The sequence below is a fragment of the Lutra lutra genome, chromosome 4 (genome assembly GCF_902655055.1).
Source record: "Lutra lutra chromosome 4, mLutLut1.2, whole genome shotgun sequence".
In the NCBI taxonomy this organism is placed as follows: Eukaryota; Metazoa; Chordata; class Mammalia; order Carnivora; family Mustelidae; genus Lutra; species Lutra lutra.
In genome coordinates, this window is record NC_062281.1 from 89,518,192 (window position 1) to 89,577,064 (window position 58,873).

General features: G+C 43.5%; 1 pseudogene; it reads right to left on the reverse strand.

Moving 5' to 3' along the window:
* Positions 1–1,431: 1,431 nt before the first annotated feature.
* Positions 1,432–6,660, reverse strand: LOC125097324 (zinc finger protein 277-like; annotated as a pseudogene).
* Positions 6,661–58,873: the final 52,213 nt, after the last annotated feature.

A 58,873-nucleotide genomic window follows, 5' to 3' on the forward strand; every position in this document is an offset into this window, starting at 1 on the left:
TCCCATGGTGAATGGTCACTGAGTTTGGAATCCTGAACCTGCTTTGTCATTGTGATTTAACTTTGCTTTATAAGTGAATAAAGCTGACATCGTGGAAAGACACAACTCATGTGTGCACCTTCATAGCGTGCTTATGACAGGTCCTAAGTACATGAAGGATCTGAAAAACAGAAATTCTTTTCTTTTTTTGTATTTTTGTTGTCTTCTTCATTTCTTTTGTTAATGCCCAAATTCCATTCCCTGATGTTGCTAGTGCTGAAGAAGATGTACTGGGGGCAAATAAGGCATGACCAACGAAGCCAGACTTTCTAAAGTATGCCTAGAAAAGCAGATAATTCCAGAGACGGGGATGAAAACTCTGGCCCAGAAGGGAGGCTGTTTTCAGCCATTGCTGATGGTTCTCAGAGAACATACACTAATAGAATTAGACATAATATTTTCTTATCCCTGAGCTAAAGAAAGGCAAGAGCCAGCATCCTCAGTGTCCAGGGTTCCCCTCTACCTACTTGGTGTGGGGGTGGGGAATAATTTGTATCAGATAAATACTTACATCCTGTCCAAGATCAATATTCGGTGAGTCTGAAGATAAACCTAAGACCCACTCTGCACCACAATCTCCAACTCCTGTTTCTTATCCACCCCCTCCCCCTTTCTTTTTTTTTTTTTTTTTAAAAAAAAGGTAGGCACCTTGGGGCTCAGTTGTTAAGGTCTGGCTTTGGCTTGTTGCGGAACCTGGACTGGATCCTGGCGGAAGAACCAAGCGGCACTCGGAGACTTTGGAGGATCAGCGGTTTATTTAACACTGGTGGGCTCAGATGACATTGTTCTCCAAAGGTCTGAGCCCCAAGCACAAGCAGGGAAGGGGATTTATACCCTTCTACTTCCTCATACTTGGTACTTTAGGCACAGGCAGGAAATGGGGTAGGAAAGAAGTACCCAGAAGGGCTTTGAGACAGGGACTGGAATTCCCTTGTTGGTTTGGTCAGCCATCTTAGAGTACAGTATTTTCCTATCATTCCCCGCTTTGATGCCCCTTTAAACACCTAGTTTGGAGGGCATCATTATCATCTATTACCATGACCCTGCAAGGCTAGTATTTGGGCAATGGCTCGCCTGGTAATAATGTTTTCTATGAACTTAGCAATCTGTCTTAAGGCTCCTAAGGCTGCCCAATAAGCAATAACAAGTTTCTGGGAGAAAGTCCAGTCAGAAGGGAGAGCAATGTAAAGTTCAACTCCCGAGGTGAGGGTGCGGTGTCATGCCAACAATAGCCAGGGACCACGGTGAACAGATGTCCATCAGTCGGTGGGGTCTCATCAAAGGTGGAGCTGGAGCAGGTCCATAGGATCTGGTTGGGCTTCCCACTGGCGTGATTCATCCAGCTGGTGAGGGTCTTCTTTACTCTAGAGTGGTGGACCCATTCGGTGACACCTAAGACCCTGAAGGCAGTAGAGGTGGTTAGAACAACAGTGTGGGGCCAAGTCCACCATGGTTTGAGTGGGTCCTGTCTAAAGCTTCTCAGGAGATGTGCATTCGAGTTTTTCCCAGAGCCTGGAGGTGTTGGGACACCTCTAAGTTTCCAATCTGTTTGAGGTCTCCTCTAAGCCTACTTACTATGGGGGTGGCCTGCCATAGAGCTTTTGAGGTGAATTATAGCTGCGGCAATCTTTTAAATCCAGTTGACTAGAATAAATGATATCAATGACCTCCAACAGTTATACTCTACAGAAGTGTGACCTTCAGGTCCAGGCATAAGGGTAGCTGGATTTTAAAGTCTGACAGGTTTTAGGTATTATTTTTAGGTATTATTTAGGTATTATTTCAGGCATCTCTATCAGTGTAGCCTGGTATTTAATAAATTGGCCTCCATCATCCATCAGCGGCCTTTGGTTTCTAAGACAAATCTGGACCTGATGCAAAGTCATTACTGTCAGGGATTGTCCCATAGTGAGCTTTTTTTTTTTTTTTTAAAGATTTTATTTATTTATTTGACAGAGAGAGATCACAAGCAGGCAGAGAGGCAGGCAGAGAGACAGGAGGAAGCAGGCTCCCTGCTGAGCAGAGAGCCCGATGCGGGACTCGATCCCAGGACTCCGAGATCATGACCTGAGCCGAAGGCAGCGGCTTAACCCGCTGAGCCACCCAGGCGCCCCCATAGTGAGCTTTGAGGCTCCTTTTACAAGTAGGGCTGTTCTATGCTTAGCTAAAGACTTTGTTTGTAATTGTACCTCAATAGGGGTGGCTTCTAGGATAAATATGACTAAGGGATGAAACCATTAAGAAGCCCTTTTCCTGAGTGGTCCAGCCTTAACAATATCCTAATTACAAAGGATCACTGGCATGTGGGAGAAAACCTGTCAAGAGATAAGGGGAGTCCCACATGCATCCTCCAATCCAATCATAAAGAAAGTGGGGTCATCTATTATCACCACAAGTCCATAGTTAATCCTATGGGGTGGGGTATGCTTCTGGCTTTTAGTCATTATTATTATCCCAGCCACACAGAACTGGTCAAGGTGATAGTTAAGTTATATAATTGTTGGGGAATCAATCCCATTTTCCAGTTGTTTTGTTGCGGAAAATCTGAGGTGACCAAGGAAAACTCAAACGCCACACAGGAGAGCAAGGAAAACATAGCTTTATTAATGCTAGTGGGCTCAGCAGGATTCCTTCCCAAAGCACCCCACAGGGTTAGGAGTGAGTTTTTATGATTACAGGTAATGGGGGATGGTAACAGGGTGTTTTCACAGTCTCTCAAGGCCTGGACGCTTTCCCAGTCTCTCAAGGCCAAATGGCCCCTTCATGTGGAAGTATCATCTATGTGGAGGTGTCTCAGGAGAGTGCTAAATCACTCCAAGGGACTGTTTCTTTTCCTTTTCTTATTCAAACAGGACCAGGCATCTTGTCTTTTTCTTCTGTCTCAGCAGGAGCAATGACTTGTTATCTTATCTTAGTCAAATGGGGTGGCTATTTGGTCTTTTCTCTGCCTTAGCAGGAGCAAAGGAGAGCAAGGGAGGAAAGGGGCTGGAGCTGGGAGTCTCTATCAGCCTCAGTTTAATTATGTGCCACGGGGTCCTGTTATTATCCCCACTGAATAAAAAGCAAGAAGATCGTCTAAACGAGCTATTGTGTAACTTCTCTGAAGTTTACTTCAAGTTATCTAGGTTAGGTAAACAACATTAAAAGACAATCAAATCTAGAATCCACAAGGTGTGTTATTAAAACATAATTTTTCAGGGGTGCTTACGTGGCTCAATGGGTTAAAGCCTCTGCCTTCAGCTCAGGTCATGATCCCAGGTTGCTGGGATCCAGCCCCCACATCGGGCTCTCTGCTCAGCGGGGAGCCTGCCTCCCCCGCCCCCCCACGCCTGCCTCTCTGCCTACTTGTGATCTCTGTCAAATAAATAAATAAAATCTTTTAAAAAAAACACAATTTTTCTCTCTAAAATAACCCTCATTTCCAGAGACGGCCAAATCAAGACTAATTTATCTGAAAAAACAAGTCCAGTTTAAACAGATTTGGCCTAATTATTTTCATAAGCTCAGCAAGAACAGTGAGTGATCATTATAGATCTTTTAGAATCTGCTTTGCTGGAACTTCTTATAAGGAATCTCTAGGTTGAACTTTTAGTCGGCTCTCCAGGCCAGAAGCCAAGCCAAGTACTTGCCATCAGACCTGCCTGCAATACCTGTCAATTGGGGCAAATTCCTCTTCCTGAGGTCCCCAAAATATCCTGGGGTTCCCGTACCTGCCAGGAAGTGACATTCTTTACTCACCTGGTGAGGCTGCTTGGAACTCTGTAAGCAAGGTATCAGGCCAACAGTTCCAAGGGGCTTTATGGCTCCAGGTTTCATAAAGTCAACCTAAGTTCCTTAAAGCTATCTGGTCATATCTGAGTGTTTGAATGTCTTTCTCAAATATGACATTCCAGTCAAAGCTTTGGTAAAATAACCCATGTTTCCAATGGTGTCCTGTTATAAGGAGAACAGATTCTTATTGAACTTATGCAAATGACTGATTGCCATGGAAGAAAGAATACTTACTGAAACCTTTTGAGTTTCAGAGGGTTCAGATAGAAAAGCTGAACACTTTGATTTGTTTACAAATGAATATTTTTACATTTCTGTAAGTCACAGATAACTTAAGTAAAATTTTTCTTAGTCTGGAAGAGCAAACATTAGAGCACGAGCAATGTCTAAAATAAGAGACATAACACTATAAATCTTTTAGTTCATTTAGTCCCATGTTACTAATTCTGGTTTAGTTTGAATGCAGCTTTAGTTAGTTCTGGAATTTCTTACTCATTTCAGTTCTGAGCTTAAAGGTATTGAGTACCTGTGTTGTCCTGAAAGTCCTTTTTATGAATCTCCTTTAAAATAAAACTCATTTTATGAGAGAATTAGAACAATTATTAATGACAAAAAAACTCGGAAATGGACATTGTTAATGATCTGATTCGAAAGTTCACTATGATACTGTAGACAAAGAAACTCAAGTTATCCTGCGACCCATTGACACATAACACTTCAATAATTACAATATCAAATGATGATCTATCAAAACATTAAAACTTTGGGAAATGCATAGAATTTCTAGAATAGTTATAGCATGTACCCAGATGTAACCCAGAGTTTATCATTTGTTTAGCAGTACTTCCTGAGTAACTTAACATACCAAGGAATAGCCTAATGAGTTAAAGAGATTTCATTTACAATTGATTTGTGTGTGTGTGTGATTTACACGTCCCCTTTATTTAAAAAAGGAAAAAAAAATTTTAAGCAATCTTTTCACCTAATGTGGGGCTCAAACTCATGACCCCTGAGATCAAGAGTCACATGCTCCATCAGCTGAGCCAGCCAGGTGCCCCACATGTCTCCGTATTATAGATAATTGAGTCTAATGAAATGAGATCATTTATGATTACATAGTAAAACTTTATAGCCAAAAATACAAAAAGTCCTCATTTTATTTTTCGCAAAGTACTTTTTAAAATTTTATTTCACCAAGGACTAATCTTTATTTTTCTGAGTTTGTCTCATAAGAGAAAAACATGAGAAGTTGCATTTTCTTCTAGTTTTTCTGTGGCATTTTCCTCTAGTTTTTTCAAGCCCTCATGTAGTAGCAACTGGTTCAAAATACTGCTTTGTTTCAAAGCATGCAGTTTAGATATATCTTCACTGATGATGGTAATATTTCCATTTTGTTCCTGAGCTGTCAGGTCACTTTCACTGTCAGACAGTGTACACAGTAGAGTGTCATTTCATAGGTTGGAAAATAATACTCTGGTTGATCCCATGTCTTTCTTTCAGGAAGAAGTGATGTATGTTTAGCTTCTTCCATATGAGTCCTTAACTCTGCTTTGGATTTGAATTTCACATGGCAGCCATAACATCTACATTGGTGAATCTGTCTTGAGATGAAATTGACCAGTTTTACTTGCTGGTAGAAGTTTAATCCAAGTTCTGACTTTATTTTGAGGAGATCAAACTCGTGAGCATCCTCCATGTGGACACATAATTTCTCAATGGTTTTTGCTTGCTTTTCACAAAACAGGCAGACAGCAGAGTCAGGGTGTTCTTCCCAGTCAGACCAGTCATATTCCTGATGGTCTAGCAATTCCCGATCATATTCCAGTTGAACTTCCTCCCACAACTTTCCAAGTTCCAAATAACTGATGACATAAAATCGGTCATATTCTCTGATCTTAGGATTAATCCTCCGATACTGTTTTTTTCTCATATGATCTTTAAGTGTATTTTTGTCCCCGAAGGTCTTCTCACAGTACACGCACTGCAAGTTGTCCAGCTTTTTCTGTAATGTGCATAGAAATTCATTGCAGTTTACAATGTTGTCTGGCAATCCAATGTTGAAAGCATGTTCTCTGGCCCATGTGGTTCAAAAGAACAGATCTGTTCCTGAAAAATTCCTCACTACAAAACATAAAAATACCTTGAAAATGGTTATCATTTCTTTCTTGCTGCTGTTGTTCCAGAATTTCTTTCAGTCTCTGTTTCTGAAGTTCTTCTCTAAGTAGTCGATCTTCTGGTAAAACATCACATAACAAAAAGTAATTGTCTTATTCTTCAAGGGGAGCTGTGGAATTGATTCTTATCACACTACAAAAATCTGTAATGGGGGGCGCCTGGGTGGCTCAGTGGGTTAAGCCGCTGCCTTCAGCTCAGGTCGTGATCTCAGGTTCCTGGGATCGAGTCCCACATCGGGCTCTCTGCTCAGCAGGGAGCCTGCTTCCTCCTCTCTCTGACTGTCTCTCTGCCTGCTTGTAATCTCTGTCTGTCAAATAAATAAATAAAATCTTTAAAAAAAAAAATCTGTAATGGGCTATTCAGTGAACCTTATCCTCCAATATAAAATGTACCTTTGGAAATCAGCAACCAACTTGACATCAGCTATGACCATCTTATGTTCAATAATCATGTGCTTCAGAAATTTGTCTTGTTCACCCAAGGAAAATGTCCTTCGCAGAAAATACAAGGCACAGATGGAGAACCTTCTAAGGCAGTGGTGCCACCTGGACTTTCTGGCAGGGAAAGCGGCTCCAGGATACAATCCTTACTGTCCTCATAACTGACACCCCCAACTTTGCTGTGATTGCCCTCCTCCCCTCCGGCAGCAGCCCCCTGTGTCTCAGGGGCAGCCATTACTCGGCAGAAGAGAAAAAGGATGTCCTCCAGGCAGGCCCAGAACCAATGGAAATGCGACTGGACTTCATTTATAATTTAAATCTTGTCAACACTTGTTAAAATCTTAGAAAGTTTTAAAGCACATGCCTAAATATAATTAAGGATATTTATAAAGACCCAATATAGGCAAAATATAGAAAATGGTTTTTCTGGACAGGCAAAGAGGAAACAACTGTTTACATTTTCTTCTTAACAGCAGATCAGTTAACCTAAGAAAACTTTGTCCTTTTGAACAGAGAGAAAACCAGCTTTCTACACCAGTGTCTTTTTAAAATTCTTTTCAATCTTAGTCCGTCATGACCACACTTAAAATTCTTTTTCTGAAGATTTCCTTTCACAAACCTTCTACAACTTTCCTTTGCATTTAGGCTTTGTCCCAAGTCATTTCCTTCCAAACAACCATCTCATTTTCCTTCTTTTCCTTCAACAAAATGCATTCCCACTCCTTATATCTTTCTTACATATCTCCTACTTTTCCACATACAGGGTTATTTCCTTTACTTCCATCAGTCTTAGTTACGGTTAGCAGAATTTTGTACTCTTAGAAATACCTAGGGGTGCCTGGGTGGCTCAGTGGGTTAAAGTCTCTGCCTTCAGCTCAGGTCATGATCCCAGGGTCCTGGGATGGAGCCCTGCATCGGGCTCTCTGCTCCATGGGAAGCCTGCTTCCTCCTCTCTCTCTGCCTGCTTCTCTGCCTACTTGTGATCTCTGTCTCTCAAATAAATAAATAAAATCTTAAAAAAAAAAAAAAAAAGAAACACCTTGACATCTAGTGATGGCTAAGTATTAACCATTGTGAACTGTTACAACAGAATTCTTTTTTTTTTTTAAGATTTTATTTATTTATTTGACAGACAGAGATCACAGTAGGCGGAGAGGCAGGCAGAGAGAGAGAGAGGAGGAATCAGGCTCCCCGCTGAGCAGAGAGCCCGATGCGGGGCTCGATCCCAGGACCCTGGGATCATGACCTGAGCCGAAGGCAGAGGCTTTAACCCACTGAGCCGCCCAGGCGCCCCTTACAACAGAATTCTTTAGAAAACATGTTTACCAACAGATTTAAATATTCTTAGTTTCTTTGCAGTAAGTCAAAGCACAAACCTCTGTCCAGTAATTAATGACTTAGCATTTTATCCTATTTGAAAGACCTACATATCCAACGAATTTAATTCCATTTGTCATTCAACCAAAACTTTAAAATTTCAGGTTACCAAAGACTTTGAAAGCTATATTAACAATTACCCATGAAAACTTTGAGACAATTAACCATAAGTTTAGTCATCACTTTGCTAACAAATTTCAACAGAGATAATGAGCTTATTTGACCTTCAGTAAACCTTGATAGAATAAAAGTTTCACATTTACCACTGATACATCTGTCTGAACTAAACCAACAAACTTAGTTTAATGCTGAAATATGTTCCACCAGGATCTTCCCCATGGTCAATTTTCACCTGACATGTGGGGAAATCTGGAGTGGGTGGTGGTAGGTCCTATGGGTGCTCTTCTTGCTCCTTGACAGTGGTGCCTGAGGCCCTGAGGATGGTCTAGAAGCCAGTAATGCAGGCCCCACCCAAGGTGGTGCAGAAACGAAAAAGGGGGATGGGGAAGCAAAAGAGACAAAGTGCTGCCAGAGGGCAGAGAAAGGGTTCCCAATTCAGATGATCATCAGCTCCAGAGGAGCAGATGCCATGTTTTCCCACCAACAAGGGTGGGGATAGACAATCCATATTGGGCCACAGAAGACAGGGAATTTCCCCGAAATAAAGGAGGTTTGGCAGCTGCTTGGGAATATTCCCTAAAGTCCCCATCCTGAAGGACACCTGGGATCCTGACCGGAGTGGAAGGCAGACACTTTAATCCACTGAGCCACCCAGGTGCCTCTCCCACTTTCTCTTAAAGGTAAATATGAGAGCTCCTGTTATTTTACATTCTGTTTCTGTCTGGATCAAGTTTCCGGTGGGCTATCAGAGCCCCCACACATGCCAATTACAAGAAACAGGAGCACTCTCTTCCTGCAGCTCAGCTTTAGGCCCCTGGTCAGAGGAGGACTGTGGTCCCCACACTTTCTGACAGGTTCATCCTTGTCCAGAGTTCATCTGCTTTGCTGCCCCTGATGCCCCTGGGTAGGGCCTCCCTGATATGATAGGCTTTGCCTCCTTACAGCCTTTGGGCTCTTTTACTTGGGTTACAAATGTCCTACTTTGGTCCTTCCTATTAGCACAGAACTGGACCCATGGGGGCAGAGTTTGGGCTATCTGAAGCCAAAAATCAATATATGGGAATTGGTCAGGGTGTCTGGGAGTCCCGACCATAATTTTGTAAATGATCTGGACAGTGGGTAGGTCTTAGGGCCCCTCAGAGGGCCAGTTGACCCCAAAGGTGGCCCATGCCGATTCACAGTCCGAGTGGCCCTAAACTGCTTCCGTGATGACTTGTTTTGATCCCATAATCTTCTGAGAATCGCTTCTTAAAATTTTGAGCATACAGTCTAAGACTGTAGGTTTTGAAGAGGTTTCCACTATGGTGAGCAGGGAGGCTCTCTTGGCCACCCTGTGTGTTCGGCATGAAGACTACAAAGGGTGGGTTTTCCTCCAAAGGAGAGACCAGTCAGATGCCCCTCTGTCCATCATCCCAGAGGACACCTGGGTGCCTCTTAGCTTTATCGAGTCTATACAAACCCCAGACTGGCACCCCAAAGGGGCTCACCTTAGACCCTATGAGGTCACCACGGAAGCAGTTTAGGGCCACTCAGACTCCATAGGCTTCTGGGGACCCTAAGGGTGCCTGTCTGTGGAGCCACAGAATCAGTCCGCCCGACAAGCTAGGTCAAACTGCACATTCACTCACACATTCACACTGAAGTTATTACAGTTCCCCCCCTCCAGGAGGCCCTGACCTGTGGAATTCCTTCTGGAAATTCCTTCCTGTCCTCCCTTATGGTGGGTGGGGGGTGCAGTTCCTGACCTGAAGGACCTCCCCTCTGGGAGGCCCTACCTGTGAGACCTCTAAGAGGTCTCTGGAAAGTGATCAGTCTCCCCTTCCACCCTCAGGGGTGGGCCTCACTGGGTCCTGGGGCCCCAGGACAGAATCCGACATCGGGACCAGGTCCTCACCTGCCAAGTCTCATTTGAATCTGGATGGGAACAGGAGGCGGGGGTGGGAGGTGGGGGTTTGAGGCAACCGGGCAGGAGACTGCGGAAGATTAGGCAGGGCGTGCCTTCTCCCTTACAATCCCTTGTTCAGTCATTGCTGTCCTTGTCCCAAACCGGTGGCAACAATGGGCCAGCACACTTGGGTTTCCTGGTCAGGGAACCAAATGTTGCAGAACCTGGACTGGATCCTGGCGGAAGAACCAAGCGGCACTCAGGGACTTTGGAGGATCAGAGGTTTATTTAACACCAGTGGGCTCAGAGGGTGTTGCTCTCCAAAGGTCTGAGCCCCGAGCTCAAGCAGGGAGGGGGATTTATACCCTCCTTCTTCCGCATACTTGGTACTTTTGGTGCACTCAGGAAATGGTGTAGGAAAGAAGAACCTGGACGGGGTTTGAGACAGGGACTGGAATTCCCTTGTTGATTTGGTCAACCATCTTAGAGCACAGTTTTTCCCTATCGGGCTCAGGTCATGATCGCAGGGTCAGAGCATCAGGCTCCCTGCTCGGTGGGAAACCTGCTTCTCCATCCCTTAGTCCCCCTGCTTGTGTTCCTGCTCTCGCTTTCTCTTTCTGTGAAATAAATAGAACATTTTTTTAAATATAAATAAATAGGGGTGCCTGGGTGGCTCAGTGCGTTAAGCCTCTGCCTTTGGCTCAGGTCATGATCTCAGAGTCCTGGGATCAAGCCCAGCATAGGACTCTCTGCTTGGCAGGAAGACTGCTTCCCCCTCTCTGCCTGCCTCTCTGCCTACTTGTGATCTCTCTCTGTCAAATAAATAAATAAAATCTTAAAATATATATACATATATACAATATATATATATGTTTATTTTTTTAAATTAAAAAAAAGGAAATAAAAAACAACTACCTACCTGGAGGCCCAGTGTAGGCAGAATAATACTTTCCTCCCCTGCACCGCCAGGCCCTCATCCTAATCCTTGGAACCTGTGAATCCTACCCTGCCAGAAACTTTGCAGATGGGATTAAGATTAAGGGCCTCAAAGTGGGGAGATTATCCCAGATTGTCTGTGTGGGCCCAATTGTATCACATTAGTCCTTAAAAGCAGAGAAACTTCCCTGGTGCTGGAGAGCTGAGAAAGGAGAAGACTGGCTGGGAGAGGAGATTCAACTCCTAGGACAGCAAGGAATTAAATCCCGCCAGTCACGGGAAGGAGCAAGACCACTGGACCTCCCCCAGAGCCTCTAGAGAGGAACAATGTCTGTGCACACCTGGATCTTAGCCTCCTGTGACCAGGGCAGACTTGCGACCTACAGAGCTGTGAGATACCAAGTTGGTGTTGTTTAAGCATCCCCATTTCTGGTCATTTGTTATGGCCCCAATATAAGTAATAACACAAGACATAAGCCTCCACTTGAGAGTTCTCATTCAAGTTCACTTTAGGAACAGGTATGCAGGCAAGCCAAAGGAAGTGAGCCTGCTTTGGGGGTTGCTTCTGTTTCTCATTTGTTTCCCTGACCAAGTACAAAGTCTCTGCCTGTCTCTCTGGAGTGACCGTTAGCATCTTCTTTCCTGCGTGACATTCCTCCAGAGTGAGTGGGCCATCAAGCCGCGGCTGTGGGCAGGGCCATGCCTAAGCCAACAAAGAACAGCATGGCAGTTTCTCCACCACAAATCACAGAATGTTGGAGCTGCTTAGGGGCCTTGAGATCATCTAGTCCAATCTTATTGTATAGTTGGAAACAGACGCCCAGAGAGTTAAAATGACTTGCCAAGAACACTGATGCCCAGTGCTTATCCCCAGAGATTCTGATTCAATTGTTCTATGGTAGGGCTTAAGCATTATTTTTTAAAAGCTGTCCTTTCTAATGGGCCTTTGAATTTTGGCCTGCTCTCAGCACATACTGAATTCTACTTAAGGGTCCCCAGACTAACTCATTTCCAATATAACAAAGAGACCAATACCAGTTTTATTATTGGTTACTATAGGCTTTCACACGATGCAAAGCAAAAGAAAAGTATTTCATGGGATTTCCACATGTTCTTCCCTAAAAGTTCTCATTTTTCCCTGTGCTTGTTTGCTATTAAGAGTGGGTTAGCATAAGAATGGCCATCCTGAAAGCCGGGAAGCCATTTTACTGAGCATCCCTAACCGGCTGACACTGCTTACCGACTTGAGATAAGAGAAACTAGCTAAAACCTAAAAAAACAACTTAATCATATACCACCAGGGCGGTTAGGCGGTGGCGCCACAGGGACCAGATGTTAATGAAAAACAAATAGTTAACTTGCAGAGATCACAATCCTGCAAGACAGGAGTCCCCCTTGGTTTACGAATGTCCTAGTGATTTACAACAAAGAAGCTGTCTTCTCAACAGCCCAATTTCCAGAGACAAATGGCTCAGTTCCTCGAGGCCTAATGTCACCCTCCCCACCATAAAACTGAAGGATGCTGAGGCGGAGGGAAATGTAAATAAAGTTAAATTTCTTCTAAACCTAAATCTCACTTAACCGCAAGGGTGACGCCAGGGTGGCAAAAGGTTAAACAAAGTTAAACTGTCAAAGTGGGGCGCAAGATATGTATGTAGCTATAAAAAAGTGCCTTGAAAATGCTATATAAACCCTTGGCTTTGAGTGCTCAGGATCCTTGTTGAAACCTGCTGCACCGGGCAGATACTTGGACCCCAGCTAGCTGGAAATAAACCTCGCTGTGTGACTTGCATTATCGAGATGTTCTCTAACTGAGGGGTGGTCGACTCCATACCCTAACATTTACCTTCAGAGAGAGAACCTTTTGTCACTTAGAATTGCTGACATGTGTCTCCATTTCCTGCCCCAGGTCCTAGGCTGTCAGTGTTTCTTTTTCCTCTCCATGCCTCCAGGAACTAAAGTGTCTCCCCAAACCTCAGTCCCTACAACTAAGGGACCTCAACCTGGTGCTGCCCACCTGCCATATCAAACCAGCTTCGGCCAGGACTTCCATGCTGTGCTCGTGCCCAGTGCGGTTGTCCGTGTCCTCCAAAGCAGCAGTCAAGCACAGAAAAACACCATTTTGGTTTATTAGAATTAAATTTAAAAATCCAGTATTTCTAGTGTAAATCTCCATAGTCTAGTTATTAATCAAGCAAAATTCAGCCATCACTTCTCAGAGTGCCTTCACAAATTAATTAAATGCTCTTAAATATTTTTAAACTGACTTTGTAGATTTGGTATATTGTAATTTTTTCTAAAATTTTTCTTCTGAGTAAGAGCTTCTGTTGGGCCCTCAAGTCACACTAGCATCATAATGCCAATTCATCAGATCCCACACACATTATGGAATTCTATTGTAAACTTCTACACTGTTGCATGATTTGGGTTGACTGAATTCTGTGTTCCTCTCATCTTTTCCTTGCTTGGCAGGGCCATAACTTACACACTTTTAAATAGCCCCCCTTGTATTCTACCTGGATTTCCTGGTTTTGCTTGGCTCACAATTTTTAGGCGCCATGCTAATGAAGCTCCACTATATATATTTAAGATTTTATTTATTAATTTGATAGAAAGAGAGACAGCAAGAGAGGGAACACAAGCAGAGGGAGTGGGAGAGGGAGAAGCAGGCTTCCTGTGAGCAGGGAGCCCGATGTGGGGCTCCATCCCAGGACCCTGGGATCATGACCTGAGCCAAAGGCAGACGCTTAACGATGGAGACACCCAGGTGGCCCTCCCCACTATATGTTAATACTACCCCACACCAATGCCTTCTCTCTTCCCCAGTTTCTGACCTCCCTCCGCCTGTCCTAATATCTCTATATGGACCAAGTTCTAATGCTGAGGCACAACCTCTGCACTGTTGCTCTTGTCTTTTCCCCTTCCTGAATACCCTTTGCCCCCTCTACCCATCCTTCAAGGCCCAACTCAAATCCCACCTTCCTTCACCACAGCCCATGGGGCTTTCTCTCTTCTCCACACACGTCACCCACTGCTGCCAATATTCAGTTTATATTACCCTGTGCATCATATCATTGCTAGTTAGTTTTTTCTGTTTTTTGTTTTCCCTCCCCTGTATTAGAAATGCTTAAAGGGCAAGAGCTGTGTTTTAGAGGGTTTATATCCCTGCTGATGGCTTAGTGCCTTGGGCATGACAGCAACTCATTAAATTGGTTAGGTTGAGAAGTTAGGTAATTGAGAGGTTGACTTTCATTAGCACGTAATTCCTAGAGAGTATGTCTCATTCTGCTCCTGCCCAGCATACTGTAGGTAGTCACTGATGACTGAGCAGTATTAATCCAGACTAAGTGCTTGAGGCCCTGGCACATTCTATCGGCATGTAACTCTGCCTCTCAGTTTGCTTCATGTAGAATTACTTACTTCAATCAGCTAATAAATTCCAGTGAAGTCATATCTGGTACAGATTTTCCATTCTGAGGTTGATGCCTATAGCTTGTCCAAATACCTCTCTGAAAAATAACCTCCTGTGTACTTAACTCTAGCTAAAAAGAAAACGCTGAATACACGCTCCAGTGAGCCTATTTATGGACAATGAATATGTGTAAACAGACAGGATGGGAGAAAGCTCACAAAAATCCTTTTCCTAGGCTTAGTTGTGTCAGCACTTAAGAGGAAAACAGACCTTATTTTGAAGAGAGAACTAAATTTGCCGGGTTTGATGTATGCAGAAGAGCAAAGGGATATCTATGGCTCCTTCTACCCAGAGGAAGGAAGTCAGAAAAAAGTTGAACCAAAATGTACAACCAAACCCCAGGCCCCAGAAAGCTCTGATTTATTGCAAGAACCTGGGGAATCTCCCAACTCAAACCCTGGCCTGGAGGTTTTAATTGGAAAGCAGTTGCCCTCTCCCCACCCAAGCGGGAGTATGAGTCAACTCCTGTCCCCCAGGCCAAGTGTTTTACAAAATACTCTGCATCACCATGGCAACAGCCCAGCATCTGCTTTCATGTGGGTGTGGTTAGATGAAGTACTACTGCCTTTTTTTTTTCCGGTATCTGTTTGACCAGTTATAAATTTGAAACATTAATCACCGGGAAAGGCCCTTTGACACAGAGCAGAGAGAGCTGCCACATAGCACTGCAAAAAAGCAAAGAGGAAAAAGGGAAATCCAAATGACCCAAGTAACTCCACTTTAACAGCTCTTCTTCGGTCTCTGTCTCTGATGGGACTTCAGTCACCGACAATGGCTGAACTACCCTGAGGACAATGGTAACTCCTGAGGGCTGACAAGAGGTACTCAACAGGCTCACTGCACCACTTTTTACGATTCCTGTTACGGAACCTGGACTAGATCCTGACGGAAGAACCAAGCGGCACTCAGGAACTTTGGAGGTTCAGAGGCAGGCTCAGAGGAGACTGCCCTTTAAAGGTCTGAGCCCCGAGCACAAGCAAGGAGGAGGATTTATACCCTTCTTCTTCCGCCCACTTAGTACTTTTGGCACGCATGGAACGGGGTAGGAAGGAAGAACCCAGAAGGGCTTTTGAGATAGGACTGGAATTCCCTTGCTGTTTGGTCAGCCATCTTGCAGTTTTTCCCTTATCATCCCCCCTTTGATGCCCCTTTAAACACCTGGTTTAGAGGGCATCATCATCATCTACTATGAGTTGGTAGTTTTGCAAGGCCAATATCTGGGCGGTGGTGCACCTGGTGACAGTGTCCTCTATAAACCTAGTGAGGGTTTATTACACAGGGGCCAACTGAGATGAGATGGAGGATGGAGATCAGGGGTCCAGCTAAAGGAAGAAACCAGGTAGTCCATTGGCTGAGCCCGTAGATCCCCATGTTTTTTATTCCTTTTTTCATGTTGGTATTCTTACCCTTAATTCTTGATTTTTGTGGTTATCACTCCTGACTCATTTACATAATAGCAACATTCTTCTCCTAGGAATACACGTGCCCCACCTCTTTGAGCTGTGAATAGATCTAGGGCCCATCGTTTTGTAGGGCCACTGCAGCTAGGGAAGTTATTGTGGCTCTGCAATGAGAGGAGAGAGTCTGCAACCCTGTCCATATCCTCATTTAGTTCCTGGAAAAGTTTGTAACAGAACTGAATGAGGGTACCTAGGCCTGCTGCACCCGATCCCAAGCCTGAAAGTACCCCTGCACCTAACAGTGTCATGGCCAGTGCTGCCCTTTTTGGTTTGCTTGGGTGGGGGCTGAGAGCTCGCTCAACCTCTTGATCAGACCAGAGACGTCAGGGGTAAGGAAGACAGGCATTCACAGACCTATCCAATTTTCCTGGAGCCAAATTTCCTGCAAGCCAAATTTCCACAGAATAGGAAAACTCTGGGCGGGTACCGTAAATCTCTGAATGGCTTGCAGCACAATTACTGGTACATAGCTGAGCTGGGACTGAACCATAGCTAATATTTCCTGCTCTGCGACTGTTGAAACAGGTAATGTTATCTCTAGTCGGTTGGAGCTGAACATTGAAAGCCACTGGACAATTAATATCATGGAGTTCTGGGTCTTGTTATAGAGGTCCAGCTCCCAATAGATAGAGGCAGGTACAGAGGTCCCTATATAGGCTCTGTGTACTGGAAGGTAGCCATAACCAGCATGCTTACATGTTTATGCTCAAGTTTTGGTTTAGTGAATAGGCTGCTATAAGGACCTGGCCAACCTAGTGGATGGGGGCCAGGACCTGGGTTCACTGTGGGAGCCTGGTAAGGTCGATTCAGTGATAGCGTTTAGGGTTACCAATGCCTTTAGGGCCTCCTTGACCCTTTTGTTTTTTTCTTTTAATGCCTGATCCTGGGCCCCTTCTCCATCTCACATTCCAAAGTGGGTGAGATATGTGCAGCAGACAGTGGCGCCCTTGTCACCCCTGGTTTGGCAATCCTGTTATTAGTTATTTGCCCAGTCCAGTATTTTTTCCCATTATATATACACAAGGCGGCCCTTTGATAACATTTGGCTGGCATGTAAGTATAGGCACTGAACCTGGTACCCCATCGGCTTGTTTTTACGCAGGCACATTGGGGCTCTCTAGAAGTATCAGGGAGGGTGGCAAGGGGGAGGAAACCCATAATTAGGTAAATGTAGCAATCCATCCTAGGTTCCCAAGGTTGCCCAATAAGCAATAACAATAGCAAGTCTCTGGGGCAAAGTCCAGTCAGAAGGGGCAACAGTGTAGTCCAACTCCTAAGATGAGGGATATCATGCCAATGAGAGCTAGGGACCATGGCAAGCAGATGTCCATTAGTCGGTGGGGTCCCGTCGAAGGCAAAGCCAGACTGGGTCTGTGGGGTCTGGCTGGACTTTCCACTAGTGCCCCTCCTCATCCGAATCATAAGTTTTCTTCACTCTGGAGTGATGTACCCACGGAGTGACACCTGTGACTCTGAGGGCAGTCTGGAGGTTATAACAACAGTGTAAGGCCCCGTCCACTGTGGTTTGAGGGCATCCATTTTCCAATCCTTGACCCAAATGGAGTCCCCTGGTTGGCATGCGTGTACCTGCAACCCTAGAGATGTCATAGTTCTCTTGATGGTAAACCTCCACAGCTTATTTAGGACAGTCTCCAGTGCCTGAAGCTGTTCCCTTACGTCCTTATCTCCAGTCTGATGTAGGTTCCCTGGAAGGCTCCCTGAGTATGGGGGAGGTCGTCTGTACACTTATGTGAAAGGGGAGAAGCCTAGTGTGCCAGGCATGCAACGACCGTGCAGGAGGGCTGGGGTAACAGATCTGGCCATGGAAGATTACTTTCTTGGCAAAACTTTGCTAAGTTTCCCTTGAGGGTGTGATCCATCCATTCTACTCTCCCTGAGCTTTGAGGTTGGTAGGCAGTATGGAGCTTCCAGGTGATGTTGAGAGATTTGGTTAAGGTCTGTACACTATCTGCTACAAATGCTGGTCCATTGTCATTGCAGATTGTTAATGGCAGACCAAACCAGGGCACAATCTCTTGCAGGAGGACTCTAGTTACTTCCCAACTCCATTCGGTTCTGGACAAGAAGGCCTCAACCCAACCAGAGTATATACACACCATTACTAGGAGATATTTGTACCCCCTGCTTGGCTGTACCAAGGCTGTACTTGGCTCAAGTCTATTTCTAGATCTTCAAAGGCGGTTGCTCCCATCCTCTGGACAACTGGTGGGGGTTGTAGTGCAGATCGAGCATTACTCTTAGCACATGTTATGCAATGTTCACTGGTTGCTCGGCATAGTGCTGGCAGCTGGCTGACGTAGTAAGTGCTTCTTGAGGAGGGCCTCTAATGCAGTTTTCCCTAGATGGGTGAGTTAGTAGTACTCCTTAACTAGATGCCCCCCTGTTGCTGTTGGAACGAAGACATGTCTGTCTGGCATCATCCACCATCCCTTTTTAGTCAGGATGGCCCCCTCAGCCATGGCCTGTTTTCTTCTTTTTCAGTGTAAGTGGGCATCAGGGCCATGGTGAGGGAAAGGACTTTGTCCATGTCCTTACTGGCTGTGGTCTTGACCATCTCATCTGCTGGATGATTTCCTTGCACCATGGGGTCGTCTCTTTTCTGGTGTCCCTTACAGTGCAGGATTGCTACTTCCTTTGGAAACCAGACAGCTTTGAGGAGTTTTAGTAACTCCTCCTTGTTTTTGATAGCTTTCCCTGCGGTGGTAAGGAGGCCCCTTTCCTTATAGATGGCCCCATGTATGTGCACAGTAGCAAAGGTGTACCGGGAGTCAGTGTAAATGTTGACTCTTTTGCCTTCACTGAGGGTGAGGGCTCAGACTAAGGCATAGAGTTCAGCCCATCATGCTCATCATGCAGATGGTAATGCCTTAGCTTCTGAGACTTCAGTGGTTGTGGTCACTGCATAATCTGCTTTCTGGACAACCTCTTGTAGGTAACTGCTGCCTTCGCTAAACAGCGTGAACTCTGGATTCTTTATGGCTTGATCCCATAGATCTGGACGGCTCATGTAGACTTCATCAGTTACCTCAGAGCAGTCATGGTCTGGTTCCCCTTCTTCTGTGGGGAGAAAGGATGCTGGGTTTAATGTCCTTACTGTCTCAAGGGTTTGCGCAGAGGAGCCCTTGGTATTGTAATAGCCAGTAGCTGGAAAGGAAGCGGTGCCCCTGTGTGTTCATGAGGGTTGCAACTGTATGAGGGACCTTGATGTTAAGTTCTTGTTCTAGGGTGAGCTTGTCTGCCTCCTTGATGAGCTGGACTGTGGCTGCTAGTGCCCTGAGACACGGTGGCCATCCTGCTGCCACGGGGTCCAGTTTCTTTGACAGATATGCCACGGGCCCAACAGGGCCCAACGGTCTGGGTGAGTACCCCGAGCACTATCTTTTCTTTCTCATGTACAAAGAGATTGAAGGGTTTTTTCTATATCTGCCAGGCCCAGAGCAGGAGCCTGTCCCAGAGCAGTCTTCATCTCTGTGAAGGCAGCTTATGCTTCCTCAGTCCAGGCAGGGAGTTCCCAATCTAGACCTCCTAAGAGATCATAGAGAGGCTTTGCTATTGCTGAGAACCCAGGGATCCAGATGCAGTAGAATCCTGCAGCCCCCAGGAATTCCTGTAGGCCTTTTTTTGTCTGAGGCCTAGTCAAAGAGATGATGACTTTCTCTCTTTCCAGCCCCAATTCTCTCTTCCCTTGGGTGAGAAGAAAACTGAGGCATCTGACCTGTCATTGGCAGATCTGTGCTTTCTTCCATGAGACCCTGTATCCCGAGTCTATCAGAAGCTATAGGAGGGCCTTGGTGCCTTTAGTACAGTCTTCTTGTGTGTCACTGGCAAGGAGGTCATCCACACACTGGACGAGGGTAAATTGTGTGGCTTTCTTGGGAAGCTGGTGAGGTCTGTGGCCAGTGCTTCCCCAAAGAGGGTTGGTGCATTCTTGAACCACTGTGGGAGGCGCGTCCAAGTTAGTTGCATCTGAGGCCCTGTGTTGAGTTCAGTCCATTCAAAGGCAAATAGCTAAGTAGAGACAGAAGAAGGCATCCTCTAGATCCAGGCAAGTGAATCATCCGGCTGATCCTGGGATTTGACTGTGGAGGGTATATGGATCTGGGCCCAGGGGTGCAGAGAGATGGTCCTAAACTTGTTGGTATTCCCCTCCTGGTTTCTTGATTCCAGGAGTGGGCTATTCCAGGCCGACAGATACTCTAGCAGAATGCCTGCTTCTTTGAGCTTGGTCAGGTGTTCTTGGATGCCGATCTTGGCTTCTTGTAGAAGGGGATATTGCCTTTGTCTTTGGGTTGGGCTCCCGGGATCAGTTCAACAATGATAGGAGCCTGGTTCTCCGCTAGTCCGGGCAGGTTGTCTTCAGCCCATACTGTAAAGAAAGCAAGTCTGAATTCCGGTGGGCTGTTCAGTTGGGCTCAAGCACAAAATAGCCTCCATTCTTCTTCTCTCAGCGTGGTGACTGCTATTACCAAAGACCCTGTTTCTTCTTGTCTTGGGTTTAATCGGAGACTGGTATGCCCGGTGGATTCAAAAGTTATTTGAGCCCTGAGCTTGGAGAGTATGTCTCAGCCCAGGAGGGGGATGGGGCAATCAGGCAAATAAAGAAACTCATGCCAGACCTTGGGACCCCCGAGTTCACATTGTTGTGCCTGGCAGAGGGGTTGCTGTATTGCTTTCTTCCCAGTGACCCCAAAGATGGTTGCAGTTCTTGTGCTGAAGGGGACCACCGGGGAGGTGACAACAGAGTGCTCAACCCCAGTGTCAACCATAAAAGTCATTGATTGGCCCCCTACTTTAATTCTGACCATGGACTCATGGAGGCCAAGGGGAGTGGGCCAAGGAGGAGTGAGCCCAGTCCTCCTCAGTCAGAATCTACTTCTGCCAGACCTATGAGGTCCTTTCCTTGCAGTTCTTCCTTATAGCGTATGGGCTTTGGAGCCTTTCTCTGGCTGGGACATTCATTTTTCCAGTGTCCCTTTTCCTTACACTAGGCACATTGGTCTCTCGCCAGGGGAGTTCTGGGCTTTCCCCCTTTCAGTGGTTGTGGTTTTCCCATCTTTGCATCATCCTTTTCCCTCAGGGTGGCAGCAAGGAGACTGACCTTTTTCTTCATCTTCTTTTCAGCTTCCCTCTCAGCTGTGACCTCCCTATTCATGTAGACCTTATTAGCAACCTCTGTTAACTGGGTGATGTTCATCTCCGCAAATCCCTTCCATTTCTGGAGTTTCTTCCTGATGTCTGGGATGGCTTGAGCCACAAAGGAGGTATTTACCATTTGTTGGCTCTCCTGTGCCTCAGGGTCAAACGGAGTATACATCCGATAGGCTTCGCACAGTCTTTCATAGTAGTCCCTGGGGGATTATTCCTCTGGCTGTCGAATGACCGTGGACACTTTGGTCAAGTTCATGGGTTTCTTCGCTCCTGCTCGGGTTCCCTGGAGGAGGAACCCTTGGTATCAGTGGATGTGAGCCTGTCCTTCCTCTATGGTGAAGTCCCACATGGTATGCTCCCCGGGTGCTGTAGCGCTAGCCCACGCAACAGGATCGATAACTACCATTGGCGCGTGTTCTTCTAGATACTGCCTTGCCCCTCTTCTTATTCTTATTCTTATTCTTTCCTCCATGTTGAACAGGGTACAGAGTAGTTGCTGGCAGTCCTCCCTGGTTGGCCTATGGGTTTGGAAGAGGGAATCCATGAGGTCTACCATAGCTTTTGGCTTTTCAGAGTAAGATGTAAGATGGGGTGTTTTGCTTCCAGTTAAGGAGGTCAGTGGTGGAGAAAGGCTGATAATACATCATAGAGTGGTAGCATTGGACCGTTCAGTCGTCATTGCACCTTTTGCGTTCCCATGTTTCCCGCACCAGCATCTGGAAGGCATTTATGCCTGGCCTGGGGAGCAGTATGGCTCCTGGTCCCAGAGAAAGCAGATCCCTTGGGCCTATGGGCATCCATCTGTGGATTCTCTGGACCCAAGGGCGTTGGAGAGACTGACGGTGTTGGAGTGTCTGAAACTGGAGGGCCAGTGCAGATGGTCTTGGGGACACATATGGGTGCGGGGGCAGGATCAGCTTATCCTCAGGATCTCCAGCCAAGAACTGTGGAGGCTGGGACTTCTGTCCATTCCCTTTGGGCCACTTAGATGAGGTCACTAAGACTCTAGCATGTCCCTGCCTGTTGTAAATGAACTGTACCCATGGGGGAAGGGTCTGGGCAATATCCAGCCAGGAACTGGGAACTGGTTGGGGTGCCCTGGATCCCCTGTGATGACTCACCATATATGATGGATAGTTGGGATGTCCAATGTCCCTTCTGACAGTGATCCAACCTCAAAAATCGGCCACTCTGACTCACACAGGTTCTCAACTTACTGGGGTACATCTTAACTCCATAATCTCCTGAGAACCCTTTTTTGAAATTCTTGATCATGGTCTCCAGGACCGTAGGTTTGCTCTGTCCTGATCCCATGGTGGTGTTTCCCATGTGTGGTGGTGCAGAGACAGACAAAGGGTGAGTGCCCCTCCCAAGGAGCCTCTCCTGTAGGAGGCTTGGGTGCCTCTTAGCTGTAGCAAGTCCATATAAACCCCGGACTGGTGCCCTAAAGGGGCTCGCCTTAGACTTTATGAGGTCACCACAGAAACAGGTTAGGACCCATTTGGACTCTGTAGGCTTCTGGGGACCCTAAGTGTGCCCTGCCCACCCATGGAGCCACAGAATCAGTCCTGCCTGACAAGCCAGGTCAAACTGCACATTCACTCACGCATTCACACGGAAGTTATTACAGTTCCTCCCCCACTGGAAGGCCCTGACCTGTGGAATTCCTTTTGGAAATTCCTTTCTGTCCCCTCTCTCGGGGGTTGCTGACCTGAGGGACCTCCCCCCCAGGAGTCCCTACCTGTGAGACCTCTATGAGGTCTCTGAGAAGTGATCAGTTTCCCCTTCCACCCTGATGGGTGGGCCTCACTGGGTCCTGGGGCCCCGGGCCTTACCAGAATCCACTGTTGGGACCAGGTCCTCACCAGCCAAATCTCCTTTGAGCCCAGGTGGAACAGCAGAGCTGGCCGGTCTGAGGAGACTGGGTGGGAGATTAGGCAAGGTGTGGATTAAGCAGGGTGTGCCTTCTCCGTTAGGATCCCTCATTCCATCATTGCCCTGCCATTGCCCCAAACCAGTGGCAACAATGCACCAGCACAGTTGGGTTTCCTGGTCAGGGAACCAAATGTTACAGAACCTGGACTGGATCCTAATAGAAGAACCAAGTGGCACTCAGAGACTTTGGAGGGTCGGAGGTTTATTTAACACCAGCAGGCTCAGAGGAGACCGTTCTCCAAAGGTCTGAGCCCCAAGCACGAGCAGGGAGGGTAATCTATACCCTTCTACTTCTGCATACTTGGTACTTTTGACATGCACAGGAAATGGGGTAGGAAAGAAGAACCCGAAAGGGCTTCGAGACAGGGATCGGAATCCCATGCTGGTTTGGTCGGCCATCTTAGAGTACAGTTTTTACCTTATCATTTCTATTTTACAGATGAAGAAACACAGACACCAGACTTTAAGGCTGGCCAACTGGGAAGTAACAGCCAGGATTCACTCAGGCAGTCTGACTCCTGAGTCACCCATCCAATCACTCCATCTGATCGCTTCTGGTTATAAGACAGGAAGACCCCTGTCTGATTGGGTTTTTTGTTTGGTCTTGCCAATTAAAGTTAGATTATATCAAGGCTTTGAAGACTAAACAAGGATGGATCTCGATTTTTTTTTTTTATTTTATTTTGATAGAGGGAGAGAGATCGTAAGTAGGCAGAGAGGCAGGCAGAAGGAGAGGGGGAAGCAGGATCCAGGCTGAGCAGAGAGCCCGATGCAGGGCTCGATCCTAGGACCCTGAGATCATGACCCAAGCTGAAGGCAGAGGCTTAACCAACTGAGCCACCCAGGCGCCCCTGAAATTCTAATTTGACTGCTAACTGGTAAGTAAGCAAAAACTGAACAAGTGGCGTAGGAGAGAGCCAGCTAGTAGGACAGAGATGCTCTGTTCACAGATACATGGAGAAAGGTCTGTGCTTGGTTGCTAATCAGCTCCAATCCCTCCTTACAGCTGGCTGCTTTACTTTACCCGCACAGCCAACATTCTCCTCCTGGTAGGCCTGGGGGCTCACAGATCCCACCCCTGACAACAATGGGCGGGGTGCGGGGTGGGACAGGTTCTGGGTGTGTGGGGGGGGGGGGGTGGGTCAGCACAACTCCACCGCCATCCCTATTCTACCTATCCTACCGACAGAGGGCCATCAGGGTCACAAGAGGACAGCCTTATGCCCTAGAGAAGTGCCATTTCCCAGGACCCCCTCTCAGCTGCCTGAATTGCTTGGACTCAAGGAGGGTTATTAGCTCGGGGTCCAGAGCCATTATTTGAGATGAAAAAAGAGGCACTGACCACTGTCATTTAATGCACAGCTGGGGGTGGATGTTTGGTTGCACCTAATTTCAAAAGCAACCCGAAAATTACATTTAACCACTTTTTTCTTGGGCACTAAAGTGAATTAAGTATTCTGTCATTGGCTAGCAGTTTCCATAGGTCTAATTCAGGTCATTAAAGGTAACACAAAGTTCCTCTAGGCTTACAGCATCATGCTATATCATGATTCTGTAGGGGTTAAGGGCAGGCCACCCCAAAATGGGCCACTTTGGCATGGAGATTATTTTAAGTTAAAAAGCAATCCAAACCCCGCAGATTCAGGAAAAGCTCTCTACCACCCCCACATCTACCTGAGAAGAACTGAGATAGAGGACCTGCTCCAGAAAGAGAGCTATCATGGTGGATAACTACCCTACACCATGAGCTAGGTCTGGTTGGCAGGAAGGAACCTAGCGAGGCCTGTTTGATCAAAGTCCTCAGTGTCCCATTGTTTCTGAGTGGCCCAGCACACATGTGTTTACCAAATACAGACTCTTTTTCATCTTCCTGTCAATCTCATTCCTTCCCTTTGAAGTCCCAAGGGCCTATTCCTTCTCCTTAGTTCAGGAGTATATCTCATTCTGCTTGACTATCTTTGGAATTTCCATGTCTATGTGGATTCCTCCTCGGTATGAAATTAAATTTGATCTTCTCCTGTTAATCTGTCTCAAGTCCATTTGATTCTTTTTTTTTTTAAATGAGGTTTACTTTTTATATTTATTAATTAATTTATTTTTGAGGTTTATTACTTTTTTTAATATTTTTTTAAAATTTATTTATTTGTCAGAGAGAGAGAGAGTGCATGAGCAAGCACAGGCAGACAGAATGGCAAGCAGAGGCAGAGGGAGAAGCAGGCTCCCTGCCGAGCAAGGATCCCGATGTGGGACTCCATCCCAGGACGCTGGGATCATGACCTGAGCCGAAGGCAGCCGCTTAACCAACTGAGCCACCCAGGCGTCCCGAGGTTTATTTTTTTAAGATTTTATTTATTTATTTGACAGACAGAGGTCCCAAGTAGGCAGAGAGGCAGGCAGAGAGAGAGGGGGAAGCAGGCTCCCTGCTGAGCAGAGAGCCCGATGCAGGGCTCGATCCCAGGACCCTGAGATCATGACCTGAGCTGAACACAGAGACTTTAACCCACTGAGCCACCCGGATGCCCCAGTCCATTTGATTCTTAATCCAGTGAGAAGGACCTAGAAGGGGAAAGGAAATTCTGCTCCTCAACACTACAAAACTTTAGTGCCACAGTAAGCTAGTGTGCCAGGAGTGGCCACCGTGTTAGGCCTTCCTTAGAGAGGTCAGCAAAATGTGCTTGCCAAGAAATTCATCTCATCTTCAGAGGAGCATGAATCCTGCAGAATGCCTGGGTTCGTACCTGGATGGTTGACTAGCTGTGGAACTGGGCAAGTTATTCTACTTCTCTGTCCCTCAGTATGCTTACTCCTAAACAGGGGACAGTAATAGTTCCTACCTCTTAGGGTTATTGTGAGGATCAAGAAACTAATTCATGTCAAGTGCTTGTTACAGTTCCTAGGACAGCCCGCCACATATTTCAGCTTTGGCTTTAAGAATCTGCTGTTCCTGGGGCCCTGGCTGGCTCAGTCACAAGAATGTACGGTTCTTGATCTTGGGGTAGTGAGTTCGAGCCCCACATTGGGCGTAGTGATTACTTAAATAAATAAACTTTAAAAATATATAAATATATATCTGTCATTCAGATGAGCTTACTGTATTTCCACATGAGTTCAGTCTACCTGCTAAAGTGACTTAAGTATGTTGAAATAGGGTATGAGAGATAGGTTGGTTTGCCTGCTAACTGGGATGCCACTATATAAAAAGGTTTATTTATATTACTTCTCCTTAAAGTAATTTTGATCATAATCTCAACCAAGCACCCAGATCAAGTTCAAAAAGGTGGTCAGACAAATTTCAGGAAAACAAACCATAACCCCACCTTGTTTGCTACAAATCTACTAATGCGGGAAGAGCAAGTTCTAAGGAATGGGACCCAATCCGCATTGTTTTAATTCACAACACCTCAGTGCAGGGATGCAGGCTGTCACCAAACTTCCCATGTGCCCTTGGAAATTTCTACAAAGGAGGGTTCTAGGGTTAACAATCTGAGGGTAGGGCACGGATACTTCTCTTGCAGCATTTGAGATAGCAAAATAGTTGCATATTTACTTGGAGGGCCTTTGTGGAAGATATTTTGAAGAAAATGAGGGGCTGGGGCGCCTGGGTGGCTCAGTGGGTTAAGCCGCTGCCTTCAGCTCAGGTCATGATCTCAGTCCTGGGATCGAGCCCTGCATCGGGCTCTCTGCTCAGCAGGGAGCCTGCTTCCTCCTCTCTCTCTGCCTGCCTCGCTGCCTGCTTGTGATCTCTCTGTCAAATAAATAAATAAAATCTTTAAAAAAAAAAAAAAAGAAAATGAGGGGCTGAATCCCCCATACCGCCCCTTGGTTACCACCACTTTCCTCATTTCCCACTCAATGTCAGGAGTGTTCGGTCACATCAAGGATTTATATTATGTTTCAAGAGTATTTTGAGTTTATCTGGGTAGCTCCATCTGTTAAATGTCTGCCTTCAGCTAAGGTCGTGATCCTGAAGTCTCAGGATGGAGCCCCACACTGGGCTCCCCATTCAGCAGAGGAGTCTTCTTCTCCCTCTCCCTCTGCTCCTTCTCTGCCTCTCACTCACTCTTTCCACCAAATAAATAAATAAATAAATAAATTATTTTTTTTAAGTATTAAAAGAATATCATATTTCCCTCTCCCTCCTTCCCCAGTGAGATCAGTAAGGAACCCTGGAGGGTTTCAAAGCTAGGCTGTATCTTGATGTATTGGAAAAAGGAAAAGACGTGCCACAGAAATGCTATTTGATCCTATTTGATAGCTATTTGAGAAATGCTATCCATTCCCTAATTCAAGAACTTCCTTGAAATTTCAGCTAATGTCCCACCATGACAGGTGTGTATATAATATACCCTTGTCCACTAACTTGAAAAGTTTCTGAAAAATGGGCTTAATGGTGCTAAAACTGGTACAATTCCTGACATTCCAGAGCAGTTACAGGAGGGCTTGGATGATGTACTTTTCAGTCACTTTGCTCTGTTGGGTTCTTGCTACCCAGCTCCTCCACGTGGAAGGGCTGGACACATATTTGGTGACACATGTGTGACAAGGTACAGGCATTGGGTAAGAGGTTCTGGGCACCAGGCGGCAGCTAACTCAAATGTCTTGGAGCTGGCAGATGACAAGGAAGTGAAAATAGAGTTCACCCATGGGGGCAACCCCATTTCAGCTGCACTCTACTGTTGCCAAGTAGGAAATAGGGCAGGGGATTTCAGACATTCCTATATTCTCAAGAGAAGCCAGAAGTCTAGGTTATTACATGCTATCTCCTGATTTTTTTTTTAAGATTTTATTTATTTATTTGAGAGAGAGACAGTGAGAGAGAGCATGAGCGAGGAGAAGGTCAGAGGGAGAAGCAGACTCCCCATGGAGCTGGGAGCCCGATGCGGGACTCGATCCCGGAACCCCAGGATCATGACCTGAGCCGAAGACAGTCGTCCAACAAACTGAGCCACCCAGGCGTCCCTATCTCCTGATTTTTAAGGCCGGCAAATTACTAAAGTATTTTTAAAGTACTACATGGATGACCAAATATTTACAGGCCACTAATTCACAACCAATGGCCACTAAGGACATGCCAAGTACATTGCTTCTGACCTTCAAAGGTTTGGTGACCTTGGAGCACTCATAGTATTAAGTTCATCCCCCACCTTACTACTTGCCTTGGGCACCCACTAGCCTGGTTATTGTATACCCATCACCTTATTTCACCCCACTGCCTCAGCAACACTATGAGTTAGGAACTAGTATTCCCTCCATCCACAGCCAAGAAAACTCCGTCTTAAAGAATCTGAGTAACTTACCCAAGGTCGAAGACTAAGTATAGGGTGAAATTTGTCCTGTGGTAGCCATGCACTCTAGCTGAGGGGTGGGACTCACTGGCACCTCAGACCTAATATGCTGTGATTCCACTGAGCCCACCTCTCATAACACATGTCATCCAGTGTGGTCTCACATTGACCACTCAAACACAAAATTTGTTTAATTCTTCTCTTTTAGTGAGGGACAGCAGTGTAGAGTTTTGCCAATAAATATCTAAAAGTAGCGATTTCAAAAGCTACTGTGAAGCAATCCCATGCCATGGATTTAAATGTCTAAACTTACAAAATTTGGCAAAAAGCATGTTATAAATGGATGCCAAACACAGGGGAGTGAGGGAAAGGTAAAGCATGAAGGACTACTGAATTTTTGGTTCTCTATGATACTAGTGAGAACTACAGACTATATAAAAAGGTGTGGGAAAATCTGTATGGACTTTTACCAGAGCCATTTTCAATTTTTACAAATTGCTTACAACCATGTATAGTTACCAAGCAACTGTAACCAAGTTATGACTTCAGTGGTGAAAATACAATACACAAAGGGCCCCTGACTCATTTTCACCAGTCCTTGATACCAGCATTTGCAGATCTGCAGGAACTATGATATCATCATTTCTTCCAATGAGCCAGAGGAAGTTAACCAAGTACTGTGTGTGTGTGTGTGTGAGAGAGAGAGAGAGAGAGAGAGAGAGAAATGGGGCAGGGCATCTAGAAACGGAGTCAAATGATCTTCATAAATTTCCACAACAGCAGACCTAGATTACTTTAGGACACTGATAAATTTTAAGAGAATCACCTTTTTTTTTTTAAGTATTTTGAGGGAACTGATTTAAGCCTGATCACCTTCTACCATAAGGCAATGGGTGCAATGTTACTCACACAGGCTCTGGCACCAGACTGCCTCTGTTTGAATTCCAATTTCTTTACTTCCTTGCTATGTTTTCTCCTAACCTTGATAAGCTTCAGTTCTCCCTTCTGTAAATGGGGGATAATAACAGACACTACACTGTAGAGTTGTTGTCAGGATTAAATCAGTTAAAATAGATTAAGTACTTAGAACAGTGGGTGGCACATAATTAGTACTCAACAAATGTCAACATTATTATCTCTCCCGATGAAAATCACAGGTAACTAAAAAATGCTGACCCTTTTGACCAGTCATTCTCAACAAGGATGGGTCACCTCTAAAAGGGGGGAATTTACAAGTGTGTTCTTTGGTTGCACAATGATCGTCAGGCACCAGCACTCAGCCGGTAGGGTCAGGGTTAGGGTTAGACACTCTACATTCCGTGCAACAGTAACCGCCCCCCACCCCAGGTCTTACACAACTTTAAAAGTCCTCCTAGCCTTCCTGTAGGTCAAAATTTTACGACTATCTGAACGTAGAGCCTAATTCCATTTTACATATAAATGTGAAGCATTTTTTTCCCAAAGCTGGAACATCACTGAATTTTACAGGAATGCACCTGGCATGTAAGTCAAATAAAGCTAAACTTCAGCTGTTTAGAAATGTCCCAAGAATCGTTCACATTTTGTAAAATGAGGTGACTGACGACAAATGCGAGTCACCAACATACCTCTATCAGCTCAAATCTGCACTATTGCAATCACAGGGATTTCATGTGTACTTGCAAGATTCGGGGTCCATCCTATGTCTTCGGACTTGTTATGTGAAGTTATAGGAATCTGTAATCTTTCTGGGCCTCCAGTGTTCTCATTCAGATAACAAATATTTACAGAACACCTGCTCCCAACCAGAATTTGGGCTGAGGTTTATGGGGTCAAAGAATAGTACACTGTCCTTGGTCTCAAGGAGAATTTCAGTCACCCCAGAAGAGAAGAGAGGTGTCTAGATGCTCTCTGAGATCTCACTCAGCTTCAACAGATTACGAATCCAGGAGTCTAATTAGAATTTGATGCTTACTACTTTTTAGGTGTGTGTGAGAGATTCCCTGAGCTCTTAAGTTTTGTTAGAATGCAGGAAGCAGTTATTTGAAGCGAGATCACTGAAAAGGTTTCTCCAAAACAATAAAAGAAATCACAATCTTAATTTATCTCAATTCAAAGCATCTCTGTGAAACTTTCCTTTTTTCCAAACTAAGGTATAAGTATTGCTATCACTTTCAATTTCATTTAATTCCATGCCCCCTCCCCCTAAAAAGTCAGTGAGCACCTTCTCTTGGTAGTAATTACTTATTTTATAATACCAGTGTTGCTGTTATGTTATCTTCGCAGACATTAAAATTGCATAGAGGCAATTTTAAATGAGTAAATTCTAAGGCAAATTTGAGGTTTTTAAAAATAAGAAAAGTGGGGGCGCCTGGGTGACTCAGTGGGTTAAAGCCTCTGCCTTCTGCTCAGGTCATGATCTCAGGGTCCTGGGATTAGAGCCCCGCATTGGGCTCTCTGCTCAGTGGGGAGCCTGCTTCCCTTCCTCTCTCTGCCTGCCTCTCTGCCTACTTGTGATTTCTGTCTGTCAAATAAATAAATAAAATCTTAATTTAATTTTTATTAATTTTTAATTATTTAATTATTAATTATTAATAATATAATATAATATTATTAAATAATTGTTAATTATTTAATTATTTAATTATTAATTTTTATTAATTTAATAAAATTAAATTAAGAGAAGTAATAAAATATAAGGAACTTTAGTAAGAAGCAAAATGTAATTATGGTGGACTGGATGGGGGAAGTTAACAATACAAGAACAAAACAAAACAATTTTTAAAAGGAAGGGAGAGCGATGTGGTAGGAAAACAGCAGGGAGAAGAAGGAGACACATCCTCTTTCCATCTGTAAGCTTCACTTTGTTTTATTCCCGCCCACATCCCCCAAATAGCTGATACTGCCCTAGTCCCAGGGCCCCTTGACTTCTTTTTGAATTTGGCTAAAGACAAAGGAGTACCAGGGTCAAATGGGCCTCTGATGCCCCCTGCAGGTCCTCAAGGCAAATTGCTTTCTCTTTTTAAAATTTTTTTAAAAGACTGTATTTTTTAAATTTTAATTTAATTTTAATTTCTTTAATTAATTTTAATGTAATTTTTAAATTTAATTAATTTAATTTTAATTTTAGTTTAATTCTTTTTTAAAAAGACTGTATTTAACCTGCATATATAAACCTCGGTCCAACGAGATAGAGCAAATATAGGTTTCAATAGTGTATGATTCTGGAAATGACATCAGTATTATGCTCTGGGGGCACCTGTGTGGCTCAGCTGGTCAAACACCAAACTCTTGATTTTGGCTCAGGTCATGATCTCAGGGTCCTGCTTGTGGGGGAGTCGGCTTGGGATTCTCTCTCTCCTTCCAGCTCTGTGACACCCCCGACCCCTACTCACTCTCATTCTCAAAATAAAAAAAGATAAATCTTTTTTTAAAAAAAGGATCATGCTCTGGCATTGCTCATATTAATGAAATGAGAGATTTCACCAATATTGGTAAAAGACTGGCAGTGTAGTTAGCTGTAATTTAGTGAAAATGCATTAATTTGTCAGGAACACTGGGTTTGAATTCCAGCTCTATAACTCATTAATTCTGTGATCCTGGGAAAGTTAACTGATCTCCTGGAACTGTCTTCTCACCTTTAAAATAGATATAGGCAGACACTCCAGGGTTGCTGTGAGAATTAAATGCGATATTATGGGTAAAAAGTGCCTCATTCGGTATCTAGTCTCTGGGAGCTCCTTAACAAGTGGTAGCTCTCACCACCTCATTCCAAAGAGAAGAATATAGTAAGAGTTCTGTATCAGGGCACCTGTGTGGCTCAATTGGTTAAGCGTCTGCTTTCAGCTCAGGTCATGATCTCAGGGTCCTGGGTTCAGGCCCCACGTCCAGCTCTCTGCCCAACAGGGAGTCTGCTTCTCCCTCTGCCCGCCCCTCTGCCTGCTTGTTCTCTCTCTCTCTGTCAAATAAATAAATAAAATAAAATTTAAAAAAAGAGTTCTGTATCTCTTGTGGTACCAGAAACCAAGGAAATGTAAATAATAGTCATGTTCTTCATATCCACCCCCAATTGCTGAAGGCAATTGCAGTTCCGGTGGTTTCTGCTCTGGAGGGAGAAATCCCACAGGCACAGCCCACGTTGCCTGCAGCTGCCAGCTCTCCTATGAGGAGGACTATCCTGTGACTCATACCTCATTTTCCAGGACGATCCTTAGAACTCATCGTACTTTTTTTCTTGCAGCCTTAGAAATTTGGTGGAGCATTCACCTACAAGATACCTCATGTCCGTACATTGAAACCTGCTTTCAACAACCTCAAGCCCACTCAGAGGAGGACATAGATACTGCTCATTACCCACTCTTCACGTGTCCGCTATAGAGTACCACCTGGCAGAGAGCCCAAACAGCAACAATCCGGAAGCTGTCCCCCCTCTTCTAGCCCATAAGATTTGATGGTGACAACTTTGCAGTCCAAGGTTCAAAGAGATCGAGAACAGGTACTCCTAAAATCTGAGCTATTTTGAATTACTAAACATACTTCATTGTCTTCCAGGCACATTTAGTCCTGCTATGGATTTAAGTACGGGAGAAAGAGGAAGGGAGCATCTTATCCCTCTCCTCATAGAAGAGGAAACAGTCCCAAGATCTCACTGTATATATCTGTATAAAATGTCTCTTCTGGGGATTCCTGGGTGGCTCAGTGGGCTAAGCATCTGCCTTGGGCTCAGGTCATGATTCCGGAATCCCACATGGGGTTCCCTGCTTCGCAGAGAGTCTGCTTCTCCCTCTCTGTCTGCTACTCCTGCTTGTGCTCTCTCTCTCTCTCACTCATTCTCTCTGATAAATAAATAGAATCTTCTAAAAAAAAAATAAATAAAATGTCTCTTCTGTACCCAATTTGGAAAACAAAAATGTTAAATAACAATTTATCACTGTGTTAGCCTCAGCAGATGAAGTTTTGAAGTTTTTCCAAGCCCTTAATGAGACAGTAGTCATCAGTTAAAGGGACAAACTATTAGGTATACAACTTACTAACTTCTTGAGGAAAATCAGCCACAAGTGTGCAGGGAAATAAAGATGTATAAAATCTTCCTAATTACTCATAGGATGTTCATATAGTCAAAAATTTTACCTACTGACTACAAATTCAGAAGATTTGGGCTAAAAGTCAATGGAAGATACAGATAACTGTCTAAAAACACTTCTAGGCAGAACAGAAGGCCCCCAAAGATGTCCACATTGAAGTCCCCAGAATCTATGAATGTTCCCTCATGTAGCAAAAGGGATTTTGCCAGATGTAATTACATTGAGGAACTCAAAATGAGATTATAATGGATTTCCTGGGTGGGCCGGATGTACTTACAAGGGTCCTTAAATGTGAAGAGGAGGCAGAAGAATCAAAGGAGATCTCAGATTATAGCAAAGGCTGGCCCTAGGCCCAGAACCAAGGAAGGAGGGCGCCCTCTAGAGGCTTTAAAAGGCAAAGACCTAGACTCTCCCCTGAATCCCCCCGCCCCACTCCGCATTCAGATTTTAGGCCCATGAGACCCCTGTCGAGTGTCTGACCTCCCCAACTATCTTTGTACTGTTTTAAGCCACTAAGTTTGTGGCAATTTGTCGGAAGCAATAAGAGACTAATACACACTATCTTGGCTGTTTCAGGTTAATGTGCAGTTTTGGTGAGAACATACAGAAAAAAATCTCAACAAATTCTGTGATGTTCCTTCTGTGTGTTCTTGGTGTACCATAAGGTAATTTCAAAAGAAATGAAAGCGCGGGAAAATGTAATACATAAATAGAAGGCAGAGTTACTATAGCCTACTTGGAAGTATTAAAACCACAAGCTTTCTGGGATGTAGAGCTGCAAACAGTTCCACAAAAAGACACAAAAAAAAGGGGTCATAAAAAAACTACAATACATCCTAATCTATTTCTCTTCAAGCTGGGAAGACGTCAGTAGATTCTTTTTTTTTTTTTTTTTTTTTTTTTTTTTTTGACAGATAGATCACAAGCAGGCAGAGAGGCAGGCAGAGAGAGAGGAGGAAGCAGGCTCCCAGGACTCCGAGATCATGACCTGAGCCGAAGGCAGTGGCCCAACCCACTGAGCCACCCAGGCGCCCCACGTCAGTAGATTCTTAATGGTGTTTAAACCCCACCTCTCTTCATATAGAATACCAGCCCCAAAACCCACATTTACAATTTCTCAAGCAAAAGAAAGGCAGAAAATGGCACGCATTTGACAAAGAATGTCTCATAAGCGAACAGATCTTTAATGTGCTGTCACTTCTCAGTATCTACCAAAATTTTTATGTAGGATTAACTGAAGTATATGTAAGTTACAGTACATTTTTCTCTATAATAGGCCAGATTGTCAGAAAGCTATATACCTGTTGCCTCCCCTGCTGGGTCTCTCCATTCCCCCTGAATTTCCTTCCTTGGACTTTGGAACCATCAGCTTATGTTGAGGGACATTATATGGTAGAACTATATGAGGCTTTTTTCTGTTTTCACAGCCAGGATGTCACTGAGGGTGTTACTTGTTACATTATACAGAATCCCCTCCGTGAGAACCCCTGTATACATCCATTCCTCAAGGTCTCAGTACTAGAAACTGGTAAGCTATTTCTGAGCAGAGGGTGGCTCTTTTTACCTCTTATGGAAATATAACATATATGACATGATACATTTGTCAAAAACCAAGTACAACATAAAGAGCAAACCCTAATATGAATGATGGACTTTAGTTACAGCCTCACTACTGGTTCATCATTTGTAACAAAGGCTGTTAATAACAGGTAAAACTGTTTGGGGGAGAAAGGGTACAGGGGAACTCTCTATACTTCCTGTTTAACTTCTCTGTGAAGCTAAGATTGCCCTAAAGTATAAATATCTAAAATACCTATACAATGGGGCATCTGGGTAGCTCAGTCAGTTAAGCATTTGCTTTGGCTCAGGTCATGATCTCAGAGTCCTCAGATCGAGTCCCACATTGGGCTCCTTATTCAGTAGAGAGTCTGCTTCTCCTCTCCCTCTGCTGTTCTCACTGCTTGTACTGGCTCACTCTCTCGCTCTCTCTCTCAAATAAATATTCTTTAAAAATAAATAAATAAAATAAAAATTTTTAAAAATAAACTATCTATACAGCACAGGGCATGCATCTGAGTGTAGGGGATTCAGCAGGGATGGCAGCAGCAGTTTTTTTAATCTCTGAATCCTCACCTGAAACCAGAAAAGCAGGGGCACCTGGGTGGCTCAGTGAGTTAAGCGTCTAGCTCCTGATCTCAGCTCAGGTCTTGATCTCAGGGTTGTGAGTTCAAGCCTCGCATTAGGCTCCACTTTATTTTTTTTTAATTTTAAAGATTGATATTTATTCATTTTTGAGACGGAGAGAGAGAGAGAGGGAGAGCACAAGCAGGAGGAAGGGCAAGGGGAGAGGAAGAAGCAGGCTCTCCCCTGGGCAGGGATCTCAACACAGGACTTGATCCCAAGACCCCAAGATCATGACCCGAGCTGAAGGTAGATGCTCAACCGACTGAACAATCCAGCCACCCAGGCTTCACTTAAAAAAAAAAAAAAATCAGACAAACAAGTAGATAGCAAAACCAAAACCTCACGGACAGTCACTGCATGGAGAGGAAGAACTTCTGGCCCCTTCAAGGTCCCTCCGGCTGGACTAAGAATCAAATTGACAAGACACGGTTTAACAGGAGAAAATCAAATTTAATTTCATACCGAGGAGGAATCCACATAGACATGGAAATTCCAAAGACAGTCAGGCAGAATGAGATACACAGCAGTCCTGAAGGAGGAGTAGGGGCCTGGGACTTCAAAGGGAAGGAATGCGATTCACAGGAAGATAAAAAAGAGTCCATGTTTGGTAAACATACATCTGCTGGGCCGCTCAGAAACAATGGGACACAGAGGACTTTGATCAAACAGGACTTGCTAGGTTCCTCCCTGTCCACCAGACCTAGCTCATGGTGTAAGGTAGTTATCCACCATGATAGCTCTCTTTCTGGAGCAGGTCCTCTATCTCAGTTTTTCTCCGGTAGATGTGGGGGCAGTAGAGAGCTTTTCCTGAATCTGCTGGGTTTGTATTCCTTTTTAACTTAAAATAATCTTCATGCCAAAGTGGTCCATTTTAGGGTGGCCTGCCCTTGGACCCTTTAATAGTAAAAGTAGATGGCAGAATATCCCCCATGCGCCTCAAAATAAAAGCAACTAGAGATAAATCAACAGTCACAAAACCTGCACAGTATCAGTATCAGTCAGTATGGGAAGAAGAAGGAAGAAATGGCGGCAGTGTCTGATGGACCCAAGAACAGGAAAACTTCAAAACAGCAACAGACACAGAAGGCCCAGCTGAAACTGGGGAGATTCTGCTCTCTCAATACTAAGTGAGTACAAGGGGTCCCCAGTAAGGACCAAAGAGGCTGAGCAGTCTGGCCCCCATAAACTGTCAGTACCCATCCCCCAAGGTGTCCTTCTAGCACAGAGAGGAGGCAGAGATCCTGATCAGGGAGGAGAACAGACTCCAGAAATCTCAGAAAGTGGGCTTCATATTTTTAACATTACACCATAGAGAAGAGGAAGGTCTGTGAAGTTGGAAAAACTTTCTTACCTCACTCTAAAAGTTCAAGAGAACTACTTTCATACAAAAGTGAGCAACAAAAGAGGATTTAGTTGAGTCATCGCAAAGTTTTAATAACAATAATTTTTTAAAAAAAGAGTTAAGGAACAGAAAATCCCCATAAACAATAGAACATGCCAGAAAGATATGTCCCCAAAATGGATCAAAACTGTAACCTTGAGGCATCTGGCTGTCTCAGTTAGTAGAGCATGTGACTCTTGATCTTGGGACTGTGAGTTCAAGCCCCATATGGGGTGTAGAGATTATTAAATAAGTAAATAAACATTTTTTAAAAGCCCTATAGACTATTATTTCAAAAGGAGCTAAAAAGACGTTAAGAATATGTTATAAATCATTAAGTGTGGTTCAATAGATTTATACAAATGGACATATACTTGTAACCACCGTCTGTTTCAAGAATTGGAACATTACCCACATCTTTATAGGTTCCCATGTATCTCCTCCTTATCAATAATCTCCCTCCCTAAAGATAACACAATTTTGACTCTATGATTTTAAATGCTTTTTTTTTTTAAGATTTTATTTATTTATTTGACAGACAGAAATCACAAGTAAGCAGAGAGGCAGGCAGAGAGAGAGAGGGAGAAGCAGGCTTCCCGCTGAGGAGAGAGCCCGATGCGGGGCTCAATCCCAGGACCCTGGGATCATGACCTGAGCCGAAGGCAGAGGCTTTAACCCACTGAACCACCCAGGCGCCCCTATGATTTTAAATGTTTTGCCTGGTTTTGAAGGTTGTATGAATGAAACTTCAACCTACTCTTGTGTGCCTGGCTTGTCTTCACTCAATATTGTTTATGAGGTTCACCAGGCTGTTGTGGAAAGCACAGTTCATTCTTTTTCAAGGCATGAAAGAAGTCTTGTATGAGTTAACCACAGGTTATCTGTTCTACTGCTTATGGGTATGGAGCTGCTTCCACTTCGGTACTATTATAAAAGAAGCTACTATGGACATTCTTTTCCTTGTTTCTCTCACTCGCTTTTGTTGGATGTAAGTCTAGGAGTGGAACCGCTGGGTCATAGAGAATGCATATGTTCAGCCTTAGCAGTTGCTACCCAACAGCTATCTAAGGTGGTTTTATCAATTTATACTCCTAGTAGCAGATAATGAGAACTCCAGTTGCCCCTCCAAATCTTGGTACAATTTAAAAAATTGGTATTGTCAGGGTTTTTTCAGTAGCCATTCTGGTAGGTGCATATTGGTTAATTTGCATTCCCCTAATGACTAAAAAGCTGAGTACCCTTTCATTTGCTTACTGACCATTGGATATCCTCTTTTCTGATGTGCTTGATTGAGTTACAAGCACGTGCATACTCAGCAGGATGTCTGCTTCTCCCTCTGCCGCTCCCTCCTGCTCAGGCTCTCTCCCTCACACAAAAATAAATACATAAAATCTTTTTAAAAATAATAATTACATAAAGCCCTTCATCAGATGCATTTTTACAAGTATCATCAGCCTCCCTGAGGCCTGCCTTTTTACTCTTATTGGTATCTTTTGATTAATAAAAGTTCTTAATTATAATGAAGTCCAATTTATCAATATATTTCATTTATGATTAGATTTTTTTAAATTAACATATAATGTATTATTTGCCCCAAGGGTACAGGTCTGTGAATCATAAGTCTTACACATTTCACAGCACATACCCTCCCCAATGTCCATAACCCAGACATCTTATCCCTACACCCTACCCTCCAGCAACCCTCAGTTCGTTTCATAAGATTGAGTCTCTTATGGTTTGTCTCCCTCCCTGGTCCCATCTTTTTTTTTTTTCCCTTCCTATCCCTCATGACCCCCAACTCTGCCTCTCAAATTCCTCATATCAGAGAGATCATATGATAATTGTCTTTCTCTGATTGACTTATTTCACTAAGCAAAATACCCTCTAGTTCCATCCACTTTGTTGCAAATGGCAAGATTTCATTTCTCTTGATGGCTGCATAGTATTCTATTGTATATATACACCAGATCTTCTTTATCCATTCATCTGTTGATGGACGTCTAGCTTCTTTTCATAGTTTGGCTATTTTGGACATTGCTGCTATAAAGATTTGGGTACACTTGCCCCTTTGGATCACTACATTTGTACCTTTGGGGTAAATACCCAGTGGTGTGATTGCTGGGTCATAGGGTAGCTCTATTTTCAACTTCTTGAGGAACCTCCATACTGTTTTCCAGAGTGGCTGCACCAACTTGCATTCCCACCAACAGTGAGAAGGTTTCCCCTTTCTCTGCATCCTCACCAACTTCTGTTGTTCCCTGACTTGTTAATTTTAGCCATTCCGACTGGTGTGAGGTGGTATCTCACTGTGGTTTTGATTTGTATTTCCCTGATGCTGAGTGATGTGGAGCACTTTTTCATGTGTTTGTTGGCCGTTTGGATGTCTTCTTTGCAGAAATGTCTGTTCATGTCTTCTGCCCATTTCTTGATTGGATAATTTGTTTTTTGGGTGTTGAGTTTGGTAAGTTCTTTATAGATTTTGGATACTAGCCTTTTATCTGAGATGTCATTTGTGAATATCTTCTCCCATTCGGTCAGTTGTCTTTTGGTTTTGTTGACTGTTTCCTTTGCTGTGCAGAAGCTCTTGATCTTGATGAAGTCCCAATAGTTCATTTTTGCCCTTGCTTCCTTTGCTTTTGGTGATGTTTCTAGGAAGAAGTTGTTGCAGCTGAGGTCGAAGAGGTTCCTGCTTGTGTTCTCTTCAAGGATTTTGATGGATTCCTGTCTCACATTGAGGTCTTTCAACCATTTTGAGTCTATTTTTTTGTGCGGTGTAAGGAAATGGTCCAGTTTCATTCTTCTGCACGTGGCTGTCCAGTTTTCCCTACACCATTTGTTAAAGAGACTGTCTTTTTTCCACAATGTTCCACTGGACATTCTTTCCTGCTTTGTCAAAGATTAGTTGACCATAGAGTTGAGGGTCCATTTCTGGGCTCCACATTCTGTTCCATTGATCTATGTGTCTGTTTTTGTGCCAGTACCATATTGTCTCAATGATTGCAGCTTTGTAATAGAGCTTGAAGTCTAAAATTGTGATGCCACCAAATTTGGGTTTCTTTTTATGGATAGAGATTTTTATATCTTGTTAAGAAATACTGTTTCTACTCCAAGTCTTAAACATCTTCCTCCATGTTCTCTAAGTTTTATTGTTTTATCTGCCTACTTATGTCTATAATCCATCTGGAGTTGATTTTTTTTTTAAGATTTTATTTATTTATTTGACAGAGAGAGATCACAAGTAGGCAGAGAGGCAGGCAGAGAGAAAGGGGGAAGCAGGCTCCCTGCCAAGCAGAGAGCCCGATGTAGGGCTCGATCCCAGGACCCTGGGACCATGACCTGAGCCGAAGGCAGAGGTTTTAACCCACTGAGCCACCCAGGCACCCCTGGAGTTGATTTTTTTTTTAATTTCATTTTTTAATTTTTTAAAAAATAAAATATTATTTACTTATTTATTTATTTGAGAGAGAGCATGTGAGCAAGAGTCGGAGGGAGGGGCAGAGGAAGAGGGAGGAGAAGACTCCCCACTAAGCAGGGAGCCCAGCTCGGGCCCTGATTCCAGGACCCTGAGATCATAACCTGAGCTGAACGCAGACACTTAACTTACTGAGCCACCCAGGCGCCCCTAACCAGAATTGACTTTTGCACATAACATGAAAGAGGGTCAAGGTTCATTTCTTCCCATCAGCCATCCAATGGATCCAGCACCACTTGTTAAAAAGAACATATTTTCCGGGCGCCTGGGTGGCTCAGTGGGTTAAGCCGCTGCCTTCGGCTCAGGTCATGATCTCAGGGTCCTGGGATCGAGTCCCTCGTTGGGCTCTCTGCTCAGCAGGGAGCCTGCTTCCCTTTCTCTCTCTCTCTGCCTGCCTCTCCATCTACTTGTGATCTCTCTCTGTCAAATAAATAAATAAAATCTTTTAAAAAAAAAAAAAAAGAACATATTTTCCCTGTTCTGTTGCAGTGACACGTTGGTTTTAAGTCAGGTATCTATCTATCTATATATATATAGATATGTATGTATATCTATATATCTATATCTATATCTATATCTATATATAGATATATATGTCTGTGCATTCATGCTCTTTTCTATTCCTTGGATCTGTTTGTCTGTCTCAAACCTAATGCATCCAAAACTGAGTTCCTGATCTTCCACCTAAAACCTGCCCCTCTTACTGTCTGCCTTATCTCAGTTGCTGGCAGTTCCATACTTCCAGTGCCCAGGGCCAAATCCCTGGTCTCATCCTGACTCCTTTCTTTCTCTCACACTCCACCTGCAATTCATCAGCAAATCCTGTTGTCTTTACCTTCAAAATGGATCAAGAGTCACTACCTCCATCACTCCCTCCCTAGTTCAGGCTGCCATCCTCTCTCATCTAGGTTACTGCATTAACTTCCTAACTGGTCTCCTTGACTAGTGGTAACTGGTTGGATGTGAGTTATGAGATAGAAGGACTCAGAATGCTATCTAGGTTTCTGGGCATGAATGGTGGAAACTGATTTCCAAAATGAGCTAGGGAAGGAATTGGTTTGGGGGCAGAGGGAAGAAAGGCCCCTCTGCTGTCAACTGTCTACTGAGTGGCCAGAGGAACACTGTTAAGTTAGCTCATGTGAGTCACATCATGCGTTGTTCTACACCAAAGCCTCCAATGGTGCCCCATTTTGCTCAGAGTAAGAGCCAAAGCCTTTACGATGCCCTACAAAATTCTGTGTAATTTGGCTTCCATTAGCTCTTTCCATAGAATATTCTCCTTTACTCATTGTGATGTGGTCATAGTGGCCTCTCTGCTCTTCCTTGAAAAACCAGGCACATTCCTGCCTCAAGGCCACTGTACTTGTCATTTTCCCAAAACCTCCCTTATTTTCACTTTGCTCAAGTCTTTTGCTCAAATGTCATGTTTTCAGCAGAGAGGGTGCTCCCTCTCTGCTTTTCCTGCTTTATTTTTTTTCCTTAGTTCTGGTCGCCTTCTACCTCTGAAGTCAACAAAAGCAATTTTGAGAAAGACCAAGCCAGCACTCTTTAATGAAAACCATACAGTAGAGGAATGAATCATAACATCCATAAGGACTTTAAAAAAAAAGTTTTTATTTTGTTCGCTGCTATATCCTCAGCAAGAAGAGAACCTAATATATAGTTGTCTAATAAACATTTGATTAAATAAACTCAACAAATAGAATCAATGAACCAAACTTGTCTTAAAGACCTCCAACATTTAATAGTTTAGTCAAGGAATTTAACTTTCAAAGAAGACTGAGAAGGAACAACCCAGAAGATGGAAAAAAAGCTAAGAGTGTCTCATGCCCCAGACTCAAAGGGGAATTTCCTGAGTGCTACACTGTCTTTTGTTATTCATAATAGGCCCTTTCAACCATACCTGAGTGTAACAAGCTAATGACGGGACTCAAGGCAGAGCCCCTAGGTATCTTCAGGACCACAGAGCCATCCATGGGACTGGAGGGTTGGAACTTTCAGTCCCACCTCTGGACCTCTGGAGATGGAAAAGGGACTAGAAACTGAGTTCAAACACAGTGGCTCATGATTTAACCAATCATGCCTACATAATGAGAGCTCAATTTTAAAAACAGGGTTTGGGGGAAATTCCAGGTTGGTGAACCTAATGTGCTGGGTGGGTGGTGAGCTCAGAGAGACATGGCAGCTCTGCATCACCCTCTCCCCCAACACACCTTCCTCGGATTTGGCTGTCCCTAAGTTACATCTTTTATGATAAAACTGTTACAGTAAATATGTGCTTTCCTGAGTTCTGTGAATTCTTGAACTCAGTGGGGAGATGGGTGTGAGAACCTCTGAATTTTTAGTCAGCTGGCAGAAGTGAAAGTAGCTGGAGTGTCCCAGTTGCATGTTGCATCTGAAGTGGGGGCAGTGGTGTGGGATTGAGCCCTTACTCCACAGGGCCTGGAAAAAAAGTCACTCAGTCAGATTTGAACCCAAGCTTTTTACCAGAATTAAAGAGTAGCCAAGTTTGCCTGATTGCAATCCATGAAAAGAAGACAGCCAAGGATAGATGTCCCAAGATGTAACAAGAAAGTTGATGACTCCACACAGAAGCAACTTTCCAGAGACCCAAGAATTAAACTTGGATGAGGTGGTGTTAAGAGAACCAGAGGAGGGGCGCCTGGGTGGCTCAGTCGGTTGAGCCACCACTGCCTTCAGCTCAGGTCATGATCCTAGGGTCCTGGGATCGAGCCCCACATTAGACTCTCTGCTCAGCAGGGAGCCTGCTTCCCCCTCTCTCTCTGCCTGCCTCTCTGCCTACTTGTGATCTCTGTCAAGTAAATAAATAAAATCTCTAAAAAAAAAGAGAGAGAGAACCAGAGAAAAGGAAGCTTTAAGAAAAGAAATCAATACGTTTAATTGCTGTGAAGAGACTCAAGCAAGAAGAGGCCTTCAAATCCCCACTGAATACAGCAACTGTGAGGGACAATTCAGTAGTACCTGGGGAAGAATACAACGGGTTGAGAAATATGGGTTTTTTTAGAGCTGTGGCTGTGGCAGAAGAGAGGGGCCACACTGGGAGAATGGATATCTATTAGCATTATTGCTGTTTTGGGTGAATGAGCAGATTTAAACAGAAAGGGGCAGAAAGCACCAAAGGATAGGTGTCAGGCTGCCTGCTGAGGAGTCTGGTCACCAAGCAGGTTGAAAAGTTTTTACTTTTACTTTTATAACTTGTGTTGTTTGAATGTTCTTAGCATGTATAGTTGATATTCTCTGTATTAAAGAAGAAAGAACAACAACAGAAATGAGCCTCATTTTTTAAGAACAAACAGACCTTTCTTCTGCTGCAGCTGCTGCTGCCCCTTCTCCTCACAGGGAGGCTTGTGAGGGGCAGTCAGTCCATTCCCATCTATGTCCTGCCTGCTTGCTCCCCGCCATGCCACACCCCTCTCCAGTCTGGCCACCAACCTCACTCCACTCACGCAGCTCTTGGGAAGGCCTGCAGTGTGCTCTGTGTGAATACATCAAAAGACGTTTTCAAGTCTTTCTCTCAAACTCCTGACTTTTCTATTTGCCCATTGGCTGTCTCCATGGGTATCTCCAACTCAATAGATATTCCTTCTTTCCTCTGTCCCCAAACACACTTTTCCCACTTTGAGCAGTATCCTCTATTCTCGAGCACATCCTTGATTCTAATGCAATATCCACAAAACCTCCATGGTGATCATTCTAAAATATAGACCAGATAATGTCACTCCTCTGCTAACAGGACCCTTGTAGCTCCCCAAGACCTAAACACCAAGACATTAGTTGGGCGGTAATGGTCCTTCTGGATCTTGAAGACCCTACCTGCTGCTCCATCCTCATCTTTCCCTACATCCCTCTCCTACCTAATCCCCAAACCCCACAGAAACCACAAGTGGTTCCCTGGGCTTGTCCAAGCACCTCCACACTTCCAGGAGTTGCTCCTGGACACCCTGTACCTGCAATGTCCTCTCCTGCTTCACCTGCTGGGCCAACTCATCTTAGCCGCACAAGACTTAACTCAGACTTCATCCACTCAGGGACTTAGTGTCTTATACAGGGACAGTTTCACTATTAACCTATTGCAGCTTTCCTCTTCAAGACTCGTAAGATATTTGGGCTAGTGCCCAACCCAAATAGTTTCATACAGTAGCAAAGGAAGTATGGCCTACAGTAATCCTACAACTGTGGAAGTAGATGTGTTTCTTAAGTCGCATGCTAGCGCTTTAAAATCTGTATTGAGCATTTGTAAGTATTTATTTTTCAAAAGATTTTATTTATTTATTCGAGAGAGAGATAGAGAGCACAAGTGCAGGGAGGAGCAGAGGGAGAGAGAGAGACAAACAGAATCCACAGTGAGCACAGAGCCCAACACAGGGATTAATCCCACAACCTGAGATCATGACCTGAGCCAAAATCAAGATTTGGATGTTTAATCCACTGAACTACCCCCATTTATAAGTATTTTTAAATGGTGCTTTTTATTAGTCATGGCATACCAATGCAAAAACAAGCTTTCTTAAAACATAATTCTGTAAAGAATGCTGTTTATCCAGCTTAGCAGATCCCACTCACTACCAGAATCTTCATCTAACAGCATGGTTGGATCCATCAATCCAGGTGTCTTTACTTTACAAACCTTATGGGAGCTTTTAATTCGGAAGTCAGCAAAGGCAATGTTGAAAAAGACTGACCCAGCACTCTGTAATAAGAATAACATAGCAGAAGATTCTTAGGAATGCATCCTAACATCCAAGAAACTGTACCTTTGATGACAGTACCAGGACATATAATTTTCTCTAGGTGTTTCATCTCTAAAATAGGGATAATGATAGTTATCACACACAATTGTCCTAATGATGAATTGAAGAGAGCTTTGAATTAGAGATAAAAGTTGGGAACATCAGCATATAGATAGTGTTTACATCCTTGGGAATTGATGAGATAATCTAGAGAGAGGGGGATTGAGAGAGGAAAAGAGTCCTCAGCCTCTTTCCAAATGTTTCCCATTCATTAGTTCATCCAACAAATGTTTTCTGAGTGCCATGATCGGTCCATTACTGTGCCAGACATTAGAGATGCAGGGCTGAGCTTGGAGACCTGGAGAAAGCTCACATTCTCCTGAGGGAGGCAGAGGGCACAAAAATACATACTTAATTACAAACTATGCTAAGTGCTTCAAAGGAAAAGTCCCAGCTACTATGGGAGAACTTAACAAGGACCTAATTCAGATTAAATAAACTATCGAATGTAAAGCACCTAGCTTTGCCTCTGATACACTTGGTCAAGAAAGTCATCACTAAAAGAGTGACAGTTATGCTGACACTAGAGGATTAGTTGGAGCTAGCCAGGTGAAAAGTTGGGGGTAAGAGCAATGCCAGAAGAGGAACAGCATATAAGAAAGCCCGAGGCAGGAAATTTCTGGGGTATTCCCTGAAAGAGAACCCATGTGGGAAGCACATATGACTGTTAGAAAATGACAATGCCCCATGTCTGGCCATTCAAGGCAGAATGCTTCCTCTTGCCACGTGGTTCAAAGGATGATAAGAACCATCTAATATGTCTAGATACTACATTAACATAGTAATGACGCACATGAATTGCAGCTGCCTGAAGTGGCCCTCTTTCTAACCTCTCCTTTCCTCACTACCTGCTCCCCACCAACCTGTACCCTTTACCATCCAGAATGTCACTTTGGTGCACTATCCTGGGCATAACAATTCAAGGATGCATCTTTCCTTGGCACGATATATTCAAAGTGCTGAATGGGAAAAATCTGCAGCCAAGACTGCTCATCCAGAAAGCCTGTCATTTGGAACAGAAGGAGAGATTTAGAGGTCATGAAGAAATTCATGATCACTAAACCACAGCTACAAGAAATATTAAAGGGGACTCTTGGAGTGGAAAGGAAGATCATAAGTGAGAATACAAAAAATAGGAAGCATAAAAGCAGTAAAAATAAATATACCTATAAAAATCAGTAAAGGGAGGGATGCCTGGGTGGTACAGTCAGTTAAGCATCTGCCTTTGGCTCAGGTCATGATCCCAAGGTCCTGGGATCAAGTTCCGCATCAGGCTCCCTGTTCAGTGGGGAGTCTGCTTCTCCCTCTGCCCCTCCCCTGCTCATTCTCTCTCTCTCTCTCTCCATTCTCTCTCTCTCTATCTCTATCTCTCTGTCAAATTAAATAAATAAAATCTTTTTTAAAAATCAGTCAAGTGATTCACAAAATAAAAGGATACAAAATATGACACCATATACCAAAATATGGGGAGGAACAGAGTAAAGAATGGGTTTAAACTTAAGCAACCATCAACTTCATATAGAGTATTATATGCAGAAGATGTTATATAAAAAAACTAATAGTAACCACAATCAAAAACCAATAACAGATATGCAAAGAATAAAGAGAAAGGAATCCAAGTATATCACTAAAGAAAGCCAGCAAACTATGAAAGAGAGAGGACCAGGAAAAAAAAAAAATTACAAAAACAACCACAAAACAAGGGGAAAAAAGTCAATAAATATATATTAATAATTACATTAAGTATAAAAGGACTAAAGGTTCCAATCAAAAGGTGTATGGTGACAGAGTGGATTAAAAAAACAAAAACAAAAACAAAACAAGATCCATCTATATGCTGCCAGAAGAGACTCATTTCAGACCCAAAGACACCTGCAGATGGAAAGTGAGGGGATGGAGAAATATTTACCATGCAAACAGATGTCAAAAAGAAGGTGGGGCAGAAATACTAATATCAGACAAAATAAGCTTTAAAACAAAGACTGTACAAAGAGACAAAGGACACTAGCTAATAATAAAGGGGACAATCCAATAAGAAGATATAGCAATTATAAATATTTATGCACCCAACACAGGACCACCCAAATACATAAAACAGTTAATAACAAATACAAAGGAACTAATCAACAGTTATACAATAATAGGAAGAGACTTTAACACTCTACTTACATCAGTGGATAGACCATCCAAACAGAAAGTCAACAAAGAAAGAGTAGTTTTGAATGACACATCAGACTAGATAGAACTAACAAATGTATTCAAAACATTCTAACCTAAAACAACGGAATACACATTCTTTCCAAGTGCCCATGGAATGTCCTCTAGAATAGATCACATATTAGGCCACAAAACAAATCTCAGCAAATTCAAAAAAGATTGAAGTCATACCATACATCTTTTCTGACTACATTATTTAAATATTTTATTTATTTATTTGACAGACAGAGATCACAAGTAGGCAGAGAGACAGGCAGAGAGAGAGGGGAGGAAGCAGGCTCCCTGCTGAGCAGAGAACCCTATGTGGGGCTCAATCCCAGGACTCTGGGATCATGACTGTTGGGTCCATGGTCAAAGGAGCGAGACTGATACAAAGCGAAGGTCAAGCAAAGCTTTATTTCACGCCAAGCATCGAGAATCAAACTGACTGGCCAGGGCCATCTCTTGCAAAGAGGCGACCCCTCCCAGCCTCACAGACTAACTTTTATAGAGTAAAGGCCATGTGGTTGAGCCTGGCCACACACAGGTGGGCAACTGAATTACAATTCACCCTATAGTAACTACTTGAACTAGCCTATCACTCTGGTCAGAATTGGCACCCAAAAGGCAGGGCCCACACTCTTGGGTGGTTAGGGAGGTGCTTTCCTGATTGGATGTCTCCACCTGGCTTGACTCATCCTTGTATTCTGGGCTCTGTTACCTCCCCATGACCTGACACGTCCTGGTATATGGGCTCTGTTATCAGGGGCTTGTCAGTCATATTTTACTGGTTTTTCAGACTTGTTTCTAAGTAAGTTCCTCTGGGGGGTGGGGGGCAGGGTCAATCTAAGTTTACTACATAAACAACAAAATGGCTCGCTCTGGCTAAGTAGGCACTTACATGACCTGAGCTGAAGGCAGAGGCTTTAACCCACTGAGCCACCCAGGTGCCCCTTTTCTGACTACATTATGAAACTAGAAATCAACCAAAAGAAAAAATCTGGAAAGAACACAAATACACGGAGTTTAAATAACATGCAAACTAAACAATGAATGGGTCAACCAAGAAATCAGATAAGAAATTAAAAATGACATGGAGGGGCACCTGGGTAGCTCAGTCAGTTAAGCGTCTGACTCTTGATTTTGGAGCCTGCTTAAGATTCTCTAGTTCCCTCTCCCTTTACCATTCCCTGCTCACACACTCTCTCTCTCTGTCTCAAAAAACCAAAACAAAACCAAAACAAACAAAAACAAAAAAAACATGAAAATAAAAACACAATGGGGCATCTGGGTGGCTCAGTTGGTTAGGCAGCTGCCTTTGGCTTAGGTCATGATTGTAGGATCCCAGGATTAAGATTGAGCCCCACGTCAATCTTCCCTTCTGTTCAGCAGGGAGTCTGCTTTTCTCTCTCCCTCTGACTGTCCACACTGCTCATTCTCTCTTTCTCTCTCAAATAAATAAATATCTTTATTTAAAAAAATGAAAACATGACAGTCCCAAATCTTTGTGATGTAGCAAAAGCAATTCTAAAAGCAATTCTAATACCAATACAGGCCAACCTCAGAAAACAAAAAAAATCTCAAAAAAACCAACATAGCCTTACACCCAAAGGAGCTAGAAAAAGGAGAAACAAAACCCCAAATCAGCAGAAAGAAAGGAATAATAAATATTAGAGAAGAAGTAAGTGATACAGAAACTTAGAAAAACAGTAGAACAGTTCAATGAAACCACGAGCTGGTTCTGTGAAAAGATCAACAAAGCTGATAAACCTCTAGCCAGAGTCATCAAAAAGAAAAAGATGAAGGACCCAAGTAAACCAAGTCACTAATGAAAGAGCAGAAATAACAACCGATACCACAGAAATACAAATAATTTTAAGAGAAATTATGAAAATTATATGCCAACTAATTAGACAACCTGGAAGAAATGGATAAATTCCTAGAAACCTATAACCTACCAAAACTAAAGCAGAAAGAAATAGCAATTTTTTTTAAAGATTTTATTGATTTGTTTGACAGACAGAGATCACAAGTAGGTAGAGAGGCAGGCAGAGAGAGAGGAGGAAGCAGGCTCCCCGCCGAGCAGAGAAGCCCATGCGGGGCTCAATCTCAGGACCCTGGGATCATGACCTGAGCCTAGGCAGAGGCTTTAACCCACTGAGCCACCCAGGTGCCCCAGAAATAGCAATTTTGAACATACTAATTATCAGCAAGGAGACTCAATCAGTAATCAAAAAACTCCCAATAGGGGTACTTGGGTGGCTCAATTGGTTAAGTGTCCATCTCTTGATTTCAGCTCAGGTCATGATCTCAGAGTTGTGAAATCAAGCCCCACATCAGGCTCCTTGCTGGCCATGGACACTGCTTAAGATTCTCTCTCTCCCACTCCTTCTGTCCCTCCCCACCAACGCCCTCTCTCTTAAAAGAAAGAAAGAAAGAAAGAAAGAAAGAAAGAAAGAAAGAAAGAAAGAAAGAAAGAAGAGACAAACAAACAAAAACCTCCCAACAAACAAAAGTCCAGAACCAGATGGCTTCACAGGGTGAATTTACCAAACATGTAGAGAAGAGTTAATACCTATTTTTCTCAAATTACTCCAAAAAATAGAAGAGGAAGGAAAACTTCCAATGAATTCTATGAAGCCAGAATTATCCTGATACCAAAACAGATAAAGACACCACTAAAAAGAAACTACAGGCCAATATCTCTGATGAACATAGATGCAAAAATCCTTAAGAAAATACTAGCAAATTCGGGGCACCTGGTGGCTCAGTGGGTTAAAGACTCTGCCTTTGGCTCAGGTCATGGTCCCAAGGGTCCTCGGATCGAGCCCGTGTCGGGCTCTCTGCTTAGCAGGGAGCTTGCTTCCCTTCCTCTCTCTCTGGCTGCCTCTCTGCCTACCTGTGATCTCTGTCTGTCAAATAAATAAATAAAAGTCTTTAAAAAAAAAAAAAAGAAAATACTAGCAAATCAAATCCAACAACAAATTTTTTAAAGATTTATTTTTTATTTGACAGAGAGAGAGAGAAAGATCACAAGTAGGCAGAGAGGCAGGCAGAGAGGGGGAAGCAGGTTCCCTGCCAAGCAGAGAGTCCCATGCAGGGCTTGATCCCAGGACCCTGAAATCACGAGCTGAGCCGAAGGCAGAGGCTTAACCCACTGAACCATCCAGGCACCCCAAACAATAAATATTTAAAAAATCACTCACCACAATCAGTGAGATTTATTCCTGGATGCAAGGGTGGTTCAGTATCTGCAATGCAGTCAATGTGATACAACACATCAACAGGAGAAAGGATAAAAACCATATGATCATTTCAATAGATACAGAAAAAGCTTTTGACAAAGTACAATATCCATTCATGATAAACCCTCTAAAAAGTAAGTCTAGACAGAACATTTAATAAAGGCCTTATGTGAAAAACAAAGCAAAACAAAACAAAACAAAACCCACAGTGAACATAATACTCAATGCAGAAAAACTGGACGCTTTTAGCCTAAGGTCAGGAACAAGCCAAATATGTCCACTCTCAACACTGTTACTTAACATAGTACTGGAAGTCCTAGCCACAGCAATCAGATGACACAAAGAAATAAAAGGCGTCCAAATTGATAAGGAAGAAGTAAAACTTCACTGTTTGCAGATGACATGATACTCTATAGAAAACCCTAAAGACTCCACCAAACTACTAGAACTGGTAAATTAACTCAGTAAAGTCACAGGATACAATACCAAGATACAGAATCTGTTGCATTTCTATACACCAATAATGAAGCAAAAGAAAGAGAAATTAAGAAAACAGTCTCAGGGATGCCTGGGTGGCTCAGTTGGTTACGCATCTGCCTTCAGCTCAAGTCACGATCCTGGAGTCCTGGGATCCAGTCCCACATCAGGCTCCCTGCTCAGGCAGAAGAATCTGCTTCTCCCTCTCCCTGCCGCTCCCCCTGCTTGTGATTGCTCTCTCTGTGTGTCAAATAAATAAAATCTTTAAAAGAAGAAAGAAAACAATCTTATTTATAACTGCATCAAAAAAAATAAAACTACCTAAGAATAAACTTAACTAAAGAGGTAAAAGACCAGTACTCTGAAACTATAAAACACTGAGGAAAGAAATTGAAGGACAACACAAAGAAATGAAAGACAGGGCGCCTGAGGGGCTCAGTCAGTTAAGCGTTGGACTTTTGATTTTGGCTCAGGTCCCCATCTCAGAGTAATGAGATTAGCCCCACACTGGGCTCCGTGCTCAGCACAGAGTCTGCTTGAGATTCTCTCTCTCCCTGCCTCTTCCCCTGCTCACACTTTCTATCTCTCTCTAAAATAAATAAATAAAAATCTTTAAAAAAATGGAAATGAAAAAAAATGGGATTCCATGTTTCCATTTTGTGGACTAGAAGAACAAATATTGGTTTTTATTTTATTTTATTTATTTATTTGACAGACAGAGATCACAAGTAGGCAGGGAGGCAGGCAGAGAGAGAGAAAGGGAAGCAGGCTCCCTGCTGAGCAGAGAGCCCAACGCGGGACTCGATCCCAGGACCCTGAGATCATGACCTGAGCCGAAGGCAGCGGCTTAACCCACTGAGCCACCCAGGCGCCCCGTGGAATTATATATTTTTTTAAGATTTTATTTATTTGTTTGACAGAGAGCGAGCACAAGTAGGCAGAGTGGCAGGCAGAGGGAGAGGGAGAAGTAGACTCCCACTGAGCAGGGATCCCAATGTTGGACTTGATCCCAGAACCCTGGGATCATGACCTGAGCTGAAGGCAGCTGCCTAACTGACCAAGCCACCCAGGTGCCCCTGGAATTAAAATTTAAAAATAAATAAATAAATAAATAAATAAATAAATAAATAATTAAGATGCATCTTTCCTAAGGGAGTCTTATGACAGCAAATCTCAGAGAAATTCAGCAAGAAATACTAATGCCAGCTTCAGAATTTAACTTAAAATTCAGAAGTGAAATGATTTATCAGAGAGATACATATTAACACCATTATTTAAACTGAAAAATGACACTTTCTTTTTTTTAACATCTTTTTTTTTTAAGATTTTATTTATTTATTTGACAGACAGAGACCACAATTAGGCAGAGAAGCAGGCAGAGAGAGAGAGAGAGAGAGAGAGGAGGAAGGAGGCTCAATCCCAGAACCCTGAGATCATGATCTGAGCTGAAGGCAGAGGCTTAACCCATTGAGCCACCCAGGCGCCCCTTTTTTTAACATCTTATTTTATTTTTTTCATGGTTCCAAGATTCATTGTTTATGCACCACATCCAGTGCTCCATGCAATATGTGCCCTCCTTAATACCCACCACCAGGCTCACCCATCCCCCCACCTCCCTCCCCTCTATAACTCTGTTTGTTTCCCAGAATCCACAGTCTCTCATCTTTCATCTTCCCCTCCGATTTACCCCAACTCATTTTTCCTTTCCTTCTCCTAATGTCCTCCATGTTATTCCTTATGATCCACAAGTAAGTGAAACCATATAATTGACTCTCTCTGCTTGACTTATTTCACTCAGCATAATCTCCTCCAGTCCCGCCCATGTTGATACAAAAGTTGGGTATTCATCCTTTCTCATGGCTGCATAATATTCCATTGTATATATGGACCACATTTTTTTTCAAAAGATTTATTTGACAGAGATCACAAGTGGGAGACAGGCAGGCAGAGGTAGAGAGGAAGGGAAGCAGGCTCCCCACCAAGCAGAGAGCCTGACATGGGGCTGGATCCCAGGACCCTGGAATCATGACCCGATCCGAAGGCAGAGACCTTAACCCACTGAGCCACCCAGGCGCCCTGGAACACATCTTCTTTATCCATTCATCTATTGAAGGTCATCTCGGCTCTTTCTGCAGTTTGGCAATCGTGGACTTTGCTGCTATAAACATTGGGGTACAGATGGCCCTTCTTTTCCCTACATCTCTATCTTTGGGGGAAATACCCAGTAGTGCAATTGCAGGGTCATAGGGCAGCTTTATTTTTAATTTTTTGAGGAATCTCCACACTGTTTTCCAAAGTTGCTGCACCAACTTGCATTCCCACCAACAGTGTAAGAGGGTGCCCCTTTCTCCACATCCTCTCCAACACTTGTTATTTCCCGTCATGTTGATTTGGGCCATTATGTAAGGTGGTATCTCAATGTGGTTTTGATTTAAATCTCCCTGATGGCTAATGATGATGAACATTTTTGCATGTGTCTGTTACCATTTGTATATCTTATTGGAGAAGCGTCTGTTCATGTCTTCTGCCCATTTTTTTGACATGATTATCTGTTTTGTGGGTATTGAGTTTGAGTTCTTTATAGATCTTGGGTATCAGCCCTTTGTCCGTAGTGTCATTTGCGAAAATCTCCCATTCCGTGGGTTGCCTCTTTGTTTTGTTGACTGTTTTATTTGCTGTGCAGAAGCATTTGATCTTGATGTCAAGTCCCAAAAGTTCATTTTTGCTTTTGTTTCCTTTGCTTTTGGAGACATGTCTTGAAAGAAGTTGCTGTGGGCAATGTCGAAGAGGTTACTGCCTATGTTCTCTAGGATTTTGATGGATTCCTGCCTCACATTGAGGTCTTTCATCCATTTCAAGTTTATCTTTGTGTATGGTGTGAGAGAATGGTCAAGTTTCATTTTTCTATACATAGCTGTCCAATTTAAAATGACACTTTCTAATGGAAAGTCTCATTTGACTGGATTAATTTTGCCAATTAGTTCATAGGGCAAACATTTTTTTTTAAGATTTATTTATTCATTTGACAGAGAGAGAGATCACAAGTAGGCAGGGAAGCAGGCAGAGAGAGAGGAGGAAGCAGGCCCTCCACGGAGCAGAGAGCCCAATGCGGGGCTCGATCCTGGGACCCTGAGATCATGACCCAAGCCAAAGGCAGAGGCTTTAACCCACTGAGCCACCCAGGCGCCCCAGGGCAAATATTTTTCACAACTTGAATGGGCTGCATCTGCAGCCCATAAGATTTTGATGAAAATATATCTGAAAGGGGAGGCACCTGGGTGGCTCAATCTGTTAACCGCCCAACTCTCGATTTCTGCTCAGGTCATGATCGCAGGGTGGTGAGATCAAGCCCCACATCTGGCTCATGGCCAGCAGGGAATTTGCTTCTCTCCCTCTCCCTCTGCCCCTCCCCCACTCCCACACACACTCACTCTCTCAAATAAATAAATCTTTTTTAAAAAAGAGAAAATACATCTGAAGTACATATTCATTATACATCACACAAAAATTTACTATAAAATTTACTATAAAATTCACAAAGATTTAAATTTATGGGGAAAAATTTAAACACCAGGGGTGCCTGGATGGCTCAGCTGCTTGAGCATCAGACTCAATTTTGGCTGAGGTCACGATCTCAGGGTCATGGGATCGAGCCCTGCATCGGGCTTTGCACTGAGCATGGGGTTTGCTTGAGATTCTCTTTCCCACTCCCTCTCCCCCTCACCCTGCCCACTCTCTCTTTTTCTCAAAAAACAAGGGTGCCTGGGTGGCTCAGTCAGTTAAGTATCTGCCTTCAGCTAGGGTCATGATCCTAGAGTCCTGAGATGGAGCTCTATGGTTGGGCTCCCTGCTCAACAGATAGCCTGCTTCTCCCCCTCCCTCTGCCTGCTGATCCCCTGATTGTGCTTTCTCTTTCTCTCTCTGTCAAATAAATAAATAAAATCTTTAAAACATAAATAAATGGGGTAGCCTGGGTGGCTCAGTCGGTTGGGTGTCTACCTTTAGCTTGGGTTGTGATCTCAGGGTTCTGGGATCAAGCCCTGTCAGGCTCCCTACTCGTAGGGGGCCTGCTTCTCCCTCTCCCTGCCTCTCCCCCTGCTTGTGTTCTCTGTCAAATAAATAAAATATTTAAAAAATAAAAATAAAACCTTAAAAAAAAAATTTAGGGTGCCTAGGTGGCTCAGTTGGTTAAGCATCTACCTTCTGCTCAGGTCATGATCCCAGAGTCATGGACTCAAGTCCCACATGGGATTCTCTGCTCAGCAGGGAGTCTGCTTCTCCCTCTTCCCCTGCTGCTCTCTTTGTTGAATAAATAAATAAAATCTTAGAAACAATTTTAAATATCAACTTTAAGACATATAAGAACACATAATTTTTCAAAATTATTTTAAGATTATGTTAGCAAAAACCTGAAATGTGAAGACAATTGGCTTACAAGGTAACTCCAGAATATCTACTAACTGGATGTGGGGAGGGCTGTGGAACAAGGACAAGTCAAGAGCGATTCCTAAATTTCTAACCAGGAAGTATGAGTCTGAGAGCCAATCAAAATTCAATTATGTTCATGGTTCCTTAAGGTATCTCTTAAATGTTTTCAGTTATACTTTATCATATTTTGGCAGAGAAGGGATATTATGGTAATATTGGGAAATGTGAAGATTTGTGAAGGGTTAACTCTCAAGATCTAAAGTCCACAAGCCTACATGCTCAAATTCATTCTGACTTTTGTTTCAGTAAAAAGGCCCAAGTTCACAACTTTTTAAAATGTAATATAAAAGTTTATCAGGTAGAGGGGGAATGGTTATCAGGAAACTAGGCACCCAGTTCAAGGTTACAAATTAAAGAATCTGGGACACCTGGGTGGCTCAGTCAGTTAAGCATCTGCCTTCAGCTCAGGTCACAATTCCAGAGTCCTGGTTTTGAGAAACCCATCAAACTCCTTGCTCAGCAGAGAGTCTGCTTCTCCCTCTGCCTGCTGTTCCCCCTGCTTGTGCTCTCTCTCTCTCTCTGACAAATAAATAAATAAAATCTTAAAAAAAAAAAAAGCCTGGTTTTTAAAAACAAAACAAAACAAAAAACACAAAACAAATTAAAGGATCAGCTTAAGGCCATGATGCAGTAACAAGGACTAGATTTACCCCTCTCACCTTAAAAAGCTTCCCCCCAACCTAAAAAATAAAAACAAAAAACAAAAACCCACACATACAAAAAATATATGAAACAACAATTTTCAAGACACTGGACATCAGGCAATAGAGGACAGTGATTCCTGAGAACATGGGATTGTAGCAGAAAGCCCTACAATGAACTCAAGAAGGTTTCCAGGGCGTGGCATATGAAAGAGGAACCCAGGTGAGAGAATGGGAACCCAAGGTGGCCATGTTTGTGGGCCAGAGGGCCAGAGAAGAGGGACCTACACAGAGAAAATACTCTGAGATCTATGGAGGGTATTCAGAGGTGCCTGTGTCTGAGGAAACTACTCCACTGACTAGGGAAAGAACTATTGAGAGAATCAGGGGAAGCACTGCCCACCACACACATAGGGCCATAAAAGAGCCTGTTCCCCCAGCTAAAATGGAAAACCTCATGGTTCACGGGACATTGGATAGAGTCTTTCTTCAGTAGTTGGAAATAATTAGCCCTAGACCAGTGGTTCTCAGCCTGGAATGATTTTGCTCCCCTCCTCCAGGGAACATTTGGTAATGTCTAGGCACATTTTTTACTATCAGGACTAGCAGTGAGGTGCTACCAGCACCTAGTGGGGAGGCCAGGGATGTTAGTAAGCACGCTGTAGTAACAGGACAGACTCCTGACAACAGAGCACCATGCGGCCCAAACTCAGTAGGACTGAGTTTGAGAAACCCTATCCCAAACTACAGGCTATTCTAGTCTTTCCTAAGGAATCTTAAAAGCAAGACTCAAAAGGATCAAAGGATTACACTGTTTCCAAATAAATTAACTGCATCCCAGAGCAAGCTCAGGAAGGTTTACTGGAAAACAAACAGAAAAAAAAGAGGTTTACAGGAATACAAAACGATAAGGTACCCAACAGGGTAAAATTCACAATGTCTGACATTCAGCTCTTCCTCTTCTAAACAAAGATTACCAGGCATACACACTCAGGAAAATCTAACCCATATTAAGAAGAAAAATCAACCAACCAGAACTGACACAGATACCAGAAGTAGCAAAAATAACACAAAACAGTTAATATATCTGCAAGTTCAAAAGGGTTAGTTGAGAAAGGCAGTTATAAAAAAGACCCAAATCAAACTTCTAGAGATAAAATTTACAACATCTTACATGATACACAGATGGAATTTAACAGCAGTTTAAATATTTCAGAAGGGGGGCACCTGGGTGGCTCAGTGGGTTAAGCCTCTGCCTTCGGCTCAGGTCATGATCTTGGGGTTCTGAGATCAAGCCCCACATCAGGCTCTCTGCTCAGCAGGGAGCCTGCTTCCTCCTCTCTCTCTCTCTGCCTGCCTCTCTGCCTACTTGTGATCTCTCTCTGTCCAATAAATAAAATCTTAAAAAAATAAAGAAAGAAAGAACGAACAAAAGAAGGAAAAGCACAGTCCGAAATACCTCATGTGGTTTTAACCCAGGAAAGCAAGTTTAGTTAGGCTTCTTATGGTGATCATTTCATAATATATACCAATTATTGATTCATGTTGTACCTCTAAAACTAATATAATGTTATACGTGGATTACATCTTAAAAAATAATAATAATAATGTGTAAGGCGTGGCCTGGCTGGCACAGTCAGTGGAACATGCCCCTCTTCATATCAGGGTTGTGAGTTTGAGCCCCATGTTGGGTGTAGAGATTACTTAAAAATAAAAGCTTTAAAAAAAAAAAGAATCATGCTTTAACCCTTTTCTCCTTTTCCTCCATTATGAGTGAAAAAGAAGAGTGTCAGCTTTCAAAATTATCCAGAAAGCCAAGCTGTGAGCTGAGGATCCACCACGACAGATGACAGGATTGCTTAGAGGATGCCCAAAATGGAGGCTTCTAGGCATGTGAAAGAACCAAGAGGCCCGCCTTAGACAACATTCAACAGGAGTCAGCCAGGAACCACAGCCAAGTGCTTCTGACATCCTTAGCCACAAAGGGAATGGGGCAATAGTCTTCCACAGGCTGGATGTAGGGAAGGTACAAAGTTTCAATTTTCAAAAGTCACCTATGCATCCAATGCTTGTTCCTTGCTATTATGAGATGCTTTCCTGGAAGGAGTTTGTAATGAGAGTGGCAGGAAATGGATTAAGCGGAACACGTCTGTTGAGTATTTCAGATATTCCCAGGAGTGCTGAAAAAAGCATGAGGAGTGGAAATATACCAAAACATCAGTATCATATGAAATTAATTGCCTGCAGTGCTCATGAATAAGTCTTACATATATTTTGTACACAATAATAACCAATATTTATTAGATATTTGCTTTGTTTCCAGGATTTTATATGTATAGTCTCATTAATCCTTCTTGCAACTCTAGAAAACAGGTACTCTTTTCATCTCAATTTCACAAATTAGGAAATTGAGGCACAGAGTAGTTAAATGAATAGCTTGCCTAAGGCCACACATATTGTTTTGAAGATAGGATTTGGATCCAGATGTTAGATTCTGGAATCCACAACTTCACTGTTTTGTTTTGTTTTTTTTTAGATTTATTTATTTATTTTAGACAGAGTGGAAGAGAGAGAGAGCATGAGCAGGAGGGGCAGAGGCAGAGGCAGAGGGGCTCCCAAGCCAACTCCGTACTGAGTACGGAGCCAAATGTGGGGCTGGATCTCATAACCCCAATCCAAGCCGAAACCAAGAGTTGGACCCTCAACCTACTATGCCACCCAGGCACCTCCACATCTGCACTTTTAATCACTGACATGCACTATCTTTCATATGACATATACATGCCTACACTGCATTTCAATTTCCACATATGCACATACATGTTTTTTTTTATTTATTCTATTTCTTTAT